At 34.5% G+C, this 72,089-nt stretch overlaps 3 protein-coding genes across 8 annotated transcripts; 1 reads left to right on the forward strand and 2 right to left on the reverse strand.

The window, feature by feature from the left end:
• The first annotated feature begins 9,711 nt into the window (after positions 1–9,711).
• Positions 9,712–28,155, forward strand: LOC137387798 (tafazzin-like). The gene is made up of 7 exons (XM_068074307.1): positions 9,712–9,855; positions 15,865–16,023; positions 17,201–17,410; positions 17,761–17,799; positions 22,374–22,489; positions 23,546–23,623; positions 27,802–28,155. The coding sequence occupies exons 1-7, from the start codon at positions 9,735–9,737 to the stop codon at positions 27,916–27,918; spliced, it is 840 nt and encodes a 279-aa protein (XP_067930408.1). The 5' UTR covers positions 9,712–9,734; the 3' UTR covers positions 27,919–28,155.
• A 3,306-nt stretch (positions 28,156–31,461) lies between these two features.
• Positions 31,462–39,592, reverse strand: LOC137388695 (uncharacterized). Of its 3 annotated transcripts, none has more exons than XM_068075152.1 (4): positions 39,506–39,592; positions 32,605–32,783; positions 32,322–32,474; positions 31,462–31,841 (listed from the first exon to the last, which is right to left on the reverse strand). In XM_068075152.1, the coding sequence occupies exons 2-4, from the start codon at positions 32,774–32,776 to the stop codon at positions 31,699–31,701; spliced, it is 468 nt and encodes a 155-aa protein (XP_067931253.1). In that variant the 5' UTR covers positions 32,777–32,783; positions 39,506–39,592; the 3' UTR covers positions 31,462–31,698. The 3 variants fall into 3 exon arrangements, with proteins under 3 accessions (XP_067931253.1, XP_067931254.1, XP_067931255.1); XM_068075153.1 differs by having other exon boundaries at positions 39,502–39,591; XM_068075154.1 differs by lacking the exon at positions 39,506–39,592 and adding an exon at positions 33,265–33,300.
• Positions 39,593–43,673: 4,081 nt separating this feature from the next.
• LOC137387486 (uncharacterized) lies at positions 43,674–56,040 on the reverse strand. 4 transcript variants are annotated; one of them, XM_068073922.1, is made up of 4 exons: positions 55,780–56,040; positions 53,627–53,834; positions 50,203–50,355; positions 43,674–44,187 (listed from the first exon to the last, which is right to left on the reverse strand). In XM_068073922.1, the coding sequence occupies exons 2-4, from the start codon at positions 53,829–53,831 to the stop codon at positions 44,048–44,050; spliced, it is 498 nt and encodes a 165-aa protein (XP_067930023.1). In that variant the 5' UTR covers positions 53,832–53,834; positions 55,780–56,040; the 3' UTR covers positions 43,674–44,047. The 4 variants fall into 4 exon arrangements, with proteins under 4 accessions (XP_067930023.1, XP_067930021.1, XP_067930024.1 ...); XM_068073920.1 differs by having other exon boundaries at positions 53,627–53,846; XM_068073923.1 differs by having other exon boundaries at positions 55,730–56,040.
• Between the last annotated feature and the right edge of the window lie 16,049 nt (positions 56,041–72,089).

Below are 72,089 nucleotides of genomic sequence, written 5' to 3' on the forward strand. Positions count from 1 at the left end.
CCTCGATTGTAGGACCGACTGTAGCAGCCGACCCTCGGCAGGCTGGAAGCACTACCGAAGGTTGGATCATCGGCAAAGTCAGGACTTGGCTTAATCCTGGCGTCGGTATTCCATTCACTCTCAGTCATGGCCTTGGCTATCAGCCACCACACATCAGTTAACCCTGATTGTTACATCTGTACAGTTTAGCAGTACCGGAAGATTTTTACATGGACTTAGACATCAAAATTTAGAGATCCTCTAAAAACACAAACCAGGTACTAGTTGGCAATTGCGGATACAAAGCCTATCAGTATTTGATCTTTATGCCAATTTAAGAAAATATGCTGAAGTAGATTTTGGTTAGCAGGCTAGGGGAAGTTGTCTGATCCCTGACCTTCTGTTCGCAAGGGTTGCAACTCAGGGTTGCTTTTTGAAGGAAAAATACCACTTCTCCTGGGTCCCGACAAGTGGAAATGGCTAAAGAAATACAACTGTCCTGCTGGTGTACTGTGACGCTGGGTGCAATTTAGGAAATTGCCAGCCTAGTTGCTTATAGAAGATGATATTTGCTGGTGCGCTGTGAATGTTGGTGCAATGCAGACGACCTCTAGCTAGTTGATTCTTTCAAAAAGATTCAGTAAAAATTGTAAAAATTTTTGTATTTTGCACAGAAATGAATACACCGAAAAACGTCCAAACAGTATTAGCGCCCAAACAAACCTCCAATTGAACGCCATGTTGCTCTATTTTTCAGCATTTCCTCTAGGGTGGCAGTCAACTGGAGGCGGCTTTCAAATAGAGGCTAGTGTTGTATTTTTTCAAATGGCTTTTCAGAATTTTGAGAAAATAAATTTAGCCCTTTTACTTCTTTTAGCTGAAGGAAATTTCGCTTATATTTTGCCCTCTCTTTTCGGTGGAGCGATATTAAATCTTTTGGAAGCAATAAATCCGGCTAACATGCTTCCAACCTGTCAAAGATATTTTAAAAAATGTGCATTGAGAAACCAAAAAAATCTTTGCCAGCTGTTATCTTATTGCTTCCAATTAAGTTGCAATAATATTATAGCCCTTGTCATGCTTTGCAATTTGTTAGACCTGTCATGTTTCATTTCATTTTAAATTTGAAGACATAGTTTTGTTTTATATATCTATATTTACCATTTTGGCATAAAAGATCATTGCGATCATTGGTATGTTTGCTACAATTTGCAGACAAAACTAGTTTTTTGTGTGCAATAGAAGAGGAGTTACAAGTGCCGATCAATTGTAAGACCAGATTACTACAATGAAGCTATCAAATTTATACCAATAATTTATAAGTTATATAATGATAATCTATCAAATGCTACAAATATGTATTCATGAACAAGTGACATAACGAACCATACTTATATTACATGCAGAAACAAAAATTAACGTTTTTAAATCAAAAATATTTGCATCGTTTGCTCAGATAGCTGCTTTCTGATTGTCGCCTTCGAGGGAACGAACATCTTTTACCTTCTCCAATACCTTCCACAATGTCTTGTGACCTCAACTCTTCTTTTTTAGTGCTGAGCTAGTCGATATTAGCGTCTAAACAATTTTGGCAGTACAAAACTTTTCCACGTTGCATTTAGCCCAAATGCAACGCGCAAAAGTTTGGCTCACTAAACGTAACCTTTGGCGCAAAACTCGTCGTTCCATCTACTATCGGAAATTTAGACAGTTTTTTTATAAACATGTACTACGAAGTATCAAAACCGCGCTAAACAAGGAACTACTTTTAGCCTAAAACAGTTATTAATTATTTGTATGGTATTGCTTTTAAATTTTTAACGCATAAAGCGAAAAGCTTTGAAATTGGACAACGAGAGAATTGATTGTTATCAATGTAAACGATTCATTATTAATACGATTTTGTCAACATTTCTACTGATCCCTTGATATTATGGGTTCATAAAGATCAAAGATTGTTAAAGTGGTAGTCAAATGGAGGTGGCGTTCAAATAAAGGGTGGCGCACTATTTTTCAACCGTTCTTTCGTAGTGGTGGCCAAATAGCAGTGGCGTACAAATTGAGGTGGCATCCGATTAGAGGTTTTACAGTAACCAGTAATACAGTAACCAGTAATATATTCAGAGGTATTTATATCCTAGAAGGCGGGCCTTAACAAGTTCAAGAGAGCAAAGAGGTTAGTTAGTTATATAAGAGTTACAATAAAAACAGGCTGTTATGGTGGAATGTGGGGTTCTCAATTACTCGAACTAGCAAAGGGGAGAGAGTTAATAACAGAAATGAACTGACCTACGCTCCACTATAACACAGATTACTAATATTAAAACTCGCTTGCAGCAAGAGGCTATTTTTTATTAACTTATTCTTAACTCAAAACCAAATTATTATTACTGTTTTTACTTAAAGAAATATTTAAAGAAACGATTATCACATGATTACATTTAATTTTAAACTCAAGAAAGATGAAAGCATACAGAAATTCAAAACACCTGTGTTGAAATGAACGCGCACGGCGAGCTGGTCACTCCTTCTAAAATGAAAGCAATTCGCCAAGACAAGCGTGGATTCTTGGATTTTATGCAGACAGTCGCAGGATCTCACGTCTAATCACCAGGCATAGAAGAGAGAAAAGAAGCAAGAGACAAAGAGTATCGGTAGGAAGTCTGACCTCTCTGAGCACCGGAAGGTGTAGGCAGAATCACTCACTGCTTACAATGAAGGATGGGTGGGAGTATCTGCAGACTGTCCTATCGAAAGACAACTTGGTTATCATACATGACTCAGGCTCGCTGGTGTCATTCTATTGGCTAAAGACAAACAGTGCCACCGTTAGATCAATTCAAATGTCAATCGTGATGTGAGATGGATAGGTACCAGTACAGTAACACAGTGCGAGCAACACAAAATAACCCAATGACCGCATGTCACCCTATGAGCTCTCCAAAGCAAGCTGACAACTCCAAGTTTCAAGTGGTAATCGAAAACTATCGAAATCGGATATAACAAGGCTCCACCCTCAACAAATGATTGTATTATGGCAACTCCTAATATACACATACATGTACAATGATAATGATTACTCACACAGAAAGGAATAATTAAGGATAGTATAGTTTATTGTATAGTTTATTGTTTGTACCAGTCCACATCAATGCGTTGACTTCAGTTTTAAAAGGGTCTTGTCTTACATTATAAAATTATTGACAGTATCTTGTAGGCAATTTAGTTTTCTTTCAAATAGTGCTTATGTTGGTAAGATGCATGTTAGTTCATCTTAAGTCTCATTTGTTAGTCAACACTGTTGTATACTTTCTGTTTGTTATACTTTCTGTTTGTAATACTTTCTGTTTGGTTATTACTATAGTTCCCTGTGAGTGGACCTTTCAAGGTTGACTTGCAACAAAATTCACATAACCGTTATTTAATATGAAAAAATTCAGCGGGTCTTACTCTGTTGTGTTGTAGGTGCAAAATATGTGGAAAGGTGATTACAAGCTCTTAAAAGCAAAAAAACGAACAGAAAATTGCAGCCACACGAGACCGCCATAGTTTGGATTCCCTTTCCAAAACGGCCCAAATGTGATGTAGTTTTGAGAGATGGTTTCTGTTTACACTTTCTTGCAACCTTATTCATCAAAATATTTTCACAAATATTCTTCACACATTCAATCAAACTATGTCTATTGTTCTTACGCGTCTGTTTTATCGTCATTGTAATGCTGTCACTTTTAGCACTGATATCTTATGACTTATCGTAAAAAATCGTTAAACTTTTTAACCTTAGCTCGAAGGAGTACATATCATTGTCCGAAAAAGTGCTGCAAAAATTATTTGCGAAGTATTGGGTCACATGATCAGAGAACGACGTGACAATTGAATAATGCCGAAACAAAACTGTAAAGTAGCGAGCATCAATATTTGATACGGGGTCTTCGGTAAAACCTGAAGTGTTTGTCATGAACTAGTACTACGATAAGTTTTATATTGAGCTTTGTATTGGCCTTTCAATTCACATGAGAATATACGTGACAAGACGACAACCAAATTTCGTGGCTACGTCATTGAAATAAAGAGATTCTAATCTACGGCCGCTTTCGTTTTTGAGCTTTTAAGAGCTTGTAATCACATTTCCACATATTTAGCACTTACAACACAACAGAGTAAGACATGGCAAATCTTTTGATACCAAATAACTGTAATGTGAATTTTGTTGCAAGTCAACCTTTAATAGAATAGAACATTAAAATGTTAACAGCTACTAAACTACTAACAATCTAATCTTCATCCAAACTAAACCTTAACAAGAAAGTGTATCACAAACATGGTGCCGCGAGTGAACTACTGAACCAAATGCTATTAACATTGACTTTGAAGACATACAGGAGAAAACACATACATAAAACATAAGTATCAGTGTAGACTTTCTTGTTCCAAAACCGATCCAAGATGGGTCTGATCTATCCAACCAGTGGACTAGATTCAAAGAAGTGTTTGAGCTCTTTCTAGTAGCTGGGGAGAAGTCAACAGCTGATGAAAAAGTCGAGGTGGCTATAATGCTCAGATGTATATTGGCCCTAGAGGCAATGATATATTCAAGTCATTCAACTTTACAGGAGGAAAATCAAAGAACAAAATGAAAGATGTCATAGAGAAATTTGATGTTTTTTGTAAACGTGCTACTAACAGAATAGTGAAGAGACACCAGCTACTATCAACTAAGCAGAACACTCTAACAATAGATGAGTATGTAACTGCACTACATAACAAAGCTCGTAAATGCATGCTTGAAGGTCTGTATGAGGATTTCATGTTACAAGCACTTCATCTCGGCATAAACAATAACAAATTCAGGAGAAAGCTGTTTGACAATGCTGGTGGAGATGTTGACTTAGGGCTGGAACAGGCCATCAAGAAATGGTGCATAGCTGAGACAATAAAGAAGGATATGGCAGCAATCCAGACTGATGAGTCAGTGCAGTTTGTCTCAACATAACAACATAAGCAAGCAAAGTCACTTACCCCTTAGCAGGGTGAAGAAGATCAAAGAGTCACTTGAAACATAAAGCCTACAAACAAGAGCATTTGTGGAAACTGTGGACAATCACATCCACCTCGAAAATGTCCAGCTTTTGGTCAGCAGTGTCACACATGTAAAAAATACAATCACTGGAGGTATCAGTGCAGGTCAAAACGGCAAGTAATTGTTGTTGAAGATGATATAGATGACCCAGATGACTCCTTATTGTGTATTCAAGTTGTCATGAAAAACAGGAAATTGCTTACTTCCACTAGAGCACAGGTTGGTGACAGCCACAAACTCACTATGTTTCAAGTAGACACTGGAACTTCTTGTAATATTCCCAATTATGCTGATTATGTCGATCTTGGAAAGCCTAGATTGGATAAAACCCAGGTAAAACTTCGTCAATTTGATGGAACAACAACAAGAGCCTTTGGAGAGCTCAACGTGGAAGTAGCAGAGAAGTTATACTTCCTGGCCCACAAAACTAGAAATTGCAGCCTACTGTCACTTGATGCCTCCCTAGTGTTAGGACTGATCGCTGTCAAAAATGAATGGGTAAATCTGGTCTGCAATGCTGATCTGGATGACATTGTGGAAAGTTATAAGGATGTGCTTGATGGTATTGGCTGCTTACCAGGCGAATACCATATAGAGATAAAAGGCGCAGTTTCTCGACAGTGTCACAATATAAAAACAATTTCTTTCCACGCTGGCTGACCTCAAAGTCAAGATAGAGTCCTACACCAAGAACGGAATATTGGCCAAGGTTGACTATCCAACAGATTGGATCAGCAGCAACGTGGCAGTGAGAAAACAAAATGGGACGCTAAGAACATGTATAGACCCGTCACACTTGAACAAAGTAATTCAAAGAAATCATTTCCCATGCCAACACTGGATGGTTTTCTCAGTTAGCTGGATGGAGAAAAGTCTTTTCACTATGCGATGCTAAAGATGAGTTTCTGCAGATAGAACTCAGTGATGAATCCAGTGATCTAACTACTTTCTGGACACCTTTCGGGAAGTACAAATGGCTCAGGATGCCATTTGAGTTGTCTTCTGGTCCTGAAGAGTTCCAGAGAAAGTTATCAGATGCACTTGATGGCTTAAGTAGAGTAACAGTTGTGGCTGATGATATATTGATATATGGCAAAGAAGCTACATAGGAAGAAGCAGTGCAGGAATACAATCAGAAGTTGGAGATGTTGTTGACTAGAGCACGGAGAGTTAACTTGAAACTCAACAAAAACAAATACAAGTTTCTGATGGATACCCTAACCTATATTGGACCTGTCATTACCAAAGATGGTGTTCAACTAGATCCAGCAAAGATCAAAACCATAGGTGAAGTGAAACCACCCACAAGCAGCGAAGAAGTCAAACGTTTTCTTGGGCATGTGAACTATCCAGCAAAATTTATTCTAAACTATTAAGCCAAATGCGAGCCACTACAATGACTGCTTGGTGTGTCTGACAAAAAATTTGTGTGGGTTGTTGACCAGAATAACTTTTTTATAGAGCTGAAAAGGTTAATAACAGATACCTGCACCCTCAAATACTTTGAAGTCAACCAGCCTGTAGTAGTACAGACAGATGCAGGCACAGAAGGCCTCGGAGCTGTTCTTCTTCAAGATGATCAGCCTGTCTGTTATGGATCTAGAAGCCTCACAGCCAGTACAAAGCCCTATGCACCCATGGAGCTTGAACTACTTGCCATGGTTTATGGGTTGCAGAAATTCGATTAGTATGTTTTTGAGAACCCTAATGTTACAGTGCATACAAATCACAAACCACTAGAATCCATCTTCCAGAAACCATTCTACAAAGCTCCGAGACGACTACAATCTATGATGCTGCCCTTTCAGCTCTATTTTGTCAAGCTGCTACATAAACCTGATATGCAGATATGCTATCAAGAGCACCTACAGGGGCTGCAGAGAATGGAGTACCAGATGAGCAGATATTCACCATCAATCTGTTGAAGTCATTTATGTCAGACTTCACAGCCAAAACCATCGAAAAAGATCTCCCAGTATCTGAACAAACATACTATAGGATTCAACAGAAGTGAAGACAGGATGGCCACAAAAGTTGACAGATCTACCAGAATCCGCTAAGCTATACCATCCATACCGAGATGAATTAGCAGTGCTTGAGGGCATCATCTATAAAGGTGCTAGACTTGTACCCACACAGGTGAGACGAGAGATCTTAGAAAAACTTCACAGCAGTCACCAAGGTACTGCTGAAACTATTAGAAGAGCAAGAAATGCCGTATTCTGGCCACATATGGCAGACGACATACAAGTTCAAACTGAGAAATGTGTAACCTGTGCATTAGATGCCCCTGCACAATCACAAAAGTCTCTCCATAGTAATGACATACATAATAAAGCCTGGAGCAAATTTGGTATGGACATTCTGACTCACAAGAACAAAGACTCTAATTCTAGTGGATTATTACTCGGATTTCTTTGAATGTGAGATTCTTAAAGGTTTACAATCCAGAGCAATCATCAAAGCATGTAACAAGACATTCACAAGACATGGAATCTCACATCAGCTACAATCTGATAACGTTGTGCAGTTCACATCTACAGAGTTTGCAGCTGCCATGTACCACATCATATACTATATTTTGCATTTTAACACGCACTATGAATCTTTTTTATATGCGACTATTTTAACAAAGGACAGACTTCAGAAAAGATGGGGAGATATTACATAGACAGCCATTGGCTTGAACTTTAACAACAACTTTATTAAATAGTGGTGTAGGGAATTTCCTGCAATTATTTTTGTGTATAAATGGAAGTGCAAGTGCATTCGAGCACCTGCGAGTCACTGTGTACAATTATACTCCTGTAATTCAAATTATCTTTTCATGTAAGTGTTAGAATTAGTAGAAAGTAATATTTAGTTGCCAATTTATAACCGTGAACCTGATCTCGTCATTCTAGATAGGAAAGAGAAGTTCTATCGCTAGATGGGTTTATTTACATAGTATCAATCAGTATAAAGTCATTGTAAAAAAATTAATGCTGCAAACTATTGATATACGTATTTTTGAAAGTTATATATGATAAAAATCAGCTTTACTATTTGTATAAATATACCAAAAAGAAAATTTATTAAAATGCATAAAGCTAAACTCATATGTATGTATTTATTTTCATACTGCAATCAGAACAAGAATATACATTAATTTGAGATCTACTACTGAGGGTCCTAATACATGATACATGAGCCAAAGGTAGTATAATTACTCATCAACAGCGGTATGCTAGTGACTCAAGAATGCATCGCTTCAAAGGGGTTGAAAAAGTTGGTACCTCTATGATGTCATAAATTAGGCGGTAAGGAATCTCAGACTCTTGCCACACTGATAAGCAACTTGCCAGTTTTTCTAAGCATTCAAGGAAGGAAGTGAAAAAGAAAATAGTGACTGGCTAAAGGACTTCTGAGCGTGTTGACAGACTCTAAACTTAAATTTGTGGAAAAGGATGAACAGAAGAATAGTTGGGCAATTAAAGACAGATTAATCTTAGCAGTTTTTTTAAATAATAACTATCTCAATTAAATAAATATTTGGTACATTTATTAATACAATATGAAATTCTACCGTGTGTAAAAGAATGTAATCAGATTAATGAGGATATAAGCAGGTAATAGATGCCAAGGAAATAAGGTGGAGCAATGCGTAAAAAGTATGCTAATGCAAGATTTCCGATCTGGGCATCAATAAAGTTGGTGTCTTGTTAGTGTTCACTACTAATTCACAACAACATAACAGACCATAGCAAGACTTAATATTTTGAATTAATCCTGCCCTCAGAATTGTCGCCTCAATGTCCAGAATTGTCGCCTGTTTGTCCGCTGTGTCGCCCTTCCGTCTGAAATTGTCACCTTTCGAACCGAAAGTGTCGCCTAAGTGTCTGTCGCCCTATTGACTGTCGCCCAACCGTCCATAATTCCTTGTTTTTGGTTATTATTGTAGTTTCCTGTGAGTGGACCTTTGATAAAATAAAACATTAAAATGTTAACAGCTACTAAACTACTGACAATCTAATCTTTATGCAAACTAGTCCGGAAAGCATATTACAATCAGCTTTAAAAGTACATTGTTTCGCCCTCAAATTTTTTCATAATCCACGTATTAACTCTTGTGTTTATGTAATGTGCCTGTCCTGTGTTTATGGACAAGTCACAGATGTAAGTATATTTCAGAGTAATAGTGAGTGAGAGAATGATAGAAATTTGAGTTGATTCAGATTGATAAAAATGTCTAGAAAAGAATTAGAAAAAAATGAATGAATATGCACTTCAGCAGGAAAGTAAAAAATATAACTTTTCTACTGGCAAGTCGCAAATGGCGCACCGGTCCTTGATAGTATTGCTTGCTCCGCTCAACGGGGGACAACTCCGCAAAAACAATAGGCTGCGAGACTGGAATGAGCGACGGTTGAAAATTTACATCGGCAAAAAAGTGGCGAATAATAGCCTTCACCTTGACAGGTTTCCTTCGACAATGCCATTTTTCATTGACGTCCTGCTACTTCAGCTTATTTACTTTTTTTGCGAAGAGCTATAAGAGATGCATGTAGTTGATTTTCCATCGGTTATAGTACATGAACTAGAATTTTTTATAAGCCCACCCTCCCCGCCCGCAATACACGACGTATTTAAAATCTGTTTTTGTTTTGAAAAATACTTATGATTATCTATTTTTCGTATGAGTGATCCAGACTCATTCAGTTGGCCTTTTAATGGCGATGCATATCAAAGAAGAATATGGAAGTTTAACAGTATTGTAGTTCAAAGCGTTGTGTGGAGTGCTGCTAAACTATGGACTTGTAAGCTGTGTATTTTGTTATGTATATTTGTTAGAAGAGTCGTACTGTTACATCTTACATCTTCTTGATAGAACGTACTAGAGCTGGTTGCGGCAAGCGGCACGCCTCATATGTTGAGCAGTTGTTAACACTAGATAATATTGTAATTTATTGCCATATTAGCAATTAATTGTTTATTGTTGATGTGATGTACAGTTTTTAAATTCACGAACAGTCTTTGGTAAAAAGCTGTTGTGATAAACAGACGTTCTTGCATATATAGTAGGAGGATCGCCTCTTCCAGCAGCTCGTGTGACAGTCGTACTAACTCGGTCCTGCATTAATTCATCATAGGTGGTAATTAATGAGTTGTGATTCTGGTCAGAGGAGAGGAGTCGGATTAGCAGATTTTGTCTACTGACCTTCCGTCTTTCACATAGTGTTTGCATATTTAAAGTATCTAAAGCTTTGGTGATGCTATCTCTTTCTTTCAGTTTACATATAAAACGTAGTGCGTTGTTTTGCACCATTTCAAGTTCATGTTGTAGTAGCTTAGTAGAAGGGTCCCACACAGTGGAGGCATACTCAATATGTGGCCTGCAAAGACTAGTATATGCTAAGAGTTTGGCCTTTTCAGGAGCTTCATATAACACACGCTTAATCATGCCTAACTGCTGTCTTGCCCTTCTGGCTTTGGAGTCTATATGTTTGTCAAACTTCAGGTTAGATTGTAGGATAACACTTAGGTATTTGGTTTCTTCAACTATTTCTAATTGTTCAGTGTCTAGGAAGTATTTAGCGGAGGGAGAGCTATTTTTGTCATTAAAAACCATGACAGAGCACTTAGATACATTAAATAGCATTTTCCATTTGTTAGCCCATGATTCCAGGGCATTAATGTTTACCTGAAATCGTTGTTTACCAGCATGGCAGTTTACGGGTTGGTTTATCAAGGTGTCATCTGCAAATAAACTAATATTACAGTCAATTTGCTGGGGCAAGTCATTAATATAAACTAAAAACAGTGTGAGACCCAGCACTGATCCCTGCGAAACTCCAGATGTCACAGCTAGTTCATCGGATTTATGTCCATCAACTACCACCCTTTGTTTTCTGGCCATTAGGAAGTCATGTATCCACATAAAAATTTTATCATCTATGTCAGATATACTGGATAACTTGTTCACCAAGAGTTGGTGAGGTACTTTGTTGAAGGCCTTTGCAAAGTCTAATACTACGGCATGAGTGGTGTCTCCCTGGTCGGTGCTGCGTGCAATATCATAATAAGTACTACACAGCTGAGTTTCACAAGAAAGGCCTTGCCTAAAACCATGTTGTCTACTGTGCAGTACTTTATCAAGTTTATCATTGAAGTGATGTAGAATAATGTGCTCCATGAGCTTACAAGGGATGCTTGTCAGTGAAATTGGCCGGTAGCTGTTTATTTGGTTGTATGCCCCACGCTTATGGAGTGGTGCTACATGAGCTAATTTCCATTTGGTCGGTAACTTGGATGTTTTATATGATTTGTTATATATATATATGTGAGACATTTGGCAGTCATTATTGGATCAATTGTAAGGTCTTCCTTTCTCAGTCCATCTGGACCTGGTGATTTTCCATTTTTTAAGCTATATAATAATTTCAATACGCCCTCATAAGTAATGGAAATGTTATCGTTATCACATTGTGTACGTTGATTAATCGGGGTAAGTTGATCTTCAGTACAAAATTGTTTATGAAAGAAACTATTGAGCAGGTTTGCACATCTATGTAACTGGCTCTTCAGTAATCGTGTCATCATTGTCAATAAGCTTCATAGCTGGTTTGGTGGAGCTTTGCATCCATTTCAAGTGACGATAAAAAGGCTTACTATTTCCCGATTCTAGAGGTTTACATATTTTATTGTACAAGTAACTTCGTTTAATTTCTCGAAGTTTATGTTTACCAAGCCTCCGCTCTTCTTTGTAACGCTTGAGATAGAATGGGTTTGATGTTTTCTTAAACAGATTGTAAGTTTTTCTATGTTTGTTGACTAGTTTCCTAGCTTCTTTATTGAACCATAAAGGCTCTTCCTCATTTGCCTTGTGTATTATTTTGGCTGGGACTGTTTTATTGACCGCATTTATTAGTTGTTCAGTAAACAGCTCCCACATTTTTTCGACATTGTGCATTACACTTAGTTTAGCTTGTGTAGAAAACAGAAGTTCCTAAAAAAGGTCAATGTCTACTTTTTGATAGAGCTTTTTCGGTTGCATATGCACACGCTTATTCGATTGGCTAAGTTGTATGTCAGCAGTGATAATGTAGTGATCACTAATACCTGGAGTAATTATTTCCGCATTTATTTCTGATGGATTTGTAGTGCAGATAAGGTCTATAGTGTTTCCTAGGACATGAGTAGAGTCATTGATAATTTGTAACAAGTTATTTTCATCTTGGAAAGACTGAAACTGCTGATGTAGTAGCTTATATTGAGTATTTGGTTTAATAATACCTTGTTTCCAGTCAAACCCTGGAAAGTTCATGTCACCAACAATCAAAATATGGTCCTGTGGATATTTGTTAAATACATAATTAATTGAATCTATGAATGAGTTAATTGGTCTGCCTTGATGAGGTCTATAATAGCATCCAATAGATATACAGTCTTTTATTCTTACAAAGATAATTTCATCTTCAGTCTCAGGAAGTTTAATCAGCTTGGGTTGTAGTTGTTCATTTATAGCGATGAGAACACCGCCACCATTAATATCTTGATCTTTCCTATAGAAAATGAAATCTCTTCTATCGATAAGTGTTCTATTGTTAACTGTGCTGTCAATATGTGTTTCCGTTAAGCAAATTATATTATAGCCTAAAGTTAGTGATGCAATATCATGCGTTTTACCTTTGGCAGATCTGCAATTAGCTGAGAAAAGTTTTACACTACAGTGTGATTGTTGTCTACAGGTTTCAGTACTACCCATTCCCCCGTTGTTTTATCCTTTTGCTGGATATTCATACTACGAATGCGGTAACTACCTTCTTTGTTATCCTCTCTAAATCGTTTGACTTGTTGTTTTAGTTTGTATTCTTGGTCTCGGTATTCCTTGGTGTTGTCCACTTTGCAAAAGAATCCTTGACCTTTGAGTTGGTCATTAACCCTCTTGATGAACTCCCACTTTGACTTTTCATCATTAAATTTGACTTTTATTGGACGTGATTTGTGTTCAATTTTAGCCCCAAGTCTGAGTGTTTGTGTTGGATTCGTGGATTGAGTGAAGCAGTCCTTTTTTAAGAACTCTGTAACTTGATTAAAAGCAGATTTGTTGTTATCTTCTGGCAAACCATATAGAATGGCATTCAGTTTACGAGATTCAGCATCTGATATGTCCAGTGTTTTTTGCAGAATGGTCTGGGTATTAGTGTTGACATTCAGCGTTTTTTTTAATGTTATCAGAGTTGACTTTAAGAACTTCAGCATATGATTTTTCATGCTCTTCTAACTTGGTTGCCTAATGTTCTATCTTCTCCTTAAGGGATTGGATTGATAAGGTGATTTGGTCCAGTTTAGCTTCGGTTGATAATTTAGATCCTTGTTGGTTGGAATTTTGTATCACCAGTGATGGTAGGCAACCGACACAAAACCATTTCACACCTTTGTTCGCAGTATCACTTTTGGTGATAAGATTGGCTTCAGATTTATTTAGGTTTTGACACTGGCTGTGGTACCACATCTTGCAGCAGTCACAGCTTATCCAGATGAATTGGCTGACATTGCTTTCTTTTTTATTGCAAGACTTACAACATTCATCATCTTTTTTTGGAGGCATACCTGAATAGTAGGCCTATTATGGTAGTTAAGTGTTTTGGATAGTAAATTTCGGTAAGTTTGGGTAACAACTGCTCTGTTTTTATACTAAATTTCGTTCAGGAAATTTGAGGCACAAAATTAAGCCGCCATTCTCGCCGCAACCGGAAATCTCTCTGTTATGGGTGGATGTGGAGAAATTATGTTATGCATAACTAATCCGAATCTACACACAACATCAGTGTTGAACTTTTTGTGTCATTTTATTGTATATTGACTAGGTTCAGTTTGTGCACTTTTGCTTTGCATGTGGGAACTAATTAGTTTATTATTGGTTCAGGTACTAGTGAGGTGTTAAGCTATGGTAAGCAATACTGATATTCACTAGTAAAAAGTACTTTTTTATTCCATAAGTTCAACGATTAAAATACACAACTAACAAAATTCTAAACATTAATATTAATGACAAGATGCTAAAATAGCTAATAAAAGTTACACGCTTACTCGAACGGTCGTCCATGCTTGTTTGGTCAGTCTGGTACGACTGTGAGTCTTGGCAGTCAAACGAGAGCCGTGACAGTCCATAGGTGGAGAGTGTCCGCAGTTGAGATAGTGGTGTAGAAGAGGCTCGGCTGATGGAGGAGAATGAGGCTCCATAGGCAGGAGAGAGAGAGAGGCTCCTCAGCAGGCAGAGGGAGAGCGTCCAAGGAGGTCCTCAGGAAGAAAGAGAGATGGAGTTAGCGATGGGGATAGAGATGCTGAGTGTTGGAGCTGTTCTCTTTTATAGATGTCTGGCATGTGGGATGGTTAGCCTGTAGGAGTAGGTTGAGTGTTAAGGTTCAATGCTTTGTGTCATGCGTGTGAAGATATCTTGTTTGCGTAAGTCTTCAGCTGGTGCACGTGACGTTAACATGTAGGGTGGAGATCGTGACTTACTCCAGGTATCTAGGTCATGTTTGACAGGAGTGGTAAATTTGTATGTGACTCATTTGACTTGTCTTTAATCTTTCTCTGGTGGCATTTTGAGGATGGTGGTTGGTAGGTTTAATTGCTTCGACTTCCCTTCGGCATGTGCTTCATCTGGTGTTGACGCAGTTTCTATGATTGATTTCTTCCAATTCTGAAGTTCATAATTTTCTTTTGACATTTCCAATTATTGAATCTTTTGATGTCTTTTAGGCGTCTTGCTGCTTGTATGTAGGTATTATATGCTTACCCTGTGGTCTGGCTACATTCCCTGTATGTATCATGTTTTCGCAGCATTTTCATACAACAGTACTAGACACAATTATTTTGCATTCACACATGCATCAGTGTTGAATATGTTTTGTCACTAATAATACCATTATTTACCAGTCAGTAATACATTGTTAGTTATATTTAAATCTAACACTTCAAATATACAGACTGACAAAATTCCAAAACAATTTTACTGACAAAAGTTGAAAATAGCCAAAGAAAGGCACAATCTTATGTGAATAGTGGTACATGCTCTTTGCTCAGTTTTTCACAGCTATGTTAGCGTCTGTTGATCAAAAAATCCCAATTGTCAATTGGAAAGTGTTGCCTTAAATAGACATTTGATGTAGCTCATAGACATAGACATGCTCATGGTGTGTTCAATTATTTATACCATGACATATTTAACTTTCCAGCGTGAGTTCATTAAATAGGGCTCAGCTTGTGAATACATCTGACCAGTAGTTTCCTGTCAAAATTTCTGACAGATACCTTTTGAGTAAAGGTGTGGTCACCTTTAATCTCTTTCTTATAGTCTATGGTAGTTGGTATTGGAAGTGCAACAAATGAATCATATGCATCAAATTGCCGCTTCTTGATTGCACCGCTCTCTGCTGTTTAATTCTTGTTGCAGTGTTATAAAGTTTTATATTGAACCACAACCTTTTGCCAGGGGCTGTCAAATTTAGGCTTTTGTCCTATTTCGACGTAGTTTTGTTTGCACATCTTTTTTTATGCATATTTAAATGTATGTATGTATATATATATATATATATATATATAATACTTATTAGACTAGGCATTATTTAAAGAATTTTATGAGTTTATCTGAGTTCAAATTTTCTTAAATGACTTTCAACTTTATCGATGCTCGTTTTAACCTTGTCATTTGCAAAAGCATTCACCTTTGTTTTGAATAAGTATGGCTGCCATTTTTATCATAATTTCTTCATAGTGTTTTACACGGGAGCAAAGTTATCAGGTTATGTTGGTTGTAGCAAGGCCCTTAAATGGAAAGATATTGTATCATGCTGACAGACTAACATCATTGCTTGATGAGAGATGCGAGGAGAGGAAGAAGAAAGGGTATAATAAAAGACCCCTGATCACCATTAGCAACCATCGTTGCTGCGCTGATGATCCGCTAATCTGGGGAGGTACTTGTCTTGGATTCTCTTTGCGTACCCTAGAGAGGTACACGTGACAGAATATGACAATATTTGCTTATGAAATAGAGTATACAAAAAGCATTCGTGTAGTCCTAGGTGCATCCGTAAACGAATTTATCCTTTACATGCCTTTGGCAGCGATTTTTGACCGAAGCAGTACTTATTTAATCAAAGGCCTGTGCAATAAGCCACAACTATTTTTAGCATACCGCACATTGAACAAGCTTATCCTAGCCTACAAACTAAACTATTTATGAGGATATCTGGCTGTTGCTTTTAATGATGCATCATGATGCATCATAAAGCATGTACTTAACCAGCAACAGATTTTGCCCAACCCAGTTATCAAGTACCCTCATGTGCCCTCAGACACCCTCATGTGCCCTCAGGTACCTTAACATGTTCTGGTGTCCCGAATCAAGGCAAAACTGTCATAGTCCTACTGCAATTTTGAGGAACATGCAATTAGAATCCAAGTATCTTACATGTACCAAAATGTGTACAACTTTCTTGGAAGAAACTTACAGCACCCTAAGAAACAAACATTTGGATCGTCTTGAAATTAATAAGACATATGAAGTCTATCACCTCTCCCTACTCATTTATCGACATTTGACATAAAATTTCCACTAATTTTTGCCTCGACTTTAGAAGTAAGGCAATTTCTAATATGTTATAACCTAAATATTAAAAACGTTGCAATTGTTTACTTGAAAGTAATTAATTAAGTGTACAAAAGAAACACCAAAACTAATTTATTGCAAATCACAATTCTTTTTAAATTAATAGATTATATAATTTTTGCTCAAGAAGAAAGGTTGTACTTTCTACTTTTTACAGCTGCCGACATGAAACCTTTATTTTAAAGTTTTCATTGACTGAAGGTTCATTTTAAAGTTGACGAAGTTGATGTCAATAAAGGTATTTGCAGTTTTCATATTTGCAGACGTGCTTAGATTCTATGCATACTGCATGTAGTGACTCAGTATTGTTTTGTGTGTCATTGCTACTGGCTATACGCCAAGCTCAGTTCCGTATTTCTGTTCAAGGCTAAATAAGAATAAACATAATAGTTATTCCTGAAGAAGTGTGTTTTTTTGAGAATGGAATACCCTCTATCCATAGCAATATCAGGTCTTACTGGCATATGTTCGTTCCTTTTCAGTCCTGCTGCGATGGCGACACATCTTGTATGGTCAAATGCGCTGGATACCGGCAGCAGCTGAACTGACATTTACAAACCCCGCATACTCGTTTGTGTTTGGACACGGTCAGTGCGTCCCGGTGGTGAGGGGCCGTGGGGTATACCAGAAGGGCATTGATTTTTGTGTTGACAGACTGAATGAAGGACAGTGGGTTCATGTTTTCCCTGAAGGTAGGTACCCCAACACTTTCACTACGCTTTTGTTTGGTTTGCCTTTGATGCCCTAACGCTTGTAGCCAAGAGTCACTAGTCTGGCAGAAGTGAAATGAAATGATAGAATGCATTATGGCCATGTTACCCATTTTAAGCATGTTGCCCGTTTTAAGGGTAGCATTTGAATTAATTTAATGATGCAGATGTTTAAGATTAAGTTAAACTTAATTTTTAATTTGCTAATTTATTATCAGGCTGACCGTTGTATCAATAGTGGAGAGTTAGTTTGTCAAGATATTACTAACATTAGCCATACGCTCTATCACCTGGTCATTTGCATTCATTTGATGTACGTGTACACGCTTTAGGGAAGGTGAACATTGATGATACGAGGAGACTCAAGTGGGGTAAGTGAACTACGCATAAGTTCTGTTGGTCTGCTTTAGGATCATAAGTTGTTGACACCTGTTGTAAAGTTCATTGTATTAACTCTTGTTTTATGTTGACAAACATGCTTGCTAGTCATATGCCTGAATTTTTAGATAGAAATGTAAGCTCCTTAAACGTAACATTATGAGTAAACTGATTTATTCCTATCATTAGGTATTGTTAACTTTGACATACGATGTTAATCCATTCCTATACAGTGTACCCTCAGGATACGATTGTGATCCGTTCCAGAGTTGGCATCATATGGTGAAAAAATCGTATGTAGGAGTATAGAAACCGTATTAATTATATAATGCAAACATCCCCTGGTAAAAATCATCAAAATTTTATATATGTGCTGTACATATTAAAATTAGTAACAAAATAGTATGTTAAAAACTAACTGCCACGAACAGCTGTCATTGTTTGTTCATAGGTAAATCAGACACGCCAATTCCGATTTTGTGCTCGAAATAAAGATTGATCCACTAACTCAAAGTCATTTCTGTTTTTGAAGGGTTTTTTACAGCCATTCAATATCGGTGTCACAAACGACACAATAAGCCTCGCCCATGAATATCTGACATAGCCTAGCTTTTTGGCTACGGAAGTTGGGGGTGTTTAGTCCGATCTAGAATGGTTGAGACGGGTGTCTTAAAACCCATTATTCCTTAAATTCAGTTTTCAAAATAATCTCAGTCTTTTCTGAAAGGTAGATAAGCTATTTAACAGTAGCTTGTAGTTTGTTACAGGATGTTTAATAGGCTGAACAACGAGAAAAATGAGCTCAGAAAAGCGCGATAACAACGCTAACTTGTGATAAAATCGCACTTTTTTGAGCTCATTTCTCTCAGCGTTCAGCCTATAACAAGTTACACGCAATGTTAAATAGCTTATCTACTTTTCAGAAAAGGCTGAGATTATTTTGAAGGCTGAATTTAGAGAATAGTGGGTTTTAAGACATTCGTCTCTATAATTCTAGATCGGACTGAACACCCCCAACATTCATCCCTAAAAAGCTGAGCTACATCACATATTTATGGGCATGGCTTGGGTCGATTGTGTCATTTGCCACACCGACACTGAATCGCTGTAAAAAAGCCTTCAAAAACAAAAATGACTTTGAAAGTTAGTCGACCAGTTATTTTGGGTACAAAAAAGCTAAATTTTTGTTTGTATTTTTAACTATTTTACTGAATTCTAAATTTTTTATCACTTATCAGTTTCTGTCTTCGCTTTTACTAAAACCTTTAGCTTGGACCTGTTTAAAACTTTTTTCCACTTTACTCGACTACAAGCCTTACTCGACTACAAGCCTTACTCGACTACAAGCCTTACTCGACTACAAGCCTTACTCAACTACAAGACTTACTCGACTACAAGACTTACTCGACTACAAGCCTTACTCGACTACAAGACTTACTCGACTACAAGCCTTACTCGACTACAAGACTTACTCGACTACAAGCCTTACTCGACTGCAAGCCTTACTCGAGTACAAGACTTACTCGACTACAAGCTTTACTCGACTACAAGCCTTACTCGACTACAAGCCTTACTCGACTACAAGCCTTACTCGACTACAAGCCTTACTCGACTACAAGCCTTACTCGACTACAAGCCTTACTCGACTACAAGCCTTACTCGACTACAAGACTTACTCGACTACAAGCCTTACTCGACTACAAGCCTTACTCGACTACAAGCCTTACTCGACTACAAGCCTTACTCGACTACAAGCCTTACTCGACTACAAGCCTTACTCGACTACAAGACTTACTCGACTACAAGCCTTACTCGACTACAAGACTTACTCGACTACAAGACTTACTCGACTACAAGACTTACTCGACTACAAGCCTTACTCGACTACAAGCCTTACTCGACTACAAGCCTTACTCGACTACAAGCCTTACTCGACTACAAGCCTTACTCGACTACAAGCCTTACTCGACTACAAGCCTTACTCGACTACAAGCCTTACTCGACTACAAGCCTTACTCGACTACAAGCCTTACTCGACTACAAGACTTACTCGACTACAAGCCTTACTCGACTACAAGCCTTACTCGACTACAAGACTTACTCGACTACAAGCCTTACTCGACTACAAGCCTTACTCGACTACAAGCCTTACTCGACTACAAGCCTTACTCGACTACAAGCCTTACTCGACTACAAGACTTACTCGACTACAAGACTTACTCGACTACAAGCCTTACTCGACTACAAGCCTTACTCGACTACAAGCCTTACTCGACTACAAGCCTTACTCGACTACAAGCCTTACTCGACTACAAGCCTTACTCGACTACAAGACTTACTCGACTACAAGCCTTACTCGACTACAAGACTTACTCGACTACAAGACTTACTCGACTACAAGACTTACTCGACTACAAGCCTTACTCGACTACAAGCCTTACTCGACTACAAGCCTTACTCGACTACAAGCCTTACTCGACTACAAGCCTTACTCGACTACAAGACTTACTCGACTACAAGCCTTACTCGACTACAAGCCTTACTCGACTACAAGCCTTACTCGACTACAAGACTTACTCGACTACAAGCCTTACTCGACTACAAGACTTACTCGACTACAAGACTTACTCGACTACAAGACTTACTCGACTACAAGCCTTACTCGACTACAAGCCTTACTCGACTACAAGCCTTACTCGACTACAAGCCTTACTCGACTACAAGCCTTACTCGGCTACAAGACTTACTCGACTACAAGACTTACTCGACTACAAGCCTTACTCGACTACAAGCCTTACTCGACTACAAGACTTACTCGACTACAAGCCTTACTCGACTACAAGCCCGAACGATGCTGTTTTCGTATTAAAGCGGACTTTTGTTAGCATATTAAAATAAATTGTCTTACCTTGGGAACCTTCTGTACGATGGGATCGCAACGCCACCTTTGCTACTGGTTTAGAAAGGAAAATGTTACCCTTTTACACACGAGAATTGCTAAACTGAGAGAAATCGGTCATTGTGTCTTTTTCAGGCGTTGTGAAAATATTTTCGGTGAACAGCAATTGGTGCCTTTTTTATTTTGACATACGTAATAAGCACACTGACTGCCAAATTTGAACTCGGGCAAAAATTTTGTTGAATTTGTATAGCGAAATAAGATTCGTATGGCCAAATAAGATTCATATGGCGAAATAAGATTCATATGGCGAAATAAGATTCATATGACGAAATAGGATTCTCATGGTGAAATAAGATTGGTATGGTGAGAGGAAAAAAAGTCATCATGTTCCATTTCGTAAGGTGAAAAAAATGTATACTAGGGTAATCATGTCCTGATTGTGCACAGTACTTGCCTCGTAAAAAAAACTGTCCTCACAAGGCTACATTGTATTTTGTCTAATTCGTTTATGACAACTTAAAATAAGTACTCCAGATAACTATATATAGCGGTGAAATGAATGTATTATGTGAAACTATGTGAAATATTATATGTAAAACCTGAATTACACGTAAGAAACTGCATAAATAAACTAGTAATCAATGAAGAGGTTACTTTGTCAACTCACCTTCACAGGAAATGGATGGAACATTTAAAGGTGGAGATACGCAGCTAGTCTACCTTAGACCATGTGAACTTTATATCAATACAACTTAATTAGTTTTTGCTTTTGTGTTGGATATTTTATTGTTGATTATCAGTTTATTATCGATATAATCATCGACCTTGACTTGACCTTGACTACTTCCAGTCTTCCATGTTCTCATTCTCTTCCTCATGATAACTAATCGACAGCTTCAAAATTTTTGTAAAAAATGGATCCAAAGATGTTTGCTCGTGTTTTCCGATTATTTATCATTTTAATTCGAGAAAAACATCTTTACTCACAACTACCATTAGCACTAGTCCGCTTGGGTTCCATGATTTCAAGACTAAAATTGGGAGGTATGACCGACAGTGAGATATTACTTGAGCATTGTAGAACAAAGGACTGCCGTGGAGAGTTAAGTAAAAGACACATACATTGCAAGTATAAAAGTGCAATATTTTGAAAAACTTTTGACATATTTCGCCCGAACATATTACATATATCAAGGCTAATATGCGTTCAAGCTCTAAGTTGTATTTGGAAATTTTCTAATGAGGTGAGTAAGTCAAGGTTGGTCTCTATCTCCTTCTGCTGGTAGGCCAGAAGATGCTGAAAGTATTTGACTTTCAAAGATGTCAATGTTTAATCATTTACTAATGTTAATATTATATTCTCTACAAGCACCTGCTCACATTTATAGTTCAAAGTATAAAACTGCACCTTTTTCCTGATAAATATTATCACTGAGGATTCCTTCTATATTCCACTGAGACAGTCTATGGTCTATCTTCTCTCTTTCTCTTACTTTTATTATTGCTGGTGTATGCCCTTTTCCACTCTCAGATTGTTGACTTTACCTCCTTTCTCACCCACAATATCTCTCATCTATCCCAAATTGTGTCAAAACATGATATTGACCATATCTGTGCACCTTTAGCCTGAGCTAAATATTATGTGTGTGTCAACCTGTTTCACAGGCATTGGGAGGATGATAGCGGATTGCGAGGTAGTACCAGACGTCATACCAATATGGTTCACAGGTATGGACAGAATACTGCCTAACAAATCTCCATATAGACCACGCATTGGGCAGGTAGGTATTATGACAGTGATAGCATGTGTATCTCTTTTAAGACTGTGATAGTCTATTTATCGCTATATTATAGTCTATAATATAGACGAATAACCTATGTATCTCTATTATGGACTGTGATAGCCTGTGTATCTCTATTATAAACTGTGCTAGCCTGTGTATCTCTATTATAGACTGTGATAGCCTTTGTATCTCTATTATAAACTGTGGTGCTAGCCTGTGTATCTCTATTATAGACTGTGATAGCCGGTGTATCTCTATTATAGACTGTGGTGCTAGCCTGTGTATCTCTATTATAGACTGTGATAGCCTGTGTATCTCTATTATATACTGTGCTAGCCTGTGTATCTATATTATAGACTGTGATAGCCTGTGTATCTTTATTATAAACTGTGCTAGCCTGTGTATCTCTATTATAGACTGTGATCTCTGTGTATTTCTATTATAGCCTGTGATAGCCTGTGTATCTCTATTATAGACTGTGATAGCCTGTGTATCTTTATTATAAACTGTGCTAGCCTGTGTATTTCTATTATAGACTGTGATCTCTGTGTATTTCTATTATAGCTTGTGATAGCCTGTGTATCTCTATTATAGACTGTGATAGCCTGTGTATCTCTATTATAAACTGTGGTGCTAGCCTGTGTATCTCTATTATAGACTGTGATAGCCTTTGTATCTCTATTATAAACTGTGGTGCTAGCCTGTGTATCTCTATTATAGACTGTGATAGCCTGTGTATCTCTATTATAGACTGTGATCTCTGTGTATTTCTATTATAGCCTGTGATAGCCTGTGTATCTCTATTAGAGACTGTGGTGCTAGCCTGTGTATCTCTATTATAGACTGTGATCTCTGTGTATTTCTATTATAGCCTGTGATAGCCTGTGTATCTCTATTAGAGACTGTGGTGCTAGCCTGTGTATCTCTATTATAGCCTGTGATAGCCTGTGTATCTCTATTATAGACCATGATCTCTGTGTATCTCTATTATAGTCTGTGATAGCCTGTGTATCTCTATTATAGCCTGTGATAGCTTGTGTATCTCTATTATAGACTGTGATAGCCTTTGTCGGTGAACCCATCAAAATGGAACAGCTTGTGGTAGAGTGGAAGAAGGAAACCAGTGATTCTGTATGTATTTACGCTTGTCAGAAAATATTTCACAGCCTAATATTGGTAGAGGTTATGACATCACCAAGTGCTAGAGTTGTCATTCTTTTTTCCATGCATTCAGTTAGTAGTGCAGGAGTTGTACTACAGATAACATCACTGTCTGAATCACTCACAATGTTTACAGCTAGGTGAAGCACATGCAAAGCTTTCTTTTTCATTGACTAGCAAAATGTCCGGCGCTGCACGGGTGTTAAAAAATGGCTTATAAACACCAGCAGGTAATGTAGTTGCCTGGCACATTGCCAATAGTTAATTTGAGCAAAACAGCATCCATATTGCTAAGCTTACTAATAAGAGCCATAAAAGCAAGCTTTAGTGACGTTGCGTCGTAACATAATGCAATAGCTGTGCGTGTTTTAAGCTAGATAACCACTCATATTGTTGAAAGAGTTTAATGCATCTCGCGTAGCTCAATTGGTTAGCCTGCTGCCTGGTAAAAGGGAGGTTCCGAGATCAATTCTTCTGCGATGTGGATTCTTTATTCCAAGATTATAATAGCTATAGCCGGACGTAACAATAGACCTACACACAAACTTTGAGATTTACGTATATATAGGGGAGAAGTGGGTAATGTGGACAGTTTTTCTTTTCGTTACAGTTACCACTATTCTATTCACTTTAGAATACTCTAAATTATATCTTTAGTTTGCAGAGTTTGTTGGTTCACTTTTCTTAATTGCATGTTCTGTAATACAAACAATAGTTGTTCCAGAATCTACCATATCGTAAACCACATTATTGTTCACATTATCCACCATCAGTGGGTAATGTGGACAGGTGCACTGGGTAGTGTGAAAATGTCATTTTTTGTCATTAAAAGTAAAAATTTCTCAGATATTTAAATAACTACAAGTAATATATGCATTTGGTTATATTCAATTTAACGTAAACTGTACAGAAATGATTCAAATCTGACAATATAAGATAATAATTCTACTAAGTCATGGTAATAAATCAGATTGTCTTTTAGTGTTGTTGGTATAACAAATTATGTCTATCTTAAATTGAATGCTGATTGCTTAAAACTAAATATGAGTCCACTTCTGGTTCTTTCTGTATTTCCCTGTGACAGCGGTTTAGGTAAGACTAATTCGAGCTGGCTGCGGCTCACATACAGTGAAACACGGATAACTCAAACTTCAAAGGACCGAGCAAAAGTGTTTGAGTTATTAGAGCGTTCAAGTTATCAGAACAGTCATAAGTGCACGTATTTATCAGTAGATACATGTACATATACAAACTATATATAAATCAAAAGCATAGATTGCTTGTTGCAAGTTAAAGGGTCTCTCGTGTGAAGTTTTAAATATTTTTAATCAGAAAGTATAGATATTTTTCTATCACTTGAGATTTGTTTGTTGCCTTAGGTGATGTGACTGCCAGGACGTTCTCAGATTAAAATTGACAAAACTTGATCGCGGTTAAAACGCTCAGAAAAAATACATACGTATTTTTCTACCGAGCGTTTTAACCAAGATCAATTTTGCAGTAAGTCAGTTATTACAAAACTGCTTTACTGTTAAAAACCCATTATCAATTTTGCCGATATTACTTTAAAGTTATCCAAATTTTACCTCGCTTTTCTTGCTTTCGGAGGGTTTATCGCTAAGCGGATGTTTGGTAAAATTTGATTTTTGCAAACCTTTAGAAAAGTCGTTAATGAAAATATTTGCCGATGTTGGTAATAACGAGGCCTAAGAACTACTAAAAGTCGATGTTTATCTCTATGGCTTGGAATAAAATGATATTCTAAAGCGATAGTAACAACCGTCTCGGTAGCCGTTTAGCAAAAAACTGTTTGAGTTAACGGAGTTTCGGTCGAGTTATCTAAAGCCATTTATCATTGCGTGGGAACGGACCAAGCAAATCCATTTGAGCTAACCATGTGTTCGATATATCTGAGGGCGATTTATCCGAGTTTCACTGTATTTACAATCTGGTAGGTCTGGCTCTAAAAAATTACTACTACTGTGCCTGTAAAAATCTACTTGCAACTCTTCAGAGGCAATAGTTTTAATCAAATTAAGGCAATTAATTTAACATTCATTTTTCTAATTACAACAATTAAAAAACCTCGTGTCTCACAATCAATTATAGATGGTACAAAACCACATTCACTTTTGCATTCATAGTTATTGGCAAATAATTGTTGGACTGAGAAATTTACATTTACGTATATTAGTAAATTTACTAGTAAGCCTTGTAGTAGTAGTAACAATTTAGACTTAACATTGAAACTAGCAAATTAAGCAGTTTATATCATATGCCTTGCAGCACAGGGTAATTTGGGCATGGCATAAGGGTAATGTGGACATGGTCCACATTACCCCATCTTATATATTATTACAAATTTTGATAAACCTCAGTCATAGTCAAGAGTTGCCTTATGGCAATCAATAGAGATAAACAGCACAATACGCTTTGTTTGTGTTCATACTGCCCCAAAAGTTCCAACAACATTCACACTAGGTAACCCAGGTAGTGAAATTTAATTAAAAATTACTATTTGTATGATGAATATTAAGATGCTTACAGATCGATGTATGATGGAGAGAGACTTCCAAATTAGCATGTGGCTTCTTCTAACAGGAAAAGGAAAGGTTTTATAATATGAAACAAGTGAAATTGGTTATAAACTTTAGCTAAAAATTTAACTATCCACATTACCCAGCTGTCCACATTACCCACTTCTCCCCTATAGATAAGTGTGTGTTTCACTCTTGGTCACATTACTGGTCTCATTGGCTAAGGTTATTCACACTAACCACAATAGGCTAATTATATAGTCTTCAGGTTCGTCAGACTAGCTAAGTAGTGCATAACTTCAGAGTTGTTTCTTTTACTTCTTTCCCTTTTTTCTTCTCTAGTTGGTCAACCCCCCCCCTCTCTCATAACCTTTTTCTCAATCACAATACTCTGAGGCTAACCGTTCATCATTCTTGTTATTCTTTCCTCACCCTCAACATACCTGACTACTGATCATCTCTTTCCTCACCCTCAACATACCTGACTACTGATCATCTCTTTCCTCACCCTCAACATACCTGACTACTGATCATCTCTTTCCTCACCCTCAACATACCTGACTACTGATCATCTCTTTCCTCACCCTCAACATACCTGACTACTGATCATCTCTTTCCACACGCTCGAGGGCTGTCAAGCCATAGAGGAAATAATGTTCAGCGCCATCTTTATTTATGCGCGTTCGACGTCATCTTTATTTCATGCGCTTGTAGTATCTGCCACCAAGATGATGTACGTGTGTTTGAATTCTTTCTATATTACGTTCAAATACAATGCAGATACGCGCAATCAACTAGAGGGAAAATAATGACACTCTCGGCTTATCAATTTTCTGCTATCATTATGTTGAGAATATCAGATGCTTTTTATCCTCTTCTGGCACCTCGATAGTAAGTACACCCTTCCACCTCGATAGTAAGTACACCCTTCCACCTCGATAGTAAGTACACCCTTCCACCTCGATAGTAAGTACACCCTTCCACAGATCATTCTGCTTCTCGGTGACTAAATTTGTTTAACTAAAATTTGTGCCCTACGGTTCGCCACCACTACGGTTCGCCACCACTACGGTTCGCCACCACTACGGTTCGTCACCACTACGGTTCGCCACCTACGGTACCTACGGTACAACTTGCACTGACTTTCTCTGAAATGAATTTTTTTCAGATGGAATCAGTTCTTTTGTAATTAATTTGTTAAGATGAAACACATATTGAGCAAACAACTCCAATTTTTAATTTAGCAAGTAAACCGTTAATAGAGTTGTTAGCATAGGTAACCTGTGAGTAGGTATATTGTCACTACAGTTATATATATATTATCTTTAGAGACACTAGATTCATAAATAATTATAGAGAAAGAGCACTCAATACACTAAGTCTAGAATGAATTATACTATAAAGTAAAATACTAGAATATTAAGTACTCGGCTGTTAGTTAATTGCTGCAAATTTATTTCAAATGGATATGGATCCGCTCTCATAAGGTGATAGCTTCAAAAAGATTCTATAAATGTATATAGATTCTAGATACAAATATTTGAGTGTCAAGTATTTCTGGTGAGTTTTCCAGGCGTTGCGTTCCTTGAAGGTCTCATCTTTATTGTGCAGGTACACCTGAGAAAGAAAATCACTGACTACCTGGAGGTGGAGTTTTGGCAGCTCAAAGAGAGGGCGACTTCCCACCAACAGAAGTTACTAGGAATCTCACGAAACACAGGAGGCTGATGAAATCTGTCAGATTCATCTGATAATCTCTGTAGAGTACTACTCCGTGCATTTAGAGGGGTTAAACGAGACTCCTTTTCTAATCCTCTCTGTATCTGTTGTATCTGGTGCTTTTATGAGTGTTTTCTCATAAACATGTTCTTCCTTAGTCAATTCTGATTGGAATCAGTGCGACTATACGCTGCACACAGTCTGTATCTCACATCTGATGTGACATTAAAAACTGGTGCTCCTTGAGTCATTATTTTGTGTATTCATATAAATTGTCATGTATTGGTCAGGCGTATTCATCTATGAATATATCATATAATTCACCCTAGCCATATCACATAAATCACCCTGGTCGTATCACACAAATCACTCTAGTCATATCACACAAATCCCTCCAGTCATATCACACAAATGGCTTCTTGTCTCAAGTGCAGCTCGTTTGTTAGGCAAATTGGTAATACTGATATTATGGCGGTAGCTTGTGTTTATGTCATGCCCTAATCAATGGCAGGCTCTGATTGGAGGGATGTTCAGACTGACTTCACAGACATGTATGAAATGAATGTTCTTCCCCACAACTAGTTTCCCTGTAATGTCATGGCTCTAAACATCTGAACAGATTATAAAACAGAAAATGCTTGAGTGTTCTATTGCAATCAGAAGAACATTCTGCTCAGCTCCCTGTGACAATAACTTTAGTTGAGTTGATTCTCGTTTCATTCTTTAAGAATAGAATTCAGCTACCACTATGTATGTATGATGGTGACTGGTGTTGTGAGGCCTCACAAACAATGAAGCATCTCTTGCGCAACCATATTGGGACCATTTTATGATTGATAACTTACCCACTAAGTAGTACCAGCTGGGCTACGTAAATGTGTCCCTTCTCTGACATCTCAAGTCTGCTGCTACGATTATAACAACATTTCAGAATAGCTAGATGTTATTGAGTATCTCTCTTACTCCCTATTGAGTATCTAGCTAGAATCCTAGATACTCAATAGAGAGTAAGAAGGGGTTTTATAAAATTATTTGATATCTCTCAATTGTTAACACTTTTGAATTTTGGGGTCTCTCATCACTGCATCAATGAATGTAGTCTCAGCAATATGGAGGCAAAACAAAAAGGCTTGCTCATATATGTAGTTAGTGCTAGCGAGGAATAGAAATCAGAAATGCATGCAAGTGGAATGTAGCATCAGCTTCCTTTATAAGACTGCGAAAAAAATTCAAATGTGATTTTGTAGCAAATCAAAGACTGGCTCGCGAGTATTTGGCAAGTTTTACTGAGGTGAGGACTGGTTTTACTGGGGTGAGGACTGGTTTACTGAGGTGAAGACTGGTTTTACTGAGGTGAGGACTGGTTTTACTGAGGTAAGAACTGGTTTACTGAGGTGAAGACTGGTTTTACTGAGGTGAGGACTGGTTTACTGAGGTGAGGACTGGTTTACTGAGGTGAGAACTGATTTACTGAGGTGAGAACTGGTTTACTGAGGTGAAGACTGGTTTACTGAGGTGAGGACTGGTTTACTGAGGTGAGGACTGGTTTACTGAGGTGAAGACTGGTTTACTGAGGTGAGAACTGGTTTACCGAGGTGAAGACTGATTTGCTGAGGTGAAGACTGGTTTACTGAGGTGAGAACTGGTTTTACTGAGGTGAGAACTGGTTTACTGAGGTGAGAACTGGTTTACCGAGGTGAAGACTGATTTGCTGAGGTGAAGACTGGTTTACTGAGGTGAGAACTGGTTTACCGAGGTGAAGACTGATTTGCTGAGGTGAAGACTGGTTTACTGAGGTGAGAACTGGTTTTACTGAGGTGAGAACTGGTTTTACTGAGGTGAGAACTGGTTTACTGAGGTGAGAACTGGTTTACTGAGGTGAAGACTGGTTTACTGAGGTGAAGACTGGTTTTACTGAGGTGAGGACTGGTTTACTGAGGTGAAGACTGGTTTTACTGAGATGAGAACTGGTTTACCGAGGTGAAGACTGATTTGCTGAGGTGAAGACTGGTTTACTGAGGTGAGAACTGGTTTACTGAGGTGAGAACTGGTTTACTGAGGTGAAGACTGGTTTACTGAGGTGAGGACTGGTTTACTGAGGTGAGGACTGGTTTACTGAGGTGAGAACTGGTTTACTGAGGTGAGGACTGTTTTTACTGAAGTGAGAACTGGTTTACTGAGGTGAGAACTGGTTTACTGAGGTGAGGACTGGTTTCACGAAAATTTCCTATAGTTTTGACAGTTGCCTAATCTGACTTACCCTGCATGTTCACTAGCTAATAGTTAATAATGTGTGATATCAGATCTTTCAAAACAACCTTGACAATTGGCTGATCAGAGACCAAGCTGGGAGTCAAACTTTAAATTGTTTGTTCAATTTAAAGTTTAAATTTAGAAATACAAATATAGCATCCTGAATTAGCCTTGGGGTTTGAGGTATTTGAATTAGCCTTGTTAAGTCATAAAAGCTGTTGCAATCTTTACTATAATAAGGTCAGTGTCAGTCTGTCGGAAGCCTCACTATGAGCGTTAGGGAAAAAATGTGCCTCAAACGGGAATTAAACTCAAGTATCCTGTTTTTCAAACAGGCGTGCTAATCACTGCACCACAATGCCGAATTTTTGTGATTAATTATAAATATACTTATTACACATGAATGTCTCTGATGTCACACAGGGCTGCCAGCATACTAGTAGTATTAAAATTGGATCTCAGTAATTATCCATGCTCACCCAGAAAAAGGCGTTGTTTTCCAGAGCAGAGTTTATTGGTACAACAGAATTGGTACACGAACACGACAGGAAGTTGTTCTAACTCTTCAATTTAACAGTTTTCTCAGCGATGTAATAACAGTAAGTATTGTGGAGTTTTCTAGATCGTGTGTGTGTGTGCGTGCGTGCGTGTGTGTGTGTGGGCAATCCTTGAGGTTGGGGTATTATGTCTGCTTTGATTACTGCAAGCAGAGGCTGGGCATATTTTAAGAGCATCGTTGCACAAACCAAGGCTCCGTGTTTTTGGCTAGACATGTCTGGGCAGTGGGCCCAGTGACAAGAGAACCTGACTGGAGACATACCTAGTAGTAGAGAGAAATCCAAGGTTGGATGTCATTTATGTCACCACTGGCAGCTTTTTTGGGAGTTGAACTGTTTATAGGTCAGGAGTTCTAGACCAATAGGTTAGTTTATATACTCTTTCTACTTAAAGAAACACAATGAATATAAAACATTCATCGTATGATTATGTTATGATTATTTCTTGCAGTTTGTCAAACAGAAAACTGTTGTCAGTAAAAATAGCTGTTTGCAGGTCTATAAGTTGTACACATTTAAAAGCATTTTGAAAACCTTAAACTACTTTCAACTGACTAAACTTGAAGATAAAACTAAAATATAGTTTAAATAATTTAAAATTTGATAAATTTATAGCAACAACTGATTTTGAAACAAATTTTTTTAAACAAATTTATTGACCTGTTGCCACAAAACTGTAACTAGAAGATGCGTTAATATGGCTGTTGCTCTGTGATTTCTTGACAGTGAAAAAAAGCATTGCTTGAGTCGTGTGCCCTTGTAAGCTATAATAGGGAAGATTAGTGTACATGAAAGTATTGCTTATATTACACAATCAATGACAAAATGAAATTGTCTACTGGTATATGTATCATTTTGTCGATCGATTGGATTACCCATCGACATTCCGAAATAGCTGCACATTAAGCCATGGGTCTAAAATGCTAGACTAGTTGGATAAAGTTAGCTCAAGGTAAAAACCGAGTGAGTTCGGGTATGTCTATGACCTGGCCAGTTTCACAACTGCAAGGATTGCTGAGGCTAAGCAGAGAACAGTCGATACAACGGCTATTCCGTATGACCAGGAAGCATAACTTCCAACTTTGACTCCAAACACGATGATAGCTATTAGCATCAGAGCAACTGCAAAAATACATTGATGAGGTAGAAACAGCCAGTACTGCTCAAGTCGTTCCAAATATGGTTTGTTGCTACATGCACGTATGTGTGTTCGGTCGTTCCTAAGTATTGCAATGCATTGCAAGTAGATATGCACTACTCAATCACAGCACTCACTGAGTACTATCAAGTACTCACTGAATCACTAGTATTAGTATTAAATAGTACATCGCCTGCTATGGTATGAGGCAGCACTTACTAAGTACTGGTACGAGGTTGCGAGTACTGATATTACCTCATAGCAATGTACCAATGAGTACATTGCTATGAGGCAATACATACTCCCCTACTATCAAGAGGTAGTACTTGCGTAGTATTATCATGAGGTGGTACCTACCCAGTGCTGATACGAGGTAGTACTTAACCAGTGCTGTCAGGAGGTAGTACCTACCTAGTAATGTCAGGAGGTACTATGTATCTGAATCATCCACACTTGATACTTACAGGTAACAAAGGTGTCAATGACGAGCCCAAAAAGGATCCTGTTCTTGTCAACAGAATGGTGGAAAAGGTAAAGTGCCATGAGGATGATGCCAGTGACAATACCGGTAAGGGCGAGTGACATGAACACTTGGGTTGCTATGAAGTAGCCTAATGCTGCAATACAAAGGTGATTATTAACAAGGTTGTCAAACCTGATTAGGCAGCAGTTTGATACGAGTAGAATATGATGGATAGATGTAAGGGTTGCAGCTTCTTTAAAACAATTTATAGTTACGACACGTACTCGGTAGACTTATCCAACATTGTTCCCATAATCCGTGCCGAAAAGAACTCTCTAATACCCATCCTGAGGTGAAGAAGGCAATAATACATGAGATAAGAGTCGCAATTAACAGCATGAACAGTGCCAGAGTAATGCCTTTTAGCCGTGGTCTCTGCTCACAACTGTCCACCATCTTTGGTCTAAAAAAAGCAGTGCAATATCCGCTGATAGCATGAGGTAGTGACACTGGTGAGAAAGTGACACTGGATGAGGTAGTGACACTGGATGAGGAAGTGACACTGGATGAGGTAGTGACACTGGTTGAGGAAGTGACACTGGATGAGATAGTGACGCTGGATATGGTAGTGACACTGGATGAGGTAGTGACACTGGATGAGGTAGTGACACTGAATGAGGTAGTGACACTGAATGAGGTAGTGACACTGGATGAGGTAGTGACACTGAATGAGGTAGTGACACTGGATGAGGTAGTGACACTGGATGAGGTAGTGACACTGGATGAGGTAGTGGCGCTGAATGAGGTAGTGACACTGATTGAGATAGTGACGCTGGATTTGGTAGTGACACTGGATAAGGTAGTGACACTGGATGAGGTAGTGACACTCGTATGTGCATTATCAAGTGTGGGCAACAGAAGCTGAAAAAGACAGAGGTAAAGACCTTAATGTATCTTGCGGGCTGCTGTAATGTGTTGCTCATAGCAGTAAGTTCTTTCAGTCAGCCAGAATAGATAATCAGCTCCATGACTATAATAATACTAATTCATGTTTACAATTGACCCAAGCCACTGCTTTTGCCCAAACATGATAAAAAATTAGAAATTCTTCCAAGAAAAGACTATTCTTGATTAACGGTACATTGTCTCCTAAAGAGTAATTCGAATTCTCTGACTTGGTCGCTATCACCTCGTATAGGCCTCTATCACCTCATATAGGCCTCTGTCACCTTGCTTAGGCCTCTGTCACCTCGCATAGGCCTCTGTCACCTCGCATAGGCCTCTGTCACTTTGTATAGGCAACTGTCGCGGCTTATAGGTTTCTGTCACCTTGCATAGGTTGCCATTATCTTGTAGATGCCGCTGTCACCTCATATAAGCCTCTGCCACCTGATGTAGACCTCCATCCCCTCGAATAGGCCTCTGTCATCTCTGATAGGTTGCTGTCACCTCATAGAAGCCTCTGTCACCTCATATAGGTCACTGTCACGTCACATAGGTCACTGTCACGTCATATAGGTCACTGTCACCTCATATAGGTTACTGTTACCTCCTAGAGGCTTCTATTACCTCGTATAGGCCTCTATCACCTCATATAGGCCAGTATCACCTCATATAGGCCTCTGTCACCTCGCATAGGCCTCTGTCACCTTGCATAGGCCTCTGTCACCTTGTATAAGCCGCTGTCACCTCCTATAGGCCTTTGTTGCCTGATATAAGCTGCTGTCACCTTGTATAGGCCTCTATCCTCATGCATAGACCTCTATCACCTCCTATAGACCGCTGAATGCTTAGGTCTTGCACAGGCAGCTAGTTGCAACACCTTGTAGTTGTGTCCCCGCATTCTGCTACCCATAATTCATGTGTCATTACTTCAACAAACTTACCTTTTTGCTGTTGAAAAGAAAGGAGACTTTTTAAACAAGGTTGCCAATTACAGTTATTTGTTCATTCTGAACAGCTCACTAAAACTCTAAATTAATTTCGAACACTGCAGTAGACTCTACCCACGGTTGAAGGTCACCGAAGGTCAACTAAGAAACAGCAATACCGCAACGGGAAAGAGCACACTCGAAGCGAATAATGTGAGTGGAATCATCCCCTCCCCGAGAGACACATACAAGTTTTTACTATAGACCATAATGTTAATAGCATATCTCTTATTATAAGTGTTTTATAAGTTAGTCACTAATTATTATTATTTTAGCGCGGCTCCCTTTAATTATTAATCAAACTATTTGCATTCAGCACATTTTCAATTTTATCTAAAAATCTACTAGTTGATTACAGAGTTACCTGTAAATATCAGCACCGATTTGCAGTTAACTCTAAGCAGTGATTGTCAGCATATACATCCGTATTTGCTGACAATCACTGCTGTCTTTAGCAGTAGCATATACCCAGTTAAATATCGTCCCTGAGTGCTTCAGCCTTTTGTCTGTTCCTAATAAAAATACACTGCTATTATTTAATCTCTTTTAACTCTAAACAGTTCTGTCATGTTATTCACAGATCAAACAGCTGATAAGCGTCGATCATGTCACCTTGAGGTCAATCTATTGTGGGTAACAAATTAGATCTGAAAGTGTATTGCGAAACAGACAGCTGTACAAGAATTGACTGCCTTGCTAGCACTTTAAAAAGTGTCACAGAAATCTGTTGCATAGGCGAAAGCTAATTTCCACCTAGTTATGTTTCCTTATAATGAAGACATTGACATGGTAGAATAGGTTGATGAGTGAACTGGAAGGTAACAAATGATCTTCCTTCATTGACAGTTAAACTAGTGGTTGGATTAATGTAATTAGGAGAACTTTCTAGAAGCATACAAACTGGGCTCGATGCCTGAAGTGGATGCAAGGAGTTTATTGAATGACAGCTATGATGAGGAGAAAACCAGAAACAGGTCTGACCCTGGAAACCGTATACTACATTTTGGTTTTTGCAGAAGCTGTTAACAAGTTACATATCTTAGGCCTGTACACTAGCAAACTGTTGGAGAATAAAAAACATACAGAAAAGTGTCAAAACCTCGCTATTCCAAAAAGCTCAGCAGAACAGAGGCAAAGAAGGAGGCACAAAAGACGCAAGCTGTGGCATACCGCACAAAAGATGCAAGCAGTGGCATACCAATGAAGAGACACGCATACTATGGCATACCAATGAAGAGACACGCATGCTATGGCATACCAAATCACTATAGGGACTTATCCATAAACTTTTTTAATATACATAAATGATTTAACACATGTCACTAACATTTTCACGTCTTTGCCCTATGCAGGTAACACTAATCTCTTTTTCGAATCCTCTAACATCAACGAGCGCATAGATTGTTTAAATAACAAATTTCTTGCTATTCAAAACTGGTGCACTTCTAACAAACTCACCTCTAATGTTCATAAGACTAATTTCATGTTACTAAAAACACCCTAAAATAAATTTCATCTAGCTAACCCTCATCTCTTTTTCATTTTCAACAAACCAATTTGTCAGACAGATCACACTAAATCTTAGGTATGTTCATTGATTCTAATCTCACTTGGAAAAACACACATCGAGTATTTACTAAAACAACTGAGACGCTTATCAGGCTTACTCTACCACACATCTGAATATTTAACCCACAAACCTCTGCTTTTATTATACAATTTTATAATTAATTCCAAACTTTCATATTGCATTGAGGTATGGGGCAACGCACCTCCCACCCATCTTACAAATTTGATAACACTTCAAAAGCGCATAATAAGAACCATTCACAAAAAACCTCACCCACACCAAACCTCTTTTCAAATCATCATCCATGCTACCTATCAGTTTACTATATTCATACCGCATTATACTTTTAGCTCATCAAAAATTTCATTGTAATTATATCCCTCACACAATACATCAAACTCGATTCTCAAATTCCTGTCTAAATCTCCCACAACCTTCTTCCCGTGCAGGCCATCAAAAGGTGGATTACCGACAGGCTATTTTTTGGAACCAACTCCCTAATACAATAAAAAACATAAGGAAAGTGGCCAGTTTCAGGAAAAAACTTAAATCACATCTTTTAACAAGTGAATAAAACCTCATTACTCATATCAATTGACCTTGATTATGCGATGACGACAAGCCCGACGCCACGACTAGCTATGCTAATGCGTACTATGAGCTTCATCACCCTTCCAGCTTTTTTTTGTTCAATCACTACTGTTGATGAAAATAAATCAAAGATAAATTTTTTTTAATTAAAACATTTTTGTAATATTTGGTGAATAATCTTGAAAGTTTTTCCTATAGAAAGCCCAAAATGGCAGAAATATAACAGCAATATTGTACATGAATATTTTTGTTGGGTATATTCACCATTGAATTTCAAGGTTCTTTGAATCATCAAAATATAATAAAATCTTTAGTTTTTTTAACGTATTGTAACAGGAAATTAGGATGTCAAAACAATCCTTTCTCTTGTGAACATCACTCAGACATTGTTTCTAAGTGAATATATAAAATAACACTATGATATTTGTATTTTAAAATGTAGGGCAAGCGTTATAAAGGAACTGATAGAAATGTCCCATCATTCGCAAAAAATATGTTAAAGTTTACATACTCAGCTCAATTTGTGAATACAGCCAAAACAATTTATATGCAAAATACAAATAGTATTCACTTTGTATACCATAAAATACAGCTTTCTACCAGTTGTCATATTTGATAGCTGTTGTGAATGGTGAGACCTCATACTTTGAGTTAAAGGCATTGCACTCCATTGTTATCCAGCTCTTGGATGTTTTTGAGATTAATGCTTATTTGTGGATGTGAATGTAAGTTTTAGAAAAGGATTAACATTTGAGTTGAAGAATTATAACCTTTGTCTAGACCAGTGGTTCTTAAACTTTTGGGTTCTTGACCAGGATGGAATTCTTCCCAGGGAGGAATTCCCCTCTGGTTAAGAACCCTTGGTTTAGACTCAGATACGATTTTGAGAAGTGTAAATTACAGTCATGGACTTTCTTAGTAGAGACCTTTAAAGGAATTTCTACTAGCCTTTTGACATCAAAGAGCTGGAAAGCGATTACACTCACTAACGTTAGCGAATATAAATTATAATTGGAAACAACCTATATCAGTATTCGGTGTAAAGTCTACCCAGCAACAACATGACTCATAATGAGCTGACAAATGAGTATTAATCTAGAATGAAAACTGACGACTAAACTAAGACATTATTTTTATCAGCATAAGCAGCTGATTCAAAGAGATATCGCCAAAAGCAAAACATGTCAGACAAAAGTATAAAAGAAAAACATGAATATGAGAGAGAGCGTAAACAAAGAGAAAAGAAAAAAGTTCCAACTGTGATATTAACCAATTGTAAGTACCTTTATACATTAAATGTATTTATTAAATCACTGTTAAACATTAATTTAAAATTTATCTCTTGTATAGTATGTAGACTAATTCTTTACAGACGTTTTTCTGCAATTTATATGCTGTATTATGTATTTATATATTATATGTACAATTTTATATTTGGCAGCTTCTGTTTGCAACTTTAGAATGTGTACAAAATTTATTTATTATGTGCAAAGTTTTTATTGTAGCTGCTGCCTTCGGAAACAGACATTCAGAAGGTAAAGCTGTCAAGAGACTGCAGAAAGCTCTACATAACCGTCCTCATAGATCTAGACAAGCTGTGCGCAAGCTGGCCCTTCATGTTGGAGTGAAATTATAGCTGAAGACGTAGACACTGATGAGAGACGTGGCAGGCAACTAATTGCTAATGACATTGTTGAGAACGTTCAAACTTTTTATTTAAGAAATGATACATTGTATATCCCGACAAGCTCCAGGTATGTAAAAGGAGTGAGACACCGTGAGACACATGATCTCTACAAGGCTGAGTAAAATGACACAAACCCTATAGGTAGAACTAAGTTTGCTGAGCTTAGACCTGCTCAAGTATGTCCTCTAGATGATACGCCTCAAAATGTCTGTGTTTGTTCAATACACGAAAATATGTTGGTGTGTGTTTCTGTACTAGCTAAGAACCGTAGTTTACCAAATATAAATAGCTTTTATATATAAATATAATAAAATAGCTTTTAGAAAATATAATAACTTTTAAAGGTACACAGCTTATTCACCGTCTTGTTCCAGCAGGACCTTAGAAAGCTGCACATGGTCGGGATAGCCAGGATGTGAAATGGGTGCGTCATAGATTTTTAAGATCTGTCCAAGTCTAAATAAACAGGAACAGAATATTTTTATAGAAAACTTGGAACATGTTAAATAGTTTTATTACTATGTTTCTCTCAGTAAAACATACTGCTTTGTAAATACATGCGGCATTTTTCCTTTACTTGATAGTTTAAGTAGAAATATGTACTTTTATTATTGTACCATACACTGACACTACTGACAGTGTATTACATAATCAATAACAATAGTATTAGGCTCTTTTTTGTATAATTATGTGTGTTTTATAATTACAATAAAAACATGGACATACTTCTTTAAGTAACTTGATATTTGTAAATCATTTTCAGACATGTCCCATCACTCACATGGTACAGGATAGCTGTTTGAAACATTTAATTACAATGTAGATAAAGTCAAAATTAATCAAACTACCTGCATATGTCGTCAATGTTTTTGGAAGTCTTACGCTTTAAAACTCAGCCAACTCACAGAAGTTTTACGAAGTTGAATACAAAGCACAAAAACAAATTATTCTTATACATTTACACCTGTTGCCCATCATAGCTCTAGAACTACTATTTACACCTGTTGCCCTTCATAGCTCTAGAACTACTATTTACACCTGTTGCCCTTCATAGCTCTAGAACTACTATTTACACCTGTTGCCCTTCATAGCTCTAGAACTACTATTTACACCTGTTGCCCTTCATAGCTCTAGAACTACTATTTACACCTGTTGCCCATAGCTCTAGAACTACTATTTTGAAAGGAGTAAACCTTATATTATCGGAAAGCCAAGGAAATACTGCATCAATTAATTCAAAGAATTTTATAATGGGAGCAAATGTATACGTGTAGTTGGCATCAAATAACTCTAAATGTTCCATCATTATTCATGAACACACCCATATATATAATAAATACAGATATATATGTATCTTGGGAATGCCTCATCTTTTAGATATGAGGCATTCACATTAACTCACCTACCAGTTCAGCTTCTTTAACACTGTTTTCGCTTCTACTCGACCTCAAACTGCCCGCAAAGTAGCTTCCTTTGTAGATTTTCATTCCCCTGCATTTCTTATGAGCTTCTGATTGGCTGTGCACTTTACACTTTGCAAACTATCCTATCTTTCTAAAACCTCAAAGTCAATAGAGCTGCTATTGTGACTTTGTTAGTCCTTACAGATGACAGTAATTAAGTGCCAGTCGGTTTCTGGTTTAGACTATGATCTTTTGTGCATTTATTCTATGCTCTCATGCGCATACCCTTAAGGCATATTCAAATTTCTAATTAACATGTAGTTGTCATCAACTAGTGCTTCAAATTCATCTACTGATGTGTAATTTTAGTGTGTCAGCTATGGAGAAAGGAAATGGGCAAGGGAAGTCTTGCGGCTTAGTACACTATCAGATTTTGAGGCCCATCTTAGTTGGTCCTATATATCTCAGAGAGTCCTATATATCTCAGATAGTCTTATATATCTCAGATGGTCCTATATATCTCAGATGGTCCTATATATCTCAGATGGTCCTATATATCTCAGATAGTGCTATATATCTCAGACGGTTCTATATATCTCATTTGGTCCTATATATCTCAGTTGATCTTATATATCTCAGATGGTCCTATATATCTCAGTTGGTCCTACATATCTCGGATGGTCTTATATATCTCGGATGATCCTATATAGCTCATATGGTCCTATATATCTCGGATGGTCCTATATATCTCAAATGGTCCTATATAGCTCAGATGGTCCTGTATATCTCAGATGGTCCCATATATCTCAGATGGTCCTATATATCTCGGATAGTCTTATATATCTCAGATGGTCCTATATATCTCAGATGGTCCTATATATCTCAGTTGGTCTTATATATTTCGGATGGTCCTATATATCTCGGATGGTCCTATATAGCTCAGATGGTCCTGTATATCTCAGTTGGTCCTATATATCTCGGATGGTCCTATATATCTCAGATGGTCCTATATATCTCGGATAGTCTTATATATCTTGGATGGTCCTGTATATCTCAGATGGTCCTATATATCTCAGTTGGTCTTATATATCTCAGATGGTCCTATATATCTCGGATGGTCCTATATATCTCAGATGGTCCTATATGTCTCGGATGGTCTTATATATCTCAGTTGGTCCTATATATCTCAGATGGTCCTATATATCTCAGTTGGTCTTATATATCTCAGTTGGTCCTATATATCTCAGACGGTCCTATATATCTCAGTTGGTCTTATATATTTCGGATGGTCCTATATATCTCGGATGGTCCTATATAGCTCAGATGGTCCTGTATATCTCAGTTGATCTTATATATCTCAGATGGTCCTATATATCTCAGTTGGTCCTACATATCTCGGATGGTCCTATATATCTCGGATGGTCCTATATAGCTCAGATGGTTCTATATATCTCGGATGGTCCTATATATCTCAGATGATCCTATATATCTCAGATGGTCCTATATATCTCAGTTGGTCCTATATATCTCGGATGGTCCTATATAGCTCAGATGGTCCTATATATCTCTGATGGTCCTATATATCTCAGATGGTCCTATCTATCTCAGATGGTCCTATATATCTCAGATGGTCCTATATATCTCAGATGGTCTTTTATATCTCAGTTGGTCTTATATATCTCGGATGGTCCTATATATCTCAGGTGGTCCTATATATCTCAGATGGTCCTATATATCTCAGATGGTCCGATATATTTCAGTTGGTCCTATATATCTCAGATGGTCCTATATATCTCTGATGGTCCTATATATCTCAGATGGTCCGATATATCTCAGATGGTCCTATCTATCTCAGATGGTCCGATATATATGTTTTAGGATGCAATTATTGGTGGCTAGTCAAAGTAGCATTATAATGTGATTGCTAAATACTACCCACTTTAATTAAGCCATATGATTAGCATATTTATAGTAGACATGAAACAGAAGAAAAGCTCATATGATATTGGTTGATTATCTACAGCACCAGACTGGCCAATATCGTATGTCTCCATGATGCGGATTAGGAGTTGTGCGCACATTGAGTTATCCTTTGTAAATATATACTGTAACAGAGCAGCAGGTTATTAAAATACATCAGAACTAAGGAGTTGGACATTCTGGTTGAACTACAACAACAATAACAACAACACATTTGTGAAAGTAACCAATATAGTACTCCATTTTGTACTTTCTTTTAAATAAACATGTTTCAAGTATATAAAGTTAACATTTCCATCTAGAGAGGATAAAAATAATGTTCGTGTTACTTGCTGAATCATAAGTTGCAGGAAGAGATATTTCATGACAATGAAGTTATGTTCATTTAGTCAAATAATCCTCCATAGTGCATGATGCATGTAATAATGCCGTGGCCCTCTAACCCTTGTTGACCAACTGTATGATACTAGAAAAGCACTTAGAGACTGAGACAGGGCTGTCTGGTCATGCAAATCTTTCCCCTTTCTCCTTGCTATTGCTTGAACTACAAACCTATTCACACCTATACCTCTGTAGGGTATATTGAGCATTACTTGATGACAATCCAGATGCGAGTGTCTTTCATGCAAAAAATTTAACGTTGTTTACAAATTAATCAGCTTCATGTTTCAGTTTAATTTTTATTAAAAGCCCTCAATCTTCTCTTATTTGTTCATAGGTGTCAAATATTTACTTTCCTAGAGTTGTCGTTCCATATTTTATATATTTTGTGCACACTTGCCTTCTTAGACGAAGGAGAATAGAATATGCCAACCAGCATGGCACAAAGTTGAAATATTCAAAATGTTTATACAATCATGTTTATTCATAGAGTTATCATGTTTTCCATAGAGTTAGCTGTTTACAGTTTAACTTCACATTATGACCGACTTGTATTCCTAGTCTTCTCACGATTCAGGATTGAAGTCTGTTTACCTAGTAATAACTGCTGTTGATTTGCGGACAGATTTATTAGTTTTGCATTTGGTTTTAGTCAACTCCTAAAAAGATTTCATAGCTTTGCTTAAAGTTGTCTTTCTTCACTTTTTAGCATAACTCCTTTTTGCTCTGCGTTATACGTCAGGTTTGTACTACATTATATACTCAACTGGGTGTTTATTAACAACAAATCTACTGACATTCATGCTCTTGGCGATCAGAGTAGCATATTATAACTGAGTGGTTTTAATAGTAATTCAACTTAAATCCATGAGAAAAATACACTCACAAAAATTTTGCTGACTGCTGCCAAAGGTCTTTTTATTTTGTTTCTAAATTGTCATTATAGTTTATTTCATGGTAATTATATTACTGTGTCCTCCTGTGAAACATCTGACCTTTCAAGACTTACTTCATTATTTTTACCTTTAATGCCAGTAAGAGAGAAGCTTTAATATTTAGGATGTCTAATATCCTTAATCGTTTTACTTACTGAGCCCAACTTGTATTTTTAGTTCTCTATCTTTACAAACATCTCTAAGAATAACCAACAACTATGTTACGATTTATTGTTGCTAAAGGCTTCAAGTCTAATTGTCACATTACTGGCAGAGTGTTTGTCAACTGTAGTGAGTTACAAACTATGTGAAGCAGCTGTTCTGTTAGTTAGCACCTTCATACGTTACAGCCGAACCAACATGTACCCAAAGGTGATGAGAGTTCTTACATTAGTTTAATCTCGGCAATGTCTGCAGTGACCCTTCCTTTTGGCATCGCCCCTACCTCCACACACTGCCTTGGGAACCCTACTACCTTTTCTATCCTTCCTACCTCTACTATTCTACAAGTCTTTGGCATCTCAACTATATTTAGTGACCATTCTTTTTTTAGTGACTATCTCTTCTTTTTTTGATAAACCTACCTTGGGCAACCCAATCACTTTTGGTCATACTATTACCCCAACCTTGACTACCCTCACTATCTTATGTAACCCTCCTGTTATTGATAAATCTGCTCGTAGTAACTTTACCTTCCTCGGTATCCCTGCTACCTTCAATAGTCTCATGTCGAACTAGCGCTGCATTACTGTCAAACAATCTTCCGTAAAACAAACCAATTCATTTTTAATATGGATCATGTTTGCGGTACGAGCAGATAAATCCTAATTATCAGAAATTTTTTGCATGTAGCAAGAGCTATGCCTCTAGCTATGTCGAGCATATCTCGGAGAGTTTTGTTTATTAACGAACAAACAAAGCGATATAAAAGTAACACAAGGCAGGTGAGAGAAGGCAACTTCTGATAAAAAACTAAATTTATAAAATGTCTAATGAGGTTTGAATGAAATATGCTAATTTTGGAAGATAAATATAGAACATTGCATGGCAAAAGAGCGAGATGAATGATAAGCTATTAATAAATACATGCGCTAGTAGCATATGAATAATTGTTCAAAAGAAACAGCAACGAATGAGCATGCTAGAATATGTCCACAGCATTGATTAGCTAACATCCCTGGCAGCAGAAGGTGCAGATGTATGTAAATATATAGTATGGGAAAGACTGATAGAGAATTTAAAATATAATTCAGCACCTAGCGAGTTGTATAGCTGCTACTATAGCTGCACACATGCATAATATGGTGGCGATGCAGGCCACGCCGAATGACCATGATACATTTGAGGCAGAGGCTCCATACACGATCACAGCTACCAGCATCAGAGCAACTGCAACAGATTGTAGAACTGCTGAAACAGGATATGAGCATGAGAAGGTAATCACCAATTGACTGGTTGTGGTCAAGACTACAAATAGTAATGTCATATGACACCCGTATATCCCAAATAGTAATGTCATATGACACCCGTATATCCCAAATAGTAATGTCATATGACACCCGTATATCCCAAATAGTAATGTCATATGACACCCGTATATCCCAAATAGTAATGTCATATGACACCCGTATATCCCAAATAGTAATGTCATATGACACCCGTATATCCCAAATAGTAATGTCATATGACACCCGTATATCCCAAATTAGGCAGAGGGACATTACGTAATGATACTCGTACCAAAGCTAAAAACAGCATGCATGGATACATGAGATATAGGCATAGCCACAATCTTTAGTGAACAACTTATATATTACAAGCAATGGGAGTTTAGAAACTATCCCACAGTTCCCCAACATTTACAATATGCTTTTTTACTGCTGTAAAGGTACTGGAAAGACGTTACAACTACTACTAGAGACAAGTGAATATAGAGATACAGTATATACTACAACTACTACTAGAGACAAGTGAATATAGAGATATGTACTATTACTACTACTAGAGTCGAGTGAATATAGAGATATATACTACAACTAATACTAGAGACAAGTGAATATAGAGATATATACTACAACTACTACTAGAGACAAATGAATATAGAGATATATACTACAACTACTACAAGAGACAAGTGAATATAGAGATATGTACTACAACTACTACTAGAGACAAGTGAATATAGATATATACTATAACTACTACTAGAGACAAGTGAATATTGAGATATATACTATAACTACTACTAGAGACGAGTGAATATAGAGATATATACTACAACTACTACTAGAGACAAGTGAATATAGAGATATATACTACAACTACTACCAGAGACAAGAGATCATAGTTTCCCATTTCCTAGTATAGTATCCCGATAAGATAGACTAATGTTAAGGGGGGATGCTATACTCTAGCGCCACACATAGGTCTGTTATGTTATTATCACAACAGGCTCTGACATTAATAGCTAGCAGCACAGACACACAAAACACCAGACTAGTCATAAAAATTATGGCTATATTGGCTCATACAATTTGACATATGCATATACTACACAGCAAGCTTATCTAAATGACTGAAAACTGTGATAAGACAGAGAAAGGTCTTCTTTGATGAAATCTAGACATGGTTTACAACGCAGCACCGTTGCCTCGGTAACCGTTGCCTCGGTAACACTACTTTCAAAGCTCATCATTGAGTATGAATCAGGCTAATGCTTATAGGGAAGAAGGAAATAGTGAATGACATGAGAGATATTTACTGCAGTTGAACACTAACTATATTTACTGCAGTTGAACACTAACTATATTTACTGCAGTGGAACACTAACTATATTTACTGCAGTTGAACACTAACTATATTTCCCATGATGCAGTTGAACACTAACTATATTTCCCATGATGCAGTTGAACACTAACTATATTTCCCATGATGCAGTTGAACACTAACTATATTTACTGCAGTTGAACACTAACTATATTTCCCATGATGCAGTTGAACACTAACTATATTTCCCATGATGCAGTTGAACACTAACTATATTTACTGCAGTTGAACACTAACTATATTTCCACGATGCAGTTGAACACTAACTATATTTCCCATGATGCAGTTGAACACTAACTATATTTCCCATGATACAGTTGAACACTAACTATATTTCCCATGATGCAGTTGAACACTAACTATATTTCCCATGATGCAGTTGAACACTAACTATATTTCCACGATGCAGTAGAACACAAACTATATTTCCATGATGCAGTTGAACACTAACTATATTTCCATGATGCAGTTGAACACTAACTATATTTCCCATGATGCAGTTGAACACTAATTATATTTACATGATGCAGTTGAACACTAACTATATTTCCCATGGTGCAGTTGAACACTAACTATATTTCCCATGATGCAGTTGAACACTAACTATATTTCTACAATGCAGTTGAACACTAACTATATTTCCACGATGCAGTTGAACACTAACTATATTTCCCATGATGCAGTTGAACACTAACTATATTTCCATGATGCAGTTGAACACTAACTACATTTCCATGATGCAGTTGAACACTAACTATATTTCCCATGATGCAGTTTAACACTAACTATATTTCCATGATGCAGTTGAACACTAACTATATTTCCCATGATGCAGTTGAACACTAACTATATTTCCCATGATGCAGTTGAACACTAACTATATTTCCATGATGCAGTTGAACACTAACTATATTTCCATGATGCAGTTGAACACTAACTACATTTCCATGATGCAGTTGAACACTAACTATATTTCCCATGATGCAGTTTAACACTAACTATATTTCCATGATGCAGTTGAACACTAACTATATTTCCCATGATGCAGTTTAACACTAACTATATTTCCATGATGCAGTTGAACACTAACTATATTTCCCATGATGCAGTTGAACACTAACTATATTTCCCATGATGCAGTTGAACACTAACTATATTTCCATGATGCAGTTGAACACTAACTATATTTCCATGATGCAGTTGAACACTAACTACATTTCCATGATGCAGTTGAACACTAACTATATTTCCCATGATGCAGTTTAACACTAACTATATTTCCATGATGCAGTTGAACACTAACTATATTTCCCATGATGCAGTTGAACACTAACTATATTTCCCATGATGCAGTTGAACACTAACTATATTTCCATGATGCAGTTGAACACTAACTATATTTCCATGATGCAGTTGAACACTAACTATATTTCCCACGATGCAGTTGAACACTAACTATATTTCCATGATGCAGTTGATCACTAACTATATTTCCCATGATGCAGTTGATCGATAGGTTTGTGTCATCAACAAAATGAAAATGGCGCAAACACGCCAGTCGAGCGAGTTTTGTTACGCGTAAACTAAATTTATCGAATGTTTTATGATTGCTAACGACAGAAAAGGCATTTGTGAATGATACGTAAGAAAATGTCGCGCAAGCAATTCCATTCTAAACATTTTCATACTTCAGTTTTTTTATTTCGATGTGATCAGTTCCGAATGTTGCTAAGCGTGACGAGACTGCGTCAATAAATAGCGGCGCAGTCTGTTCGCTTTCTTACGTTTTTAGCAAAGGGCCAGATTTAACCCGCATGATGCGCGCCATGGAAACATAGTGTGTATTGCTGGTTAGCCTGCCATAATGATTGTTTTATTAGGTTTATTATTGAATAGCACAACTTTAGTTGATGTTCCCTAACAATCACAACCCTAATTGCATCCACCCTGCATATTAGCGCCTACTCAGCCATCAGTTAGGCCTAACGGCTGCCAGTTGCAGGTTACACTAATACGTTTCATCAACATCCAAATTATTGAACTATCAGAATCTATTGAATTGTAGAACTTGAGCAAGTCTTTGTTCCAACATGCGCAGTAAATTCCACCATCTGAGGTTCTTATTCGCTAGAAACACTGCATTTTTTAAATCAATACATATGCATAGTTTTATATCTCATAGCTTAGTTCTCCAGCGCTTAAACAATATGAAACAGTGATTCATAGCTTCCTTGTTTCGATCTGAAATTATGGGACCTTAGAAGACTTATGTGAGGTATATCTGAAATCATGGGACTTTAGAAGATTTATGTGAGTGGTAGATGTGGTGAAAAAAGAAGGTGGCATTATTATTATCATTATTGTTGTTGTTATTCACATACAATTAAAACAATGAATAATGAAAAACAAGGAAACTATTTCAGATAAAATCTTGACATAAAAATTTCCCAAGTAATATAATAGTTGTCATGAAGAGAGTGGGCATGATCACAAGAAAACTAAGTACAGTATGTCCATAGACACGGTACTAACTACATAGATTTAGCATGACACAGGCCACTAGTAAACTTTAATCGAGCCGTGTGAATGGCAAAGTTATTCTTAGCCTAAATAGTAAAGATAAGCTTAACTAAGATAGGGTTTCTATAGCAACATTGTAGCATTCCTATTTTTTCGATTTTTAAATTTCATTAGAATAACAAATAAAACCAAATGGCATGCTGTCAGTCATTGACACAATTTCCTTCCTCAAACTAAAAAGCCTAGTTCTGTTGTATTCTCACATGAGGTGGTGCACTATGCATGTGCCTGTAATGACCTGAAGTGGCCTACTATTAGTATGCTTGTAATGGCCTGAAGTGGCCCACTATCAGGTGACATGAGCTCAGTGGTGCATGCCATTCCAGTTAAACAGTGGCGCATCAGTGTCAACATGGTCAACGCTTATTCTATTATAAATATGTCGGCTGCATTTCCTTTTCTGGCTTTTCATCAGTTAGATTTGCATGCAGAGCGTACCACATTACTTTAAAAGAAACCTACAGTGTTTGTCTGTTTCCTGTGCAAAGTTCAGCTTATGCTACAAGCGCAGCGCCTTGTTTCCAGAATGTTATGATGACTTAAAACTAAGGAACAGTATTGCTGTTGTTACATAAAATGCATTCAATCAAGTTCCATGGAGTGTCAAGTTTTAGAGGGAACAAAGCTATGCACATACAGTAGACACTCTTATAACTTAAAACTCCTATTATGTAAATTGCAGATAACGTAAAATTTGAAAATGTAAATTTAAAATGTAAAATGTATGCAAAGTTTTTGCTTTGTACTACATAGAATAATTTCTCACAAATGGAGCGAGTCAAGTAGGGTCAATATAACATAGTGTCGAGTAGGGACAACTTCTCAGGTTTGATTTGAATGGTAACCTACTGTATCTCGCTCCATTTGTGACAAAGAATCATGTACATATAGCGTTTACCTATCTATTATATATACAACTTCCATGACATTTTAGATCGTTGTGATAGATCATCAACTGTCAACAAAACAGTGGATATGTAGGGCAATTGTTAATAAATACTTAGAGGTGATCGATCGGTGCAGGTGTTACAGCGCCGGTCTACCAATCTGAATGTCACGGGTTGGAAATATCGCCGAATGTTCTCTTTCAGAGATGACAAACAGATAGACGCCGCTCTTTTTATAGTAAAATATATTTTTGTTCTGCTTTATTATAGACATAAAATATTTGTTATTTTTAGTTTTGTTTTTCAGAATAGATTTTGCTGTCCAAAAAAATAAACAAATCGTCGTAAGAGGACGTCGAATTTGTGTGTTCCCCATCAACTTATTGTGAATTTAGCGCAATCAGTCTATAAAACCAATGAAATCAATTAAAGAAAGTAGACAAGTTGTCGATGCAGACTACTAACAAGGCCTATCACAGATACATCCTAGAAATTAAAAAGTTAATTCTAGTTTTTTCTATTGGTATATGGCTAAAGGTTAAAGGTTATATGGCTAAAGGTTAAAGGTTATATGGCTAAAGGTGTGAGTTTGAAAAGAACTTGGAATGAATTCGGCAATTTACATGTATTTTACTGTTCATATCACATAAAATTCCAATAACGTAAATGTCCCTGGAATGGACTATTTACGTTGTAAGAGTGTCTACTGCAATGTAAAGCAAAAAGCTGACATACACTTCGTCCATTGGGTCAATAAGCTATGTTATCGATACCCATATACCATATTTCATTCCTGATCATGGCTAAAGGCTCCCAGCAGCTTGAACAAAAACAGTCTAGCAGAGAATTTACTCAATATCACATTGATCAATAAATATTCCTCAAGTCCAAGATTTCTACATCTATGCTCATTGCATTGAACATCGGCTGCCAAGTTTGCTGTCAAGGAGACTTCTCTCTCTCCAACTCAGATTCGCTTTCAAGATCATTTGTGGTTTCAGCTCCAGCCTGCTCAACTCTGCGTAAGTTTATTCTCACTAATAGAACCTACTACTCCTAACACCTGTTGGCAGCAGCGAAGAGCCCGTGTCCCCTAAGCTGATATACTTACAAGTGATGAAGCTGTCGATGACGAGGCCTAGTAGTACTTGATACTTGCTGACGGTGTGCGCGAACAGATAGAGAAAGACGAGTATAACTGCGACAGCTAGGCCGATCAAAGCAAGACACATCAGCACTTGAGTAGCAGTGTGATAGGAAGGCCCTGCAGAGACACAAACAGTAGCTAAATGTATCTGATAGAAGACAGAAAAGCCATTTATGAAAATAGAAAATGTGTTAGAGCAACTTACACATTTTCTTCAATTTTTAGCAATAATATTAGTGCTGCGCTACCTTAGTCCATGCAACAGTAAGATATGTACAGTAAGATATGTACAGTAAGATATGTACAGTAAGATATGTACAGTAAGATATGTACAGTAAAATATGTACAGTAAGATATGCACAGTAAGATATGCACAGTAAGATATGTACAGTAAGATATGTACAGTAAGATATGTACAGTAAGACATGTACAGTAAGATATGTACAGTAAGACATGTACAGTAAGACATGTACAGTAAGACATGTACAGTAAGATATGTACAGTAAAATATGTACAGTAAGATATGTACAGTAAGATATGTACAGTAGGATATGTACAGTAAGATATGTACAGTAAAATATGTACAGTAAGATATGCACAGTAAGATATGCACATTAAGATATGTACAGTAAGATATGTACAGTAAGATATGTACAGTAAGACATGTACAGTAAGATATGTACAGTAAGACATGTACAGTAAGACATGTACAGTAAGACATGTACAGTAAGATATGTACAGTAAAATATGTACAGTAAGATATGTACAGTAAGATATGTACAGTAAGATATGTACAGTAAGATATGTACAGTAAGATATGTACAGTAAAATATGTACAGTAAGATATGTACAGTAAGATATGTACAGTAAGATATGTGCAGTAAGATATGTACAGTAAGATATGCACAGTAAGATATGCACAGTAAGATATGTACAGTAAGATATGTACAGTAAGATATGTACAGTAAGATATGTACAGTAAGATATGTACAGTAAGATATGTACAGTAAGATATGTACTTTAAATATGCAATTAAATGTCAGTTTCCCCATTACAGGTATCGCAAATAATTTTATTCCTTTCCAATATTAGAAAGCAACTTTCTAAGCCTTTTTTACAATATTTTACACCACAAACTGTGCGTTTATTGAGCAGGAAATATATAAAGTACAATAGATTGTATTTTATATATATTCCATTAATAGAGAAAGCTAGTCTCGGGAACGTATTGGCATGTCTGTAGTAACTCTTATCCCAGACTCTCTTTCTCAGATTGAAGTGGAAAATAACATTGTGTAGAAACAGCGGGTTTATTCTTTTCAGAAAATAAATAAATTGATGCATTAATACCCAACATAAAACCCCAAATGAAGCCAGTACCTCACGGAAAATTATAGATCCTATTGGAAAACCGCTGTCTTCAAATAAAATGGAATAAGTTAATTCCTAAATGATTTTAATCAGTTGAAATACAAAAATCAGTCTGAAGTTGAACCACCCAAGTACAGTACTTCCTTTGTACAACTTGTCATATTCCTGTTGTTATCTGCTTACGTTATGAGGAAAATTATAGATCCTATTGGAAAACCGCTGTTTCCGATTGATTGAGTATCCGGTTTGACTTGCTGATTTTGTGTCCTGCCATTGTTACATAGATACTACGTGTTGTGTTGACAATGATTAAAAACTAATGCACCTTCCCTGCAACCAACCAGGGACTCCGAAGCTAAGGGTTGTGGGAATGAAAGAAAGTGGGAATGATGAGTGAAGAAGCAACAACATTTATTATTCTATCTCACTAACAAAATTAAAAGTATACTACACCGCAACTATAGCCTAACTACAGCTAATGAGCACCATCATGGTCCGGAGTATATACATACATTCAAACTATAGCTAACGAGCCCTATGGTCAGGACTCAGGAGTATATACATTCATGGATACTGGAAAGGTTTAGTTGGATGGTAGAAATGGATATAGTAGGACATGTAGTACCGTCTAATAGTAGTTGGATATACTATTAGACGGTACTACATGTAGATGGATGGAACTTCAGTGCAAACACGCAAACAACATCAGTTTGGGTTTCTATGTTTTCAGCGAGCTGACTAAATTTTATTGTAACAGGAAGCAGCGGTTTTCCAATAGGATCTATAATTTTCCGTACCTCACAAGCCACAATGACTACGTCTACCGGTGACAACACAATTCACCAATAGATCACTTGTGTGAGTATTACTAGCAGCGCAATTATTGCTAGTCAATAAACATGTACACTATCTGATGTACACCTTCTGATGTACAGCATCTGATGTACAGCATCTGATGTGCAGCATCTGATATACACCTTCTGATGTACAGTATCTGATGTACAGCATCTGATGTACAGCATCTGATATACAGCATCTGATGTGCAGCATCTGATATACAGCATCTGATGTACAGTATCTGATATACAGCATCTGATGTGCAGCATCTGATGTACAGTATCTGATATACAGCATCTGATATACACCTTCTGATGTACAGCATCTGATGTGCAGCATCTGATATACAGCATCTGATGTGCAGTATCTGATGTACACCTTCTGATGTACAGTATTTAATACAGCATCTGATGTGCAGCATCTGATGTACATCTTCTGATTTATACTTTCTGATGTACAGCATCTGATGTACATCCTTACTGGTTAAGCGTATGCAGATATAGCAGCTCTAATTAAACAGACACCTGCTATAAATGCCAAAGTAACTAGTGAACTAGACAAGTGCCAGCATACATTAGTACGGTTAACATACAGTTCTCATATAAAAATGAAATTACGCCCTCATCTAATAGGCTTCATGTTTATAGGCTGAACACTGGAGGCCGAGTCAAAGGAGCTTTGAAACATCAGTACTAGCAACCGCCTTGCTAAGAATGCTCTGCAAAGCACTCTGAAAGCTTCAATCAAGAGCAAAATATTTTGTCCTTGACTTATGCAGACCAATTTTATTATTGAGACTTGTAATATAAATTACATACTTTTAATGTTCATTTAAATACCATAGCTTTACTTTTAAAACAAATTTTTTCCTTCTAAATAGCATATTATTTTAGAGTGACCGAGTTTTTATCCTAAATCAAGCTAGTTTCTACAGATTCATTTGGGTTTGTATTGAAGCGCTCTGTGAAAATAAGCCAACCACTCATGACAAAGAAGGTGTAAATATCACACACTTCTAGTACACACGAATGCTCTAGTGTCAACCACAGAGTCAACACCAGCAAAAATAAATGAAAACTTGCTCAATATTACTCTATGTTCTTCGGCCTTAAGAAACTGAAAACTGACTCACTGCTTCTATTTAGCCAAGAACGGTAGGAGAGTCGATTACAGAACCTACCAGAAGATATGGCAGAGCAACTTTCCCAGAGGCCAGTTCGGGATGAGCGGTAACCGCTCCAGCCAGAGGTTGTAAAGGCAACAAGAAATGTGGCAAAGCAGACTAGAAGAATAATGAGCACAGCTCCCGCCCTGCCGCCTAGACTAAGATCATGGTGGGTGGTGCGGGTGACTCTCGTCGTTCCTGTAGTTATTGTCTGCACCATTCTCTACAAACCAGCCTGCAAATTAAGATAAAGGAAATGCAGCAGTGATGAGCACCGCAAATGTCTTGAAACAATAATAAATCGCAGAAAATTGCATGTAACTTTTGCTAAAGCCCAATACTCATAGATTTGCACACTCATCTATATACAGTCAAACACGGATAGCTCGAACACATGGTTAACGCGAATGGTTTCTTTGGTCCGTTCCCACGTAATGATAAATTGCTTTAGATAACTCGACTTTAACTCTGTTAACTCGAACAGTTTTTTGCCCAACGGCTACCGAGACGGTTGTTATCGCTTTAGAAAATCACTATTCCAAGTCATAGAGGTAAACCTAAACTTTTCGTAAATCATAGGCGTCGTTATTACCACCGTTGGCAAAATATTTTTGTCAACGACTTTTCTAAAGGTTTGGTGAATTTTGATTTTTACCAAACATTCGCTTAGCAATCGCCTTTCGGAAGCATGGAAAAGTGAGGTAATCTTTGCATAAACTTCAAGAAAAATCGGCAAAATTGATCGTGGGTGAAACGATCAAAAGAAAAAGATGTCTTTTCTTCTGAGCATTTCAACAACGATCAAGTTTTGCCAATTTTAATCTAAAAAATGTCCTGGCAATAACATCACCTCAAACAACAAACCAATCTCAAGTGATAGAAAAATCTCCTATACTTTTTAATAAAAAAAGTTTTAAACTTTACATTAGAAGCATTTAATTTGAAACAAGCCATTTATGCTTTTGATTTCTATTATAGTTTGTTTATGTGCATGTATCTACTAATAAATAAATAAATGGACTTGTGACAGTGCTCTGATAACTTGAACACTTTCACTCGGTCCCATGAAGTTCGAGTTATCCATGTTTGATTGTATATATTTCTCAAACTCTGTGTGTCCGTGTGTCGTCGTCGACAATCCGGCTATAGACCTTAAAGTCTTGGAATAAATATTCCGTACAGAAAAGGATTCGATCTCGGACCAAGCCATTCACCAGTCTGACGCCTTGACCACTAGACTACGGAAGTCGAATTGCTAGCCAGCCTGCCATTATATCAGAGCAATACCTAACTGCTTTGCGTATGACTCGGGTCATAGCATAACGTCACGAAAAGCTGTTCGCTCACATTATTAAACTGGCTAATAGTAAAACTCTCACTACTTCTCATTGTTTATAAGACAAAAAATTCTTATGATATGTAGTTTGAAAGTTAGAATGGCAAATGTTGTTATATGTTAAACACAAATCAATTTTCTGTCCAAATACTCTTCTATTGCTCGAGCAACGCCGGGTGGCACAGCTAGTAGATTTATATATTGCTCGTACCTGACTGTTTAATCAATCTGTAGAAAACACTTTTGCCGAGCATACGAACATAAATGTCAATTATGCATTTGATTACAGCAATGATATACAGCCCCCCATATGTGGGGGCTGTATATCATTGATTACAGCAGCCTCCACATTTTCTAATGGTTAAATACAGTTAAATTATCATATGACGTTGAAACTAAAGGTTGGATAAGTTTAACCTAATAGAATAGCAAATGTAGAATTACTTAGTAAGCATAAATTCTGTAGGATCCATTCTGTACAAGCATATTAAATATTAGAATTAGAACACGCAGCTAATTTATATATAATCGGGTGGTGCAGTCCGCATTGACTGATATTAGCAATCTTCTATTCAAGGAATATATCTACAAGTGCTCTGTCGAAATTGCATGAATGCAAAGAGTATCAAGCAAAATAGAAGCGTTAACCTCGAAAGACATTTTGTCTACTTTCGGAGTCAGAGCTTGAAGGTCATTTTCGGAATGCTTTGAGGAATGACTGTGATACCGATTAACTGGTTATTTAAAGATGTTTCATAACCAAATGTAGATCTTGTACAAACCTTTTAATCTAATTAAAAGCCAAAACGGTCACACAATAAATACTGCGTACCTTCCGAGTAGCGTGCTCTACGTGTTGTGAAGAATGAGGTCAATCGCTAAAACAGTGATGGAGCCTTTCGATTATAAACAAATTGCCTACGAGCAGCTTATGTCATGTCAGATAGTAAATGTCAGATTACACAGCCACTTAAAAAGATGAGGAGCTGTATATACATTTAACTGACTCTAAGGATTATAATTATATTCTACTGCGTTTCGTATTAATTAGCTTCCTGATACGTTCGTCTATACACTTCGATGTTAGCTGCTAGTCCCGTTCTTACTAAGCAATAGGGGCGGTACTGCACGCTCGCTGTTTGCTAGTTGCGCTCCGCTATAAATATCGGGAAACTGTTCCATTGAATTACTTACAGTTGGAATTCCATTCCAACTGAATTACTGGTATACTACCCCTGGTCAGGAATGGCATTGGACTGTCTAAACCGATGAACTTCCGTACGACAATTTGAGCGCCATCTTGGACCGTGCTACATGCGCTTCTGGTAGTAATTAGTGAAATGGCAGATCATAGTTATCCCAAGAAAAAACTCATTCATCTGCTGGAAATCAGTGTTTTGTCATTAATTGCTACTATTACGGCAACTCTGAAACACGATGGGTTAATGATATATCATTTCACAAGTGAGTTTAGCATTTTATTCCTACATTAGTAGCACTAGTACAGCAGTAGCTGTTAAGAAGAAGCTTGCTAGTAGCTGGTTAGAAGCTTGCTAGTAGCTGGTTAGAAGTTTGCTAGTAGGTGGTTAGAAACTTGCTATTAGCTGGTTAGAAGTTTGCTAGCAGCTAGTTAGAAGCTTGCTATTAGCTGGTTAGAAGCTTGCTAGTAGCTGGTTAGAAGCTTGCTAGGAGCTGGTTAGAAGCTTGCTAGTAGCTGGTTAGAAGTTTGCTAGCAGCTGGTTAGTAGTAGCTTGCTAGCAGTTGGTTAGTAGTAGCTTGCTAGTAGTAGTTTGTTAGTATTTTGCCAGTAGCTGGTTAGTAGCTGCTAGTAGCTGGTTAGCCAATATTTAGCTTAGCTAGTGTGCTTATCTGTATGCTTATGGCTTTTGTAGGTTGCTCTTGCTACCCAGGTGTTATCTATATCAATGGCTGATTCTCTAATTACCCTAAAAGAGTTAAATTTGCCACTGTTTCAAGACTGTGATGCACAGTTGAGTTCATTCAGGTTAGTGTGTGTGAGTCTATTTTCCCATGTGTAACTGCAATTTGATACTGCAAAGACTTGTTATTGGAAATTTTGATGTCATGCATGGCAGTGTGATCACAGTTAGAATAATGTAGGTTAACTTATATAAGTTTTAGATGTTGAAATTCAGCCAATGTTAGTAAATGTGGTTTCTTGTTGTGTTTCTGCAGAAAGTTGATAGACTATTTGCTATACTCAATAGTCGGTCAGTTGCAGGCCGTGGCTATAAACGGCCTATACGGTTTCTAGGATGAAGTGTTTAAATCCGTTTTTACTAGACACAAAGACATATCTTATGAGTTTGAGAACAATGGATGATACCACACTTTTGGTTGAAATTGTTGCTTGCTTTACTGTTCGCTTCCTATCTCTTCGCTATGGTCGAAGTAGACTGAAATTCTAATTCAATTTTTGGATTGAATCAGAGTTGCACATGTAATATTCTGGTAATGATCTATTGTTTGGTGACTTGATATAGTCTGTTATTTTTTCACAATATTTCAGTTTGTTTCTATGGTTAAATATTCTTTGTTTATTGTTCCTTTTTCTAGTTTATGATCTTTGTGTGTACATTATATTGTTCTGCTTTATGTTTTCTAGACTAGCAGCTGCATCATGTAGTGTGGTGCGATATTAGTGCATAATTGTTATAAGCCTGCTTTAACTTATATTGATGTACAGGGGGGTGCCCAAATTTCTTTAATTGAGGGCTGATATTTAATAATTGATAATTTTGATAGACCACAATATGTATGATGATATGAACTGAAGTTGTATATGAGTTTTAAGAACATTATTGTATTTCTATAACTATATGTATTATATTACTTTACAACTACATCCATGTGTCAATAACAAATTATGTTTAGTTGTCTTTAGTGAATATGGAATGCAGATTATGTGCGCCATTTGTATAGAGAAATACTCTACATAAAGCTTTACAAACCAGCCTAAAGTGGGTTGTATTCCAAATATGTGCAAAAAGTAATTTTTTGGAGACCTTGTAAGGTGGGCCACGTTAAATTTGATAGTGGGCCACCACAGGCCATTATTTGAGCATCCCTCATGTACAGTAAAAAAATGAACAATGTCTATGTATTGACATATTTTAGTGGTTTGTTTGTAGGCATATTTGCATTACTGGATTGGTGTGTGCTGTTGATGTAGTGCTCGGTTTAGTTGAGAAGCTACTGAAGCCTGGTCATTTAGATTACCTGCTGATGTACAAGTTCTCACAAGGCCATCTAGAGTTGTTCTTTAATGCTGTGCGGAGGTGTGGTATGTAGTACGGTGCTTGTTAATTCATTTCATTCAAGTATAGTCGAAAATGCACATATCACGCTTTGCAGTATGTGATTTCACCTGCTGGATATAGCTTTTCAGACCACACGCTACTTTCAAGCAAAATAGATCAAGTGGGCCAAATCAAAGATGACTCAAAAAATGATATCACCAAGCTTCAAGATATTGAGCGCCAAAACCTAAATATAATCAATTCATATATTGCTGGACACCATGATATTGCTCGACTATGAATCTATTTTCTTGGTATGTTTGATTGTAATGGGGACATTTTGGCTGATACCTTAAAGAATAGAGAAAGCATAATATTTTTATGCTTTATTATTTATCTTGAGGTGTTGACTGATGTTCTAAAAAAAGAATCAAGGAGATTGACCAACCAGAAGCTGAGATATAGCCAGCCAAACACAGGTCTACCAAAAAACATAAGTGTTTTGGTAATCATCAATATATGACGTATGAAATCGACTTGTGTGCCATTGGTCAATTAAGCCAACTAATGCGCTCTCCTACAACAATCACGGCGTTTTAATTGGTTTAATCCCTGAAAGTATAGAACAATCAAATTGGGCCTAACAATCATTGCTCTGAGAATTCCGAACCAGTCCCTCTGACGTGTAGATTAGTTTTAGAATAAAATAATTACACGCATCCATTATTTCGCAACATTCTGCTATCACTTTCTACAAATTATATTAATTACATCATTTATTCTATACGCAGCTATATTATTATTTTGTATAATATGCATTATGATTATTATATTAATCATAAAAAATAATCATAGATAAGATAAAAGATCAATAGAAAAATCAAATCAAAAGTTATCGTTTTCTTTTCTTACAGCAAGAGCAGCACGGTCAAGTTATTCTTTTTAAGATTATGGCTGCAGTGAACTTACAGTCTGTTAATAGTGACGATAATCATGAAAATCAACTAAATGCTGCAGTAGATACACAATAGAAAAATGATGAATGAACAAAAATTCACATTCTCATATCTTATTCTAAACGAACTGCAACCGCGGATGTCGCATATAGACTATACACGCGCCGTTCGTTGAACAGAGGATCTTCGGAGCATATCCGTGGAGATCGAGTTAAAATTTGAAGCACAATAGTCAAAATCTGCTCTTCTGTTTTGAAAATTCACGGCGAGGGGTTGTGGGCAAATGCCTTTACCACAGAATGTTTGCTTGATTTTCCTGAGAAACCAGAGCTAGTCTGTAAATTATTTACTATCGCGAGAAGCGTCTCACATCTCGTAGCCAAAACAATCATTAAACGTAACGGCGGTAAGGGTGCACAACTCCGGCACATGAACATTAAGTCGATTTTATACGTCACAGTTTTCGGGATTTTCGAAGGGTTTTCCTCTGATTCTTTATTAGGTAGACCTGTGTTTGGCTGGCTATATCTCAGCTTCTAGTGGGTCAATCTCCTTGATTCTTTTTTTAGAACATCAGTCAACACCTCAAGATAACTAATAAAGCATAATAATATTATGCTTTTTCTATTCTTTAACTGCCTAACAATTTTCTTTTAAACATCATTATTATTCAGTCCATATTTTGGCACCGTTCCCATTTTATTTCCAATTGCAACAAAGGATAACTGCTATTATTTCAGGAGACCGGAACAACAACCCATCAGTAGAGCAGTTCCAGCATATCTTTAGGCGCTTGGTTACAAGATGTGGTGTTACACCAGGAGCTACTGGTAATGTCAGATCTATGGATGACACTGCATCGTTACAAGCTTCTACTACCTATGTGCTACCGACTGTTGGTAGTGAAGATTATGTTGAAGATGTTATTGACAGTCAAACTATGCTTCCCGAAGGAATGCTAAACATTACATCACATCCTGTTCTTGGTAACATTGCTGTATATTTATCTGGTTGGCTTGTCAGAAAACTGTTTAAAAAGTTGCGTTGTGAGCCACGTAGACTCTCCCTAATTCAGTCTAAGGAAGTTAGCAAGTATGATGATATTCATGTTCTGTTAAAAGTTAAGAACAACGGTGGCTTGATTTCTCCTTCTGATGGTGTTGTAACAACTGTTCTTTGCACCGAAAAGTACCTGAAGGCGGCTACATCAGCAAATCGATGTTTGAAATATCCCAAGATTCTGAAGTGTGTAAAAGATGAGATTGCACGCTATGATATATTTGAATTAAAGCAACATTGTACTGACACTTCAGTAGAAATTGATAATCATCATTTCTCACTACTAGCTTTAGCAGTTGAAACATACTTTGATTTAAGACAGCACCATTTTGCCAACCTAAGAAACCTAGACTTACATTAAGTGAACATCAGACATAATGCTACAAAAAACCATATTATTTAGAGGACAGTGAACTGTTATTTCGCTGTGACATAAATTATCTATAGCCGGTTTAAGTTACTATTTATTTTTAAGACTTCTCTTTATCTATGCATACAAATTGTACAGTTTGCAGGCATGTAGTAGTTCAATTTATTATATAATTTATATATACTATAATGCTATTAGACGTTATATTAGAATCATCAGAGCATCTGGCTCATTAATTTTTTATGCATAGGTCTGATTCTGAATCACAAACAAATTTGATGGTCAAGTATAATCCCACGACCAAACGAGCGGGAGCGAGGTTTGAGAGTTTTTATGATAAATGCATGTGCACACAACTTACGAAATTTATTCACCAATAACGTCACAAACCCTTGTACCGAAATCTCATCAACAAATTTAACCATCGTTTTGTAGAGTCGTTGAAGTATAATAATGATACAAAACACATATAAGCCTATTTAAATATGTTACCAAGTCTTTGTAAACCGTTGACATTATCTTAAAACTTACCCATCTGATCGGATTATACACAAATAGACAGATTTATTTGGCCGAAAATCGTTATTAAAACTTGCTAAGCCTCACTTTTATCAAAGTTAGGACCGGAAATTGAAACGCCGAGCGACAGAGAATAGAATGATTAAGTCGTGCGTATTTCACAAAAAAATAACGTGCACATTTCACCAGTCTATAGCATTGTCGAATTGCCGAAGGTTTCTGTAATTAACGTAGGCGTACTGAAATCGTTTCATTTTTGCCGATTTCAAAGTAACTGACACTGTTGAGTACTTTGGTATTCTAACTGATGTCCAATGCATTGTAAGTAAAGGAAATGACGATGATATTTTTTTCTAACGATTCTTCTTGGATTCTTGAATTGGATATTCTTCTTGATACTTCTTGATATTGTTAGCTATGACGTTTTTAAATGTAAACAAAATTGTGAATTGGTTTTCTATTATTATTGTATTACTGTATTACTATATTAATAATGTTGGTTATTCTAATAAAATCAGTGCATTTTACTTCTAATATGGCATTTCTCCTATTGCAGGGGGAGAGATATAAACATATAATCTTTTCCTTTCATTATTGCTGTTTGTCATGACCAAACACTTTTTTAAATAGATTTTCTAAAGATCTATATAAATATCCCTTTTTGATAGTGTTAGCTATGACGTTTTGAAATGTAAACAAAATTGTGCATTGGTTTTATATTATTACTATATTAATAATATTGGTTATTCTAATAATATCAGTGCATTTTACTTCTAATATTGGCCAATATTGAATTTCTCTTATTGCAGGGGAGAGATATAAACATATAATCTTTTCCTTTCGTTATTGCTATTTGCTGTATATAATAACACCCACACCCAGTACATGACAGCTACCATTGCAGTTATCCTATGGCACTGCAGTGCCATTTGACTGGTAATATTGCATTTCTCAAACATCAGTACCCTTTCTTTTTTCCAATATCACTTTGGCCGTAGGCTGTATGACAGTGGAATTTCTAGTGTAATTAAGATTTATAGTTTACTTTATATATGCATACAATTTGTACAGTTCTATTGTTGAAACCATGCCAATAGCCATCTACAACAAAAACATAGCCTATGAATCTGTAGATCTTTAGCTAGCTTGACTTTGATATATAGGTTGAATGAATATGTAGATCTTTATCTTGACTCTGATATATATATGTAGGTTGATTAAGATTGGGAATGGATAAAAGCACCCACAAGCTCATTGTGATTAAATGTTGTATAATGTTGCTAGGTTACTATAAAGTGGGTGGGGCGTGACCATGTCACACGGTTCAAGATGGCGCTCAAATTGTGACGCTGATAAATGAGCTTGGCCATTCTAGGAGTAGTATAATTCAGTGGTCCCATGCTCCGCTATTACATATATAAATACATGCCCTATAGCAGGGGTTGTCAACCTTTCTCATTCAGTTCCCCTTCATGCGTTTTCATAAATTTGATTCCCCCCGCACTTTTAACACACATGACTAAAAACAACCGATACAAATTATAATCCCATTTTTTGTACATATCTAATCATATAATAACATAATATAAATTTTTATACAGTACACATGCAACACACAACAATACATGACCTTCAGCGTGGCGGTGAATTGGTTTATGACGAGGCTAACTTATTTTCCAATCAAAATATGGATGGATGTGTTCACATCATAAACCTATTAACTATAACTATTAACTATATATACTTAAACTATAACTATTAACTATATATACTTAAACTATAACTATTAACTATATATACTTAAACTATAACTATTAACTATATATACTTAAACTATAACTATTAACTATATATACTTAAACTATAACTATTAACTATATATACTTAAACTATAACTATTAACTATATATACTTAAACTATAACTATTAACTATATATACTTAAACTATAACTATTAACTATATATACTTAAACTATAACTATTAACTATATATACTTAAACTATAACTATTAACTATATATACTTAAACTATAACTATTAACTATATATACTTAAACTATAACTATTAACTATATATACTTAAACTATAACTATTAACTATATATACTTAAACTATAACTATTAACTATATATACTTAAACTATAACTATTAACTATATATACTTAAACTATAACTATTAACTATATATACTTAAACTATAACTATTAACTATATATACTTAAACTATAACTATTAACTATATATACTTAAACTATAACTATTAACTATATATACTTAAACTATAACTATTAACTATATATACTTAAACTATAACTATTAACTATATATACTTAAACTATAACTATTAACTATATATACTTAAACTATAACTATTAACTATATATACTTAAACTATAACTATTAACTATATATACTTAAACTATAACTATTAACTATATATACTTAAACTATAACTATTAACTATATATACTTAAACTATAACTATTAACTATATATACTTAAACTATAACTATTAACTATATATACTTAAACTATAACTATTAACTATATATACTTAAACTATAACTATTAACTATATATACTTAAACTATAACTATTAACTATATATACTTAAACTATAACTATTAACTATATATACTTAAACTATAACTATTAACTATATATACTTAAACTATAACTATTAACTATATATACTTAAACTATAACTATTAACTATATATACTTAAACTATAACTATTAACTATATATACTTAAACTATAACTATTAACTATATATACTTAAACTATAACTATTAACTATATATACTTAAACTATAACTATTAACTATATATACTTAAACTATAACTATTAACTATATATACTTAAACTATAACTATTAACTATATATACTTAAACTATAACTATTAACTATATATACTTAAACTATAACTATTAACTATATATACTTAAACTATAACTATTAACTATATATACTTAAACTATAACTATTAACTATATATACTTAAACTATAACTATTAACTATATATACTTAAACTATAACTATTAACTATATATACTTAAACTATAACTATTAACTATATATACTTAAACTATAACTATTAACTATATATACTTAAACTATAACTATTAACTATATATACTTAAACTATAACTATTAACTATATATACTTAAACTATAACTATTAACTATATATACTTAAACTATAACTATTAACTATATATACTTAAACTATAACTATTAACTATATATACTTAAACTATAACTATTAACTATATATACTTAAACTATAACTATTAACTATATATACTTAAACTATAACTATTAACTATATATACTTAAACTATAACTATTAACTATATATACTTAAACTATAACTATTAACTATATATACTTAAACTATAACTATTAACTATATATACTTAAACTATAACTATTAACTATATATACTTAAACTATAACTATTAACTATATATACTTAAACTATAACTATTAACTATATATACTTAAACTATAACTATTAACTATATATACTTAAACTATAACTATTAACTATATATACTTAAACTATAACTATTAACTATATATACTTAAACTATAACTATTAACTATATATACTTAAACTATAACTATTAACTATATATACTTAAACTATAACTATTAACTATATATACTTAAACTATAACTATTAACTATATATACTTAAACTATAACTATTAACTATATATACTTAAACTATAACTATTAACTATATATACTTAAACTATAACTATTAACTATATATACTTAAACTATAACTATTAACTATATATACTTAAACTATAACTATTAACTATATATACTTAAACTATAACTAAACTATATATACTTAAACTATAACTATTAACTATATATACTTAAACTATAACTATTAACTATATATACTTAAACTATAACTATTAACTATATATACTTAAACTATAACTATTAACTATATATACTTAAACTATAACTATTAACTATATATACTTAAACTATAACTATTAACTATATATACTTAAACTATAACTATTAACTATATATACTTAAACTATAACTATTAACTATATATACTTAAACTATAACTATTAACTATATATACTAAACTATAACTATTAACTATATACTAACTAACTATTAACTATATATACTTAAACTATAACTATTAACTATATATACTTAAACTATAACTATTAACTATATATACTTAAACTATAACTATTAACTATATATACTTAAACTATAACTATTAACTATATATACTTAAACTATAACTATTAACTATATATACTTAAACTATAACTATTAACTATATATACTTAAACTATAACTATTAACTATATATACTTAAACTATAACTATTAACTATATATACTTAAACTATAACTATTAACTATATATACTTAAACTATAACTATTAACTATATATACTTAAACTATAACTATTAACTATATATACTTAAACTATAACTATTAACTATATATACTTAAACTATAACTATTAACTATATATACTTAAACTATAACTATTAACTATATATACTTAAACTATAACTATTAACTATATATACTTAAACTATAACTATTAACTATATATACTTAAACTATAACTATTAACTATATATACTTAAACTATAACTATTAACTATATATACTTAAACTATAACTATTAACTATATATACTTAAACTATAACTATTAACTATATATACTTAAACTATAACTATTAACTATATATACTTAAACTATAACTATTAACTATATATACTTAAACTATAACTATTAACTATATATACTTAAACTATAACTATTAACTATATATACTTAAACTATAACTATTAACTATATATACTTAAACTATACTATTAACTATATACTTAAACTATAACTATTAACTATATATACTTAAACTATAACTATTAACTATATATACTTAAACTATAACTATTAACTATATATACTTAAACTATAACTATTAACTATATATACTTAAACTATAACTATTAACTATATATACTTAAACTATAACTATTAACTATATATACTTAAACTATAACTATTAACTATATATACTTAAACTATAACTATTAACTATATATACTTAAACTATAACTATTAACTATATATACTTAAACTATAACTATTAACTATATATACTTAAACTATAACTATTAACTATATATACTTAAACTATAACTATTAACTATATATACTTAAACTATAACTATTAACTATATATACTTAAACTATAACTATTAACTATATATACTTAAACTATAACTATTAACTATATATACTTAAACTATAACTATTAACTATATATACTTAAACTATAACTATTAACTATATATACTTAAACTATAACTATTAACTATATATACTTAAACTATAACTATTAACTATATATACTTAAACTATAACTATTAACTATATATACTTAAACTATAACTATTAACTATATATACTTAAACTATAACTATTAACTATATATACTTAAACTATAACTATTAACTATATATACTTAAACTATAACTATTAACTATATATACTTAAACTATAACTATTAACTATATATACTTAAACTATAACTATTAACTATATATACTTAAACTATAACTATTAACTATATATACTTAAACTATAACTATTAACTATATATACTTAAACTATAACTATTAACTATATATACTTAAACTATAACTATTAACTATATATACTTAAACTATAACTATTAACTATATATACTTAAACTATAACTATTAACTATATATACTTAAACTATAACTATTAACTATATATACTTAAACTATAACTATTAACTATATATACTTAAACTATAACTATTAACTATATATACTTAAACTATAACTATTAACTATATATACTTAAACTATAACTATTAACTATATATACTTAAACTATAACTATTAACTATATATACTTAAACTATACTTAAACTATAACTATTAACTATATATACTTAAACTATAACTATTAACTATATATACTTAAACTATAACTATTAACTATATATACTTAAACTATAACTATTAACTATATATACTTAAACTATAACTATTAACTATATATACTTAAACTATAACTATTAACTATATATACTTAAACTATAACTATTAACTATATATACTTAAACTATAACTATTAACTATATATACTTAAACTATAACTATTAACTATATATACTTAAACTATAACTATTAACTATATATACTTAAACTATAACTATTAACTATATATACTTAAACTATAACTATTAACTATATATACTTAAACTATAACTATTAACTATATATACTTAAACTATAACTATTAACTATATATACTTAAACTATAACTATTAACTATATATACTTAAACTATAACTATTAACTATATATACTTAAACTATAACTATTAACTATATATACTTAAACTATAACTATTAACTATATATACTTAAACTATAACTATTAACTATATATACTTAAACTATAACTATTAACTATATATACTTAAACTATAACTATTAACTATATATACTTAAACTATAACTATTAACTATATATACTTAAACTATAACTATTAACTATATATACTTAAACTATAACTATTAACTATATATACTTAAACTATAACTATTAACTATATATACTTAAACTATAACTATTAACTATATATACTTAAACTATAACTATTAACTATATATACTTAAACTATAACTATTAACTATATATACTTAAACTATAACTATTAACTATATATACTTAAACTATAACTATTAACTATATATACTTAAACTATAACTATTAACTATATATACTTAAACTATAACTATTAACTATATATACTTAAACTATAACTATTAACTATATATACTTAAACTATAACTATTAACTATATATACTTAAACTATAACTATTAACTATATATACTTAAACTATAACTATTAACTATATATACTTAAACTATAACTATTAACTATATATACTTAAACTATAACTATTAACTATATATACTTAAACTATAACTATTAACTATATATACTTAAACTATAACTATTAACTATATATACTTAAACTATAACTATTAACTATATATACTTAAACTATAACTATTAACTATATATACTTAAACTATAACTATTAACTATATATACTTAAACTATAACTATTAACTATATATACTTAAACTATAACTATTAACTATATATACTTAAACTATAACTATTAACTATATATACTTAAACTATAACTATTAACTATATATACTTAAACTATAACTATTAACTATATATACTTAAACTATAACTATTAACTATATATACTTAAACTATAACTATTAACTATATATACTTAAACTATAACTATTAACTATATATACTTAAACTATAACTATTAACTATATATACTTAAACTATAACTATTAACTATATATACTTAAACTATAACTATTAACTATATATACTTAAACTATAACTATTAACTATATATACTTAAACTATAACTATTAACTATATATACTTAAACTATAACTATTAACTATATATACTTAAACTATAACTATTAACTATATATACTTAAACTATAACTATTAACTATATATACTTAAACTATAACTATTAACTATATATACTTAAACTATAACTATTAACTATACTATACTTAAACTATAACTATTAACTATATATACTTAAACTATAACTATTAACTATATATACTTAAACTATAACTATTAACTATATATACTTAAACTATAACTATTAACTATATATACTTAAACTATAACTATTAACTATATATACTTAAACTATAACTATTAACTATATATACTTAAACTATAACTATTAACTATATATACTTAAACTATAACTATTAACTATATATACTTAAACTATAACTATTAACTATATATACTTAAACTATAACTATTAACTATATATACTTAAACTATAACTATTAACTATATATACTTAAACTATAACTATTAACTATATATACTTAAACTATAACTATTAACTATATATACTTAAACTATAACTATTAACTATATATACTTAAACTATAACTATTAACTATATATACTTAAACTATAACTATTAACTATATATACTTAAACTATAACTATTAACTATATATACTTAAACTATAACTATTAACTATATATACTTAAACTATAACTATTAACTATATATACTTAAACTATAACTATTAACTATATATACTTAAACTATAACTATTAACTATATATACTTAAACTATAACTATTAACTATATATACTTAAACTATAACTATTAACTATATATACTTAAACTATAACTATTAACTATATATACTTAAACTATAACTATTAACTATATATACTTAAACTATAACTATTAACTATATATACTTAAACTATAACTATTAACTATATATACTTAAACTATAACTATTAACTATATATACTTAAACTATAACTATTAACTATATATACTTAAACTATAACTATTAACTATATATACTTAAACTATAACTATTAACTATATATACTTAAACTATAACTATTAACTATATATACTTAAACTATAACTATTAACTATATATACTTAAACTATAACTATTAACTATATATACTTAAACTATAACTATTAACTATATATACTTAAACTATAACTATTAACTATATATACTTAAACTATAACTATTAACTATATATACTTAAACTATAACTATTAACTATATATACTTAAACTATAACTATTAACTATATATACTTAAACTATAACTATTAACTATATATACTTAAACTATAACTATTAACTATATATACTTAAACTATAACTATTAACTATATATACTTAAACTATAACTATTAACTATATATACTTAAACTATAACTATTAACTATATATACTTAAACTATAACTATTAACTATATATACTTAAACTATAACTATTAACTATATATACTTAAACTATAACTATTAACTATATATACTTAAACTATAACTATTAACTATATATACTTAAACTATAACTATTAACTATATATACTTAAACTATAACTATTAACTATATATACTTAAACTATAACTATTAACTATATATACTTAAACTATAACTATTAACTATATATACTTAAACTATAACTATTAACTATATATACTTAAACTATAACTATTAACTATATATACTTAAACTATAACTATTAACTATATATACTTAAACTATAACTATTAACTATATATACTTAAACTATAACTATTAACTATATATACTTAAACTATAACTATTAACTATATATACTTAAACTATAACTATTAACTATATATACTTAAACTATAACTATTAACTATATATACTTAAACTATAACTATTAACTATATATACTTAAACTATAACTATTAACTATATATACTTAAACTATAACTATTAACTATATATACTTAAACTATAACTATTAACTATATATACTTAAACTATAACTATTAACTATATATACTTAAACTATAACTATTAACTATATATACTTAAACTATAACTATTAACTATATATACTTAAACTATAACTATTAACTATATATACTTAAACTATAACTATTAACTATATATACTTAAACTATAACTATTAACTATATATACTTAAACTATAACTATTAACTATATATACTTAAACTATAACTATTAACTATATATAAAGTATAGTTAATACGTCTATGGTTTACATATATCTGGGTTCTGACTAGTAGCTCATTATTAGCAACTAGAATTATAGATAAAACCAAAATATTAAATGCACTGCAGACATAAATTAAAAATTTATCAAATCATACACATTTCTGTTCCTCCCTTGTATATTCAAAATTTCCCCTAGGGAGAATTCCTCCCTGGTTGGGAACCCCTGCCCTATAGACTCCCACGCAGCTCGTGCACCACAAATTTAACGACTTCCAAAGCGCGCAAGTTCACACCTACAGATATATTGAGTAACGTGTCATACATGCAGTATGTACTGTATACGCGTCATATGAGTCACGAGCAATGAGTCACATTTACTTATGAGAGTGAAGGAGATGCAGAGAGTTTAAAGTGCATTGTACATGTAGGCTACTCATGTTTGAACCAACGAGCATGAAATATAATTATTGGACTTTAGCCAGGAAAAGATATCACCCGATGAATTAACTGGTTCAGTTGGTCCAACTTTTTGCACAATCAGGGTGACTAAGTTTTCAACAGCTGTGGCGCAGGCATCTATTAATGTAGTTAATACTGGACAGCTACATTTCTAGAGTGTATGACACAAATAAGAGTGTGCTTTTAGAGGCGCTCTTCCGTGACACAGAGCAATCAAGCACAAAAGCCTTAACGACCAAAACTATGGTATGTATAGAACACAAACTGTACCAAAGTATGTAATTTGATGCATTTCAAAGATGATGTGACTCAGATGACAATAAAACTTCTTATAATTTCCATTAATAAACTCAATGCTGCTTGGTTCATAAGTCTGTTCTAGCAACATTGATTTGCTACCAAAGACCCAAAATTGCTATACATGTACATGTATTTAGTATTGTCTTACTAGGAGTTATCCTATCTATAAGGCAATAACTGCATATACAGTACCTGTTTAAAAGTTCATGAGTTTGTGCTGGTTTCCAAGGAATGCAGCTGGTGCTGGCTCCGCTAATTTACTTTAGTATCGCAAATGCTTAGTGAGATGAGATAAAAACTCACAACAAAGGAGTTCCTTTAATGTCAGTCAAACATCCAAGTTATGGATCTGTGAAGGTTAGTTATGGATCTGTGAAAGTTAGTTATGGATCTGTGAAGGTTAGTTATGGATCTGTGAAAGTTAGTTATGGATCTGTGAAGGTTAGTTATGGATCTGTGAAAGTTAGTTATGGATCTGTGAAGGTTAGTTATGGATCTGTGAAAGTTAGTTATGGATCTGTGAAGGCTAGTTATGGGTCTGTG

This window comes from Watersipora subatra, chromosome 2 (assembly GCF_963576615.1).
Source record: "Watersipora subatra chromosome 2, tzWatSuba1.1, whole genome shotgun sequence".
Taxonomy (NCBI): Eukaryota; Metazoa; Bryozoa; class Gymnolaemata; order Cheilostomatida; family Watersiporidae; genus Watersipora; species Watersipora subatra.

Coding starts and splice junctions, on each gene's coding strand:
- LOC137387798 (XM_068074307.1), top strand. CDS start 9,735: ATGAGTGATCCAGACTCATTCAGTTGGCCTTTTAATGGCGATGCATAT. Junction 16,024..17,200: donor TGATCCGCTAATCTGGGGAG/GTACTTGTCTTG, acceptor GTTCCTTTTCAG/TCCTGCTGCGATGGCGACAC. Junction 22,490..23,545: donor ATAGACCACGCATTGGGCAG/GTAGGTATTATG, acceptor TCTCTATTATAG/ACTGTGATAGCCTTTGTCGG.
- LOC137387486 (XM_068073922.1), bottom strand. CDS start 53,831: ATGGTGCAGACAATAACTACAGGAACGACGAGAGTCACCCGCACCACC. Junction 50,356..53,626: donor TTGCTCTGCCATATCTTCTG/GTAGGTTCTGTA, acceptor GTGTCTCTGCAG/GGCCTTCCTATCACACTGCT. Junction 44,188..50,202: donor CATCGACAGCTTCATCACTT/GTAAGTATATCA, acceptor AATCTGTTGCAG/TTGCTCTGATGCTGGTAGCT.
- LOC137388695 (XM_068075152.1), bottom strand. CDS start 32,776: ATGGTGGACAGTTGTGAGCAGAGACCACGGCTAAAAGGCATTACTCTG. Junction 32,475..32,604: donor ATGTTGGATAAGTCTACCGA/GTACGTGTCGTA, acceptor TTTGTATTGCAG/CATTAGGCTACTTCATAGCA. Junction 31,842..32,321: donor CATTGACACCTTTGTTACCT/GTAAGTATCAAG, acceptor GTATTTTTGCAG/TTGCTCTGATGCTAATAGCT.